We start from the raw sequence: 72,089 nt of genomic DNA on the forward strand, positions 1-72,089 counted from the left end.
TCACTGTTTAGTTTTCATTAGCTTTGTTTTCTTGTTTTGCATTGTTTTTGCCTTGTTATTTGCTTCCCCTTGCTGCATTGCTGCCTTTCTCTTCTGCTGCAGCACTTGTGCTGCTTTGCTTTCCCCTGCTGCTGCCTCCTGCATCCAAGCCACGTCTTCTGTTGCTGCTGCCACTTCTTGTGCTGCTGCCATCTCTTTCTCCAGCACTGCTGCTGTTGCTTCACCTGCAGTACTGCACTGCTGCACTGTTTTTCTTCTTGGCCTTGTGCTGTTGTGCTGCTGCTGGTGCCTGCTGCTCTGCCAAGTTGCTGCTGCTGCCCCTTCTCTCCTGCTGCCTTCCAAGGCCAACTGAGTCCAAGGTCCTAAGCCCAATTCACAGTTGAACTGTTGAGCCCAAAGCTCAAATCAGTTCACTGAAACAAAGCCCAGCTTTCAAAGCTCAAGCTCAGTTCCCCAAAGGCCCAGAACCTTGACTGAATCCAAAGCCCAAATTCATTAAGGCCCAATCCAATTCAACTGTGGGCTTAATCAAAAGCCTAAGTTTAGGGCCAAAGCCCATTTGCATTTCAAAGACAAACTGAGCCCAAGCTCAGTTCATTTTATTGTGAACAAACCCATTAGTACTTTAAGCCCAACAGTCCCAAAAGGCTTCAAAACCCAACAACAATTTAGGAACCCAATTAGCTAAAACACTTCCGAAACACACCCAATCTCTGTGGATCGACCCGTACTTGCACGAGCTACAACTGACGACCGTGCACTTGCGGTATTACTGTAGGCCCGCGTTTCATTACGCTCAATTTTATACACATCTCCGGGCCCACCACAAGGATAAACCGATTATTAATTGGATCCTCTTTTACCGAAACAAGTATTGTGCACACCAAATATTATAAAACCCAAGTCAGATCTTCAATATCTTATTTGTTTTCAAATGTTCTTAAATCTTCCATAAAAACCTGCACACAATCACTTGAATCTCTTGTGATCAATCATGCACAGAACGGAGTCTGTTAACAATGAATTATCACAAGATCGTCTTTAGAACTAACAACAGTCTAAAGATTCATGTCAAAACTCTGAACTAGTTTGAGTGAATCTTATATCAGAAGAGAAGATTCTCAAGAATAAACAAACTAGGTGCAATCATATTTCAACCACCGTTATTCAATCAAATCAATCGAAAACAAAAGATAAACCGCAATTATCTAGTTTCCCACCAACGGTACACGCTAGAGCTTCTCAATCCCAAAGAAGACTTTAAACTGAGCGACCGTAAGAAATTTCTCCTAATTAGGTTACTCTCCTCTCCGAATAGGCGGCTACACCAGTAACAACAACAAAAGAGTAAATCTGTTGTTACGAAGGATTAGTTTGATAGAAAGGCAAACTTCGATTATTTATAGACAAGGAAGTTTGGACACCAAGGAATTTACAAAACCGAAAATATTCTCAAGATATTCATAAAAGCACAGATTCGGTTTTCATAATTCCTGGAAATGCTCTGTCCAAAAATAACGATCGAAATCTCTCGGAAAATCTAATTAGTAAATGCACATTACTAATTCTGTAATTTCCCTACAAAATAAAATTAATAACCTTAATTAAAATATCCTTAACTTACTTATGTTTCTATCCTGGGATTCTTTTCCCTTAGCCGTTAAGGAATATCTTTGAACAATTAAAGAAATAAACATTCACATCACGTGTTCAAAGTTTATCGACATCTTAACTTTGTAAGTTCTCTTTCACACTTACAACCTTGAAACCGATTTGCCACACTTCCAAAAAAGTTTAGAATTGGTTCATCTGACTTTCAAGAACTATGTGATTGATCAAACCAACATTCAATCACAATCATGGGTTTACGGTTCTACCAAAACAAGTTTCGGTTCTACCTCCATGTGAGTATTGTGCATAGTCACACTAGCTTTCCAAAAATTCGGTTGACTAGGTACTAGGATCGGTTCCCCACATATATATGGTATCTAACTTATATGTGGCACCGAGTAAAAAAAAAATCTAACTTATATGTGTTGCACATGTCCATAGGATCGGTTCCCCTTTGTCTAAATACGTGTTGCACATGTCCATAGGATCGGTTCCCCTTTCTGCTATAAACCTTTCTGCACCCCATACAAGGATCGGTTCCCTTTGATGTACTGCACCCCTTAAAAAGATCGGTTCCCCTTTCCTTTTAATTGGCCATACATACAAAATCCGATCATACCACAGGTGATTACTTAAGATCGATTTTACTAATAAAATTTATACCAATACATAAGTCAGGACTTTGTGAATAGTTCTACCAAGAACACAACAAGTTGTGAGCGGTTATACTCTATCACACATATTGGTTGTTCATAAGATATGCAATGAATAATAAAACCAATAACACCTGGCAATTTCCTTTTCGGTCCACAAACAAGTTTATGAACTTACTTCCTTAGAACACATGTAAACATTGTTCCCTAGGATGAAATCCTCACCTCATAGCCATACATAATCACAATGGCATTCAAATGATTATGGAGATGTATTATCTACAAAGTTTAATGGTTAAGCAATAAACCTCGTATTGTATTCCTTAATACTATGTCTATCTAGAGTTCAAATATGCTTCGCAGTTATGTTTTCTATATGCACGACTTGAAAGATACGTTGGGGAATGAAACAGTTCAAGTCAAATATCACTAACCTCAAGTGGAAGGATGATTGTTTTCGTTGTAGCTCCTTGCTTCTTCACATCTTCAAGACTTCGCAATACTTGTAATGTCTCATATCTTAATACTTTCAAGCTAACCTATACGAAGTTGACTCTAGTACATAATCAAGCGACTCTAAATATGAGTTTTGATTCACTAAAATATGACAACCAAACTTGACATATCAACACTTGGTGGGTTCAACCGAGCAATGCTCTAACATTGTTCCTTACGCCTCTGAATCCTAGCATGACTCTATGCACTTGATTCCCTTTACTGATCTCATCCACAACTAAGAGTTTCTACGACCCAAAGTCAAAGACTTTATAAACAAATCTGTCTCCTAAAGAAAAGTCTATTCTGATAGATAAATCTTTCTCCCACATAAATACCTATGAAGTTTTGTTCCGTCTTTTGATAAATCAAGGTGAACATGAACCAATTGATAATCCTTTCTTATATTCCCGAAGAACAACCTAGAAATATAAATCACCTCACAATAACTTAACTATATAGTAGTAGAAAAAGTTATTGGAATCACAAAGAATGAGACGAAGAGCTTTGTGATTACTTTTTATATCTTACCTATCGAAGATAAATCTCTAGCGAATTTTAGAGAATATCGTACTAAATACGATAGAACAAGTAAGACCAGACCACGTAAATTCATAGAAAATAGTTGGGTCTGGCTTCAGAATCCCAATGAAGTCTTTAAGTCATTAACCTATAATGGTTTGAGGAAAAACCTAGGTTAAAGGAGAATCGACTCTAGTCGCAACTAGTATCACAGATGAGGTGTGGGGAATAGGTTTTCTAGTTGCTAGAGTTCTCACTTGTATAGTCTTCAAATCAGGGTTTTATAGCTTTGAAACAAAGCAATCAATATTCATCATTAGATGAAATCCTGATTTAAGATTCAAGCTAAGATTGCTTAAAACCAAATCAATATCTCTCCACCGTTAGATGGTCTTAACTTGTTACACACAAATGAAATCTACCTTCATTTAGATATGAGTAATCGTACCTAAACGTGTATATTGAGTTGGCTCAACAATAATTAACCGAAGTTAGCCATATGAACACTTTTGTATTAACCACATTCATCTAACACTTCTAGATTAAATGATAATCAAATGAGTCTAATTGTGTTACTCATGGAGTTGTTCAATTGTTTATATTCTCATAGAAGTATACAAGACACAATTGAAACAAAACCGGATTTGATTCAAGATAATCAATTCATGAACATTTAGACATGGTTTGCAAAGATTGCATTCGTTAATATATAGATGTATTTGTTCATGAGTATGAAAACATACTTAACCGATTTTAGAACTTATACCAACTCAGTTTACAAACGGGACGCAAACTTAAGTTCCGGATATTGGTCATGTCTGACAGTTCGCAAACGGGTATGCATACTGTCGTACCGGACCTAACTCAGGTAAAAGCGTTCGCATATTGGTATGCAAACTTGGTTCCCGGAATTTGAAAGTCAAAATCGTTCGCATACTGGTATACAAATTTGGTCCCTGGCCCTGAATCATACTACAATAGTTTGCATATTGGTATGCATACTATGCTATATCCAGACAATGATTTAATTGTTCTAAACTCCAATTTCAATCATTGAAACATCCTTAGAAGACGACAATAACTGTCTCACCACAAACTATTAGCTTATACGTAATTTTCAAGTGATCGAATGATCAATATGAAACATTCTGAGTCTAGAGTGTCTCACACAAATCATGTAAGATGTTACAAGGCGATTTTCACATGATCATCTTTTGACTCATTATTTAGTTTCCAACAAATAAATTGGTTTCCAAATAAACTCGTCAAGAATAATGATAAACGTAGTTAAAGAAAAAAGCTTTCCAACACATATTTCGAGAAAGATATAAGTGAATTAAACTCAGCTCGAAATATCAAATGTGTATAATATAAAAATCTATATGGCTATACGACTTAGTCTCAATGGGAGATAGAATATAATATATTTATGAGTGATAGATAAGTTTTAGTCTCCACATACCTTTTGTTGATGAAGTTCCTCCAAGCTCTTCTTAGTAGATCTTCATCTTCAATCGATGAACGCCGTGAAGTCTAAAGCTCAACTACACATTCAATCCTAATCCGAGACATAACTATAAGTAGACTAGAAATCAAGACTTATAGTTTTGATCACCTAAACTTGACAAACAAGCTTGAGATAGCAACGCTTGAGAGTTCGACCGAGCAGTGCTCTAACAACAAGTACTTTCCCAAAACTGATCCTTTGATTCATCTTATAAAGTATAATAATTCTTGGATATGGAATAGTATAAAAATGGGTCTTAATATTATAAGTTCTAATTGTGAATGGAAAGTTAATAATGGCTCAAAAATAAATATTTGGTCTGATTTTTGGTTGCCAAATCAAGATACTCTTTTTACTCCTATTGTTTTGGATGATAATATCCAATAACTGTTAACCAACTAACTGAGAATCAAGGGAACTGGAATGATGATTTGTTAGATAAATAAATTCACCCAGATATGCATAATAGGATTAAGCCCATCACTCTTAATCTTGATAATATAGATAGGATCAAATGGAAATCTGTGATTTCTGGAGAATGCATTACTAAATCTTCTTATAACTTCCTTTCAAATAATGATAGTAATAATGTAGACATGAGTTTTTGGGGATACTTATGGAAAATAGATTGCACTCCTAGGATTAGGCTTTTATGTTGGAAGATTATTTGAAATGTTATTCCTTTAGGAAAAAGAATGTCTCAATATAATGAGCATTCTTATCCTTGTTGTAGTCTTTGTAATAATAGTCAAATGGAAGATGAAATGTATCTGTTTTTAACTTGTAGATTCACAAAATGTATTTGGTTTAATTTTTATTATTTGAATTTAGTTAGTAATTATAGTAATACTGATGTTAAAAGCTGGATTTCAAATGTTTTAAATGGTGGCAATCTTAAAAATGATGTTCCAAAGATTGCTTTTATTCTGTGGTCAATTTGAAAAATCAAAAATGATGTTTTGTTTCAAGTTGCTAAACCTGATCCGATTGTGCTAATAAATAAAATTCACTAGGATTTTGTGAACAGTTCCACTCTCAGACCAATTCCGAATATTAGTTTCATTCAGAATAATTCAGAAGAAGAAAGTAGCATGGATTATGATTGGACTGTGAAATTTGATGCTTCATATAAAGAACAAAATCATTCTATGTGTTTCCCATCTCTCTTATCAACAAATCAGGCAGCAGAAAGGAGCTCAGGACATGATCTAATTGGGTAACTAGCCCCTTAGATGCAGAAGCCAAGGCATTTATTGAAGCGCTCAAGTGGATTAAGGAACTGAAGATAAACTCCTGTTGTTTTGTCAATGATTCCAAAAACCTCGTCTCGGCTGTGCATGGAGATCAATCTTCTCAGTATCATTGGAGAGCACGAAATACTATCTTGAAATGCATAATCTTATTTAGTTTTTTGTTCAGTAACGTGTGTTTTACTTTTAGACATAGAAATTTCATATTTTTAATAGACAAATTAGCAAAATAAGCTAGAGTGTTAAGTGTTAAAAGTTTCTTTACGGAAACTCTTCCTACTGACACAAAAACACGGTTTTTTGAAAATCTGAGAAGGGATTTATTTACAATCCTCAGTAATATAACCTTTACATCTTCTTAATAAAATCACGGTTATAAAAAGAAAAAAAGTAAAGTACTTATTTCTCCGACGCTTTGGTAAAATCATATTTTTATCATGCTAATAATTTCATATACTCTCATTACTGTTATTTTTGTTTTTTTTAAAATTTTTTGTTTATTCTAATCTAATTTGGTGTAACAAAAGTTTGATTTTTAAACTTATAAAATTACAAATCGTGTATTACGTCTATATAATGTGGTCGAACTATATGGTCTCAAAGTTTCCGAAAGAATTAACTTTTCATTTGAAAATGCTTACATGAAGCTCTGTCACAAAAATAAAATTGGAATATTTTATGGATCTTGTTACAACTTGCATTTCTGTAAAACCAAGTAGAGTCTATTAGTCATTTGTTTTATTATTGTGAGTGTTGGGAAAATTGGCACCCCAAGTGCAGCGAAATACAGGATCACAAAGGGGCAAATGGTGATTTGAACCAAACATGGGAGAAATAATAAGAGAGACAAAATATAAACAACCGCACAACACAAGATAACGTGGTTCACCTTTACAGGCTACATCCACGGCCAACACCACCAGAAAAACTTCCATTAAATCAAAGACCATTACATGCTCTTTACGCAACCTAAGAGAAGACCCAAAGAGTTAACAAGACATACCCGAGAACACCATCGAAGAAACATAGAAACCAACTCTCTAAACCATTCTTCAAACCATCTTCATGTCTTCTCTTCGACACCTTCTTCACAACTGCTACTAACAGAGGAGAAACATAGAAATACTAGAAACTTGGTTTTGGGAAAAAGCCCTAAACCCTAAACACACTAAAAGACCAAAATCCTAAACACATGGATTTACCACTCTTCTAGGTTGGATGTCTACAAACGTACAATTTTAGTCATATATATAGAGAACACAATCTAGGCCACCAAGTATTAGTCCCATATTAGAAAACTAAACTTTTTCCTAAATTCCATCAAACCTATATTAGAAAATCCACCTCAATATGGAAAAACTGACCAATAACGGGAAACCAGGGAAACCCACCTCAATATGGAAAAGGTCCAAAAAAAAAATCCACTTATTTCCTAATAATCTCCACCTCGCATCATACTATCAAGCATGAGACGATCACAGGAAATCACCCCCATCTTCCACTAGAGTAGTTCACCATCTCTACATACCTAGAATTACTTTTTGAATCTCGAACCCGAACTTCCATCTTTGTATAATCATATCTTTGATCAAAACACCATGACGATGATATAAGTCTTCATGTCTTTATAAAGAACACTTGTAAAACTGGCCACGTTTTACAAACACCATGAAAATGTTTAATCACAATCAACAAATACTTGCACAGACTCTACCATTGATCACCAAAAGAACCACCCAGAAGAATCACGCTAACTTCACCTAATCATTAAGCTAACAACATATTGAACTCTAACCCAGAAAAGAAGAATTAACTTCAATATCATTCCCCATCACATGTTATGATTACCGTGTATCCGAAACAAACCATTAGATATATTAATTGTGATTAACAAGCTTAATCCTTTGAGCGATTCCTAAATCCATTACCAATTTGACATACTTTTTACCACCATCACACACAACATACTCGCTCAGAATATATACCTCATTTGGCTTTGTTATGTATCCCGTACTACATTATAAAAACCAAACAAAGAACATACACTTCTACCAAGTTGAACCTCCAATTTGTAAATCACATCACAAATACATCTTTGTGCAAACAACGATTGAAACGTTACCTTCAAACATATTTCTCCACCCGAACAATAAACTATCGTTCAATTTCAGGTTTAATAATACCAGCCCGTCCATGGATTTGATACCAATTGTTGGGAAAATTGGCACCCCGAGCGCAGCAGAAAACAGGATCACAAAGGGAAAACGGTTATTTGAACCAAACATGGGAGAAATAATAATAGAGACAGAAGATAAACAACCACACAACACAAAACATACGTGTCTCACCTTTACAAGTTACATCCACGACAAACACTGTCAAAAAAACTTTCATTAAATCAAAGACCATTACATGCTGTTTATGCAACCAAAGAGAAAACCCAAAGAGTTAACAAGACATACCATAGAACACCATCGAAGAAACCATAAAAATCAACTATCTAAACCATTCTTCAAACCATCCTCATGTCTTCTCTTTTACACCTTCTTCACAGCTGCTACTAACATAGAAGAAACATGAAAATACCAGAAACTTGTTTTAGGGAAAAATCCCTAAACCCTAAACACATTAAAAGATCAAAATCCTAAACACAAGGATTTACCACTCTTCTAGATTGGATGTTTATAAACCTAATATTCTAGTAATATATGTAGGGAACACAAACTTGGACACCAAGTATTTGTCTCATATTATGAAACTAAACTTTTTCCAAAATTCTATCAAACCTAGATTAGGAAATCCACCTCAACATAGATGAACCAACCAATAACGGGAAACCCACCTCAATATGGAAATGGTCCAAAACATGAAATCCATTTATTTCCTAACAGTGAGTTTGTGCGAGGAGTTTGGAGGCTATCACTTATGTAATCTAGGGAGTAATTTCTGACCCTTCTCTTATCTTTATAGATGAATACAATGAATGTGCACTAGTGAGAATATATGCAATTTCAATGACTCTTGTATCTACTAAGTGGTCTATATGGAAAGAGTGATGTCCAACGATTTTCAAAAATAAAACCTCTACTCTTTTGCAGGTCTCACTAGCAATACAAAAACACTTTAGTTATTACAATGCTGAAATACCCTATACCATTCGTAATACTGTGAAATCAAAATAATTTTGCAAACCTGGATAACTCCCTCGACCAACACCAATATATTGAACCGTCAAGCATCTTGACTTCCTGTAAACTTTATTTCAGGCCATAATTTAATCTGTCGAAATGCTGCAGGAATCTCAGAGGAGCAAAATCAGATACAATCCAAACTGCCTCTGTTAAAGGAAGTAGAAGCAACGAGTCATGAAATGAGATTGGAGGTATACTATAAACTATCTCCAGAGAAGAAATAATAATGTTAAATGGCACCCCCAAACGTTTATTTTGGATGAAACAATCATATTAGCGGGGGAAAAAAAACCCTATTTTTTTGGTTTTTATTTTTATCTTTATTCAACACGAAGCAAATGGTGCATCAAATATTTGGTAAACAAGGGGAGAGAAGTGGAAATATCCTTTTGGCATGATTAGGCACATGTGTTTCTAATTTATGTTCATACGTTTGACTCTTAGTAAATTTTTTGTGGATGTATTTTCTATTCTCCTTCTTTATATCCTCCAGGTATCTCAGATTATCGGGAAACATCGGTCTTAGAAGATCCTACGGTACAACTTATAAAAGAATTTTCTCCAGATAATTAGGGTAATTCTTTTTCATGAACAAGAACGTTTGGAAAACGTGTGTGCACGTGCTAGAATCATTGATTCTGATCGCCAAAAAAAACAACAACAGTTCTTAAAATCTTAAACGATCAATTGAATCAAAACCTACCAAAAAATCACACACACAAAACTATACAAATATGGCGCTATAGCCGGAGTAGCTTTCACCCTTTTATTTTTACTTCTTTCAGACTTTTTATCAAACATTTTATGTGCAATATTTTGTTCTTGAGCATGTGAGTTTTTTGTGTACATATAGCTCCCTTGACCTGCAATTTTAAAACTGACCATTACTCATCAATCCAACTCCTCCAACTCTAAAAGAAACTCTAAAACAACCATTATTCAACACCTATGTTTACTGGGCTATAGCTTGCAAAACATACTAACAAACTCTCTGTTGTTCCAAAATCATCTTCATCTTGTAAGTATATACAAAGAAATTTCTTATCCAATCCTGATAAATAAATGGATTATCTAATTCTCAAAAGCAGAAACACTAAATCAGTATTTCCAAAAAAAAAAATATTAAAAGATAAATGAAATCAAAATTAATAAACCATCAACCAATCCAAAAATGAAAATATAAATCTTACCTTTCAATTCATCAACAATAGCAAAAGTGTATTCACAATATTAATGAAAGATCATAGAATGATGAGAAAATTGAGTAATATAAAGAAGTTGAGCTCCAGAACTGTAAAAGGATGGAAGAAGAAATAAAGCACTTTGATTTTTACGGGGTAACCGTTGCCTTAACTTTCCTATATAGAAACGTCGTTTGATTAGAGAGAATCCTAGATTCTTCTAGAATTTTGATAATAAAACTCAAAACCCAATTATAAAACAACTATTTTCTCTCTATTTAGATTCTTCTAGATCCTCCATTGTAACCTGCTCCTGTTAAATGTTTGGTCTCATAAAGATTTAAGATTAAAATGAAATTACGAAACAACCCTTGCTTTCTTGTTATAATTGGCATTTCAAAAAATTAAAGTAAGGGTAAAATGGGCAATTCAAATTTGCAGCTTCACTGCACTGTAGCAACGGGGGTTTGCTTTGTAGAATAGAATAGATATACTCCCTTCGTTCCATTTTAGATGATGTTTTAGGGTTATTTTCTTGTTCCATAATACTTGAAAGTTTTCATATTTTCTCACAAAACTACCAATAATACCCTAATATTTTGTCTTGAAACTATAAGTTTATTTTTAAATGCATTAATAGCAATTAATGTTTGAAGACTTTTCTTATGGGTATAGTTGGAAAATCTTCATTTCTCTCTCCATTTCTTAATCTGCGTGAAAACTCCTTGAAAATCATCTAAAGTGGAACTGAGGGAGTATCTCATAAATAAGGTTGTTTTTTTTTGCTATCAGATTCTGCTAGAAAAACTTTCTTACCAATGAAGACAAGTTCAACAAGGGTAGAAGGTAAGGTTAATTTCTCAGCCATTTGAGCATATTAGGTTTGGATATCTTTGTCCAAATTTTGATTATTTCTGTAGAGTTTGGGAGTTCCATCAGGTAAGAAAAGTGGGTATATATGAATTTGGTTTGATTGAGATCAGTGTTGCACTAATATAAAATACAGTTGTAGAGAAAAGAATCTCTTGTTGTTACTGTACTGATATTGATCACATGCAATATGAATGAAGAAAAGGCAAAAGAGGTTTATTTGTTTATGTATTTGAACCTTAAAAAGGGAATGAGAAGACTGTTGACTATTATCTGGAAAGGTTTCAGGAGAAATTTGGTGTAAGGTAGTTGTAGATGTACTGCAAAGACTGTGTTGGGGTAGAGGTTTATCATATGGAATGTCACTTTCGTATCCATGCTTTATGGACATCATCAGATTTGAGATATTCACGTGAGTTTGATGATAATAAATCCAAGTAAGGGCGAGCCCAATAATACATTGTTGGCTATCCTGGGGTAGGGGAGGGTGGTGAAATCTGACGTAGTTTGTGGTAGGTGGATATTTAATGGGTTTGTTTTTTGTTTAATACACATAGGTATGGTAGTACAAACTGCCAAACGCAATAATGGTAGTAGAGATGTAGAGTGGGGAGTAAAGATATGAATGGGGGAAAAGGTATGTTGTAGTCGATAGTTTTGAAGGGATTGTTATGGTTCAATAAGTGGCATAAATTTGGTTTTAGAGCTAGTAACCCATATGGCAGACATGCCCAGACCGCAATGGTGCCTCTCGACTGGTGCTCCATTCTTCTAGTCTGCATAAAACACAAAATCTTAATTAAACCCCAAAATACTTTGTAAAAGTTAGATGACCTACCAATGCGCCACTTGAAGGCAGTTCCATGGGAAGTTATGGGTAATGAAGAGGTTAGGTGTTGAAAATAGGGGTTTATAGGGTAATCATGATGAGGAAGTTGGATAGAGTACGCATGGCTTTGAAGGGGCGTGAGTAACCAGGCGACGGGACTGATTACCAATAGCCATAAATGACAGTTAATGATCAAAACTTTGCCTTTGAAAGGGGCATTTTGGAAGATATTATCATAGCCATTAACAAAATTTCCAGAAAAAGGAAGATTTAGATATATAAATTCTAGATATGGAAAGTTCCATTGATCCCATTCCGTCCATTGCTGCAAATTCCGATCAATACTAGTTAGCAAAAACTCAAGCTTTTTCACTCCCAATGGAAGAATTGATGCGATTGAGAGATGAGGTTCAAGGTGAAATAAACCGTCGTGCAAGTGAGGAGGCTCAGTGGTTGAGGGAAGAAGAGGAGAGAGTTGATGCACTATTTGCTGCATGGTTACCACATCACTTTGCAAGGTCTGACAGAAAAGATGAAGAGAGGGCTGAAAGACATCAGAGAGGTCCAAGGTATGGTAGCGCCACAAAAAGTGATTATGAAGGAGCATCTGATACAAGTTTTGAATATCCCATTGAAGAAGTGAATACCAGTGATGAAAGTTCAGATACTGCTGAAGAGAAAAGGAAGATAGAGAGGTATTTTGATTGGAAATTACACAGGCGATTTGATTTAGAGAGAGCAAACCCCGAAATGTTTTCCAGAACCATGCAGGAAGGAGAACCCAAGGTCGAGAAGCAGCCCCTTGTGAGGATCGAACCCAGAGATGCTCCTGTGGAAGAATCCAGTATCTCTGATGAAGATCTTCATGACATTCTCGGAGATGATGAAGATGAAGACAGCAGTGATGAAGAGAAAACATCATCTGGAGATAGTGATACTTCTCCCGCATCATCAGGAAGCAGCTGTAGCGAGAGATATGAGGAAGATGAGGATTGGAGCTATGAAGATGAAGACTATTAAGGTCCCCTTCTGGAGCATCGAATGCAGCCAAATTTCCATATTTTGAAAAAAGTTTGAAGATGATAAGCAAGGATTTAACAAATGGCTTTCTCGATGCTTTCTTCCAGTTCTCATAAACTTCTGATGGGTAATGGTAGGTCTTGTTTTGTGGTGTTTCTCTTTTTGGATGGTCTTTTTGGTGATGTTTCTAAGTTCCCCTGTTGATGATGAAAAAGTGTTGGTGATGGTAGTGACAAACAGAACTTGTTCTAAGGTTTTAGTATTCTTAGTAAGTTGAATATTTCGGTGTTTATTTTGATGAAGGGTATGTGTTTCTTGGTTTGTAATTATGGTTGAAGAACTGGTAGTACGTTAAATGGTATGTTTGTTAATTTGAATGTAATTGCACTTTTTCTTGCTTCTAAAACTGTTTCTAGTACTAGAACAAGTAAGATAGTTGTACAGACTGATGAGCAAAGTAGCAAATTAGGTGAAAAATTTCAAGAACAAAGAGCTGTTGTTGATTATTTTGGTAGGATGAACACTAAACTGCATCTGTAGAATTTTCTAGCTGACGTCACAGTGAAGGAGCAGAGCTCAATTTTTTTTTATTTTTCCATGAGAAAGTTCGATGGCTGTTACAAGGGGAAAATACTTCTCATACTAGAGAAGAAAAATAAATTAGGTTCTTTGAGAAGCCCAAGTAGGACCAATATATATATATACAGAGACGTAACATTCTTGGTTTAAGTTTTTGGCTTCGGAAATGGCTTACCAAATACATGGTATTATAAATATTCAAATCTTAAACTTAATTATCATAATTTGGGTACCAAAATTCAATATTTGGAAGTAAGATATCATAAATGTCTTCATTTATTAATTCCAATATGAAAGAAAAACCATTGAGTTTATTTTGCATTAAAGTTGAATTCACTTTAAATACCTTATTGCGGTTGAAATTCTTAATTAAGATTCAAAGATTCAGAAGCAAAACAAATATATTTTGTGTGGCGGGTGGGGGAGGGAGGGATGGAGGGTAAAATGGTTTCCATATTAGTATGTACCGAGTGGGAATAGAGGATTACCTTTTTGGATTGTCACCACGTTGAGGCATTTTGGAAGGAGTTAAAACTGTTAAGTTTATATATCTTTGTTTTTCCCGCTGATATGACGAGGATACCAAGTACACCATAATATTTTTGATATCCACCTATTCAAGGCACATCTTGTGTGGTCTAATACAGACATGAACTGTCAATAAAATAACAACCACAATATGTACACTTGGTATATAGTCAAAGTCCGGAACCGAACCAACTATGGGATCATACCAAGTGTTTGATTAACGTAGTAATGCGTTTACTTTATTATAACTAAAATAATAATTATAACGCCAAAAGAAAGTAAAAGCACAACCAAGGTTTTATTAGCGAGGAAACCGCAAAGACAGAAAGAACCTGGGACCTAGTCCAGTTTTGAATATTCTCATAATTAAGCTGTTATACAAAGATGACAAACAACTTTGTATAGCGGAGACCTAGTAAACTAACTCCATGTTACTTAGTTCTTTTATTATCCCCGTACCTACTACCAATCCGGTCTATGCACGTGAAGCTTAAGATAGAGTCCATTATTTTAAGTCGCTCCATCTTCTGTGAAGACTTCTATCACTCAACATCTTTGGATCGAATATGGAAACAGTAAATAACTAATTTGTTTCAGTAACCACTCTATAAACCTACCAGATCAACAAGTTAATCAGAGCCATGTTGAGTTACAAAGGTTCTTTCATTTAATCAATACAAACTCCGTTGTATCGGGATATATCAACTAAGAAATAAAGACTATCAAAGATAAATAATCTTAGAGCACATTCCATCAAATTTGGTTCCTAAATAGAAACACCAAGTGAGATACTATCGACCTATACAACAATCTATAAAATATCTAAGCAAGATAAACGAGCTTTTCGGATCCTGATTAATCAAGTATGCACGAAGTATCACAAAGATCAGAATACCAAAAACCAAATATTCTAGTCTTCACATTTCCAGCCTTCATAGTACCTACACAAGAAACTTGATTCCCTTATGATCGATCACGTATAGAACGTAATCTATTAACATTGAATGATCACAAGTTTGAGTGACCTTCTATTTCAAGAGAAGGATCACATAATAGACAAACTAGGTAGTATCAAGGTTTAAATATATCGTTAGTCAATCAAATCAATAATCGAAAACTAAAATAACAATATGATTCTAGTTTCCCACCAATGGTACTACCTACTAGATGATTTTCGATCCCAAAGAAGTCTTTAAACGAAATGCACGTAAGATATTTCACCTAATTAGGATACTTTCCTCTCCAATGAGTATTAGGAGAATACTTCTAGTGGGATTACCCACACCGACTACAAGATGAAGTACGTGTATCACAGGATAAGTTTGTCATAAATACAAAGTTCACTATTTATAATGACCAAGGTAGTTTGGATACCAAGGAATTTCCAAAACCAAAAATACCAAAGATATGCAATGAGAGTCTATAAAGAGGATCATCAGTAAGAGGTAAAATGATGTAAGAGATACCTGGAACCTTAAGATTTATTTTATTCCGTCAATGAGATATTCTGTCAGTGACTTCTGGTAAAAGAACCTATTTCTGAGTGATTCTCTTGGGGAAAGAATCTTTCCTTTTTCCCTTCTTCTGGATATTCTCCATAAGTGATAAACCTTCATGTGAGTCATGGTTGATTTGACATGAATTTGGAATAGTCTTTTGCCATGATATTTATAGTTGACTAGTTTTGTGTGAAACTTGGTACTTCGTCTATTACAGAATTATCTTTCAGATCTTTAAGAAAAGATACTTATTTTAACACTTTCACAAGTATTTTGAAGTAGTACTAGTTTCGTATGATTTTTCATTGTAGATCGATTCAAAGCTCCCTTTAAATCAGATATCGGAAAATCAACAGTAGCTGTATATGGAGACATTTCAGGATTTTCTTTTGGCTTGATGATTATAACAGGTTGTAAGATTTTATCGGGAAAATCGTGATTTGTTTCAGATATGACAGAACTAGGCTTTTTATCAACATCCGATAAGTTGTGCAAGGAGTTTTTGTTTCTTCATCAGAAGAAATTATAACAGATAACATTAATCAATATCTTATCCCGAAACTCATGTTCTTGAGTAAGAGATTCATTATGAACTTCTACTTTAACTGAGAGAGACTTGTTCTCTTTGGCTAAATTATTCAGTTTACATATCGTTATCTATGATCACTTGTCTAACAATATTAGTTTCTGTTTTAAATTATTGAACCTCGGTGGATGGAAGACTAATAGGATTTAGGAGTCTGGCCAACTTTTTTTCAACATCTATTTCTCCATCAGAATCAGACTCATCGGACATATAATATGTTATTTTAATTATCTTATCTCGAGAGTTATGAGACGTAGATACATCAACATATGCAACTTTTGGACTTCTGTAACCTTGTGTTTCGTTAACAAGATCATTATTAGGTTTTTCCATATCCATATTTAGATTCATTATCTTATAGGTTGGACTGCACCAAACACAGATTGTTAGATCTTATCGAGTTTGCCTGCTCTGGTACCAATTAAAATGATGAGGGTACCAAGTACAACACAATATTTTAGATATCAACCCATGCAAGACACACCCTGAATAATCTAATTCAGATACGCACTGCCAATAAGATTACGGTAATAATATGTATACTTGGTATATAAAGTAAGTTTGAAATCCGAACTAAACTATGTGATCAAACCAAATGTTGGGTGAACGTACAAGTGTATTTACTTTGATTATAAAGAAAAATCAATATAACGAGGAAGTAAAGTAAATCACATGACACACAAATTTTGTTACGAGTAAAATGCAAATGCAGAAAAAACTCGGTTCCAGTTTTGAATATCCTCAGAATTAAGCCGTCATACAAAGACTGCTACAACTTGGTATCCCTGCGCTTACTACTAATATGGTCTACACACGTGAATCCTAAGATAGGGTCCATTATCTTAAGTCGCTTCACCTCCTGTGAAGACTTCTAACACTCAACTCTTTTGGATCGTTTTTCAAAACTGTAAAGGACTAGTCTGTTTCAATAAACGCTCTATCAATCTCCCAAATTAACAATTTAATCATATATGTAGTGGAGTTATAATGGTTCTTCAATTTAATCAATATAAACTCCTTTTTATCAGTTAGATCAACTAAGATCAAGATGACCGAAATAATCAATCTTAATTCGTAATCTATCAAACGAAAACACAAAGATAAATTATCGATCTATATAATAAGCTATAAAAATACTATACGAGATATACAAACTTGTGGATCCAATCAATCAAGTGTTAACGAAGTTATCACAAAGATCAGAATACCAAAAAGAAAAAATCTTTTAGTCTTCAAATCTTCAGTCTTCAAAGTACCCGCACAAACAACTTGATTCCACTTATGATTGATCAAGAACGAATCATAGTATGTTAATAATGGATGATCACAAGTCATATCTTCAGATCTAAATGCAATAAAGCACATCTGAGAAATCGTCGATCCTTGAACTTGTTAGACCGTTGCTCGGTCGAACTCGCAATTTTTGCTATCTCAAGCCTGTTGCCAGTGTTAGTAGCACAAAACTATATCTTGATCTCTAGTCTACTTAAGTCAAGTCTCAAAATTAGATTATAGTATGGTAGTTGATATCATACATCACCGAATGACCCTGGAAGATTGAAGTCTAAATATCAAACAAAGACATTTGGAGAACATCATCAACAAAGAGGTATGTGAAAACTGAACCATATTTTTTACTACAAGTATTACCATTTTATCCATATGAGACTATGCCGATATTGCAAAGAAGAAATTTCGAGTCAAGCTTGTCTTGTTAAATATTTTATATAGGTCCTGTGCAATCCTAGTTCGAAAAAATTTATTGTTAAAATATTTTTTTTTTTGTTTTTAATGGATCATTTGGAAATTTACCAAGCAATGATATTTCATATATATATGGAAAATGATAATGTTTCAAAACATCAAAAGAGAGTTTTCAGAACTATTGAAATCTGGACTCAGGGTAGGTACGCATACCCAATACACGTACCATGGATGTCTGGGGTTCTTGAACATAGGAAGGTACTCACACCCAGTACGCATACCATGGTGTGTTATGAATCTGTAAATTTGGGGGTGGGGGTTCCCATACTTAGTACGCGTACCTTAAGGGCCTGAGTTCGTAAATAGCCTTAGCATATGCATACCCAGTACGCATACCTTGGTTATCTAAATTCACGAAATGGTTCACAGATACGCATATCCTTTCGCGTACCTACCCAGTACGAATTAAGAATATGCTGATAGACTATTTTCGCAAATATGTTTAGCATTGCTAAAACTCTCAGAAACACCTCTAAGACGTTTTTGATCACTAAATCAATATGTGTTTGTGTATCATGCATCAACGAACACATCATCCTTCTGTTCAGACTTGACTTGTTCCATTTATATCTAGGTTTATTTCAATTCGTTTAGACTAAAAACATAACATAAAAAGTATATTTAATATTGGTGACTTGATCATTCTATTATGATCAAAGTGTCACGGAAGTATATACTAGTTGTTTTGTAAAACTTTGGTATATTGGATTAGGAAGTATATGTTTATCATTTTAACTTCTTAGATTCGACATAACACTATTTTATAATTCGTTACTAGTTAGTTTGTTGAACTTTCGGGTAGATACCATACCTAGAATACTATGTTTAACCACATGAATAAGGAAATAGACTTGCGAATGGAATCAAAGGATCTATAAAGACCGATCCCTTAAACAAGGATCGTTACTTGGACCGATCCCAAGGATATCTAGTAGGACTGATCCATTACCAATAATCTCTACTAGGACCATTCCTAAGGATATTTAGCAGGATTCTAGCTGATCCTTAATGATTAACCAAATAATATTCTTTTCAACTTCAACTCTTAACTTAGAGTTCTGATAGCTACCGGAAATGTGGTTTGACTAATATGGAATGTTCACAAGATGTTGACACGGTATTTGAACATGTGTTAAACAGAGTGAGGATATCATCTAGAAAATAGTCTGAATAAGAGAAATTAGTTGCTTGTAGTCTGAATAGTGAGGATATCATCTGGAATGTTCACAAGATGTTGACATGGTATTTGTACATGTGTTAAACTTTTATTACTTAACTTTCAAGTATTTTCCTTGATATTCAAGGTAAGATCCCAAACCGAAATATTCTAAATATCTTTGTGATATTCGGAATTTATGTACCATCCATATCCCAGTGGATAAGCACATCTCTAGTTGCTATATTAGTAAAGTATATTTTATATGCTAGCTAATATTGAGTAGTCATCCAAGAGAGAATTCAGTATATTAGTTGGATTACAGTTAGAATATTTAAAAACCCGAAAATAGGCATTTATTATATACATATATTTCGTATTTTCGGGTTTGGTAATTCCTTATTGTCCAAACTACCTTGGCCATTATAAATAGTGAAGTTTGTCATTCTTGCAAACTGATCCCGGAACATATGGAACTTTATGTTTGTGTGAGGAAACCCACTAGCTAGCAGTATTCTCATAATACTCATTGGAGATGAGAATATCCTAATTAGATGAAATATCTTACGTGCACTTCATTTAAAGACTTCTTTAGGATCAAGAAGCTTCTAGTAGTATTGTTGGTGGGAAAATAAATCATATCATTATATAGTTTTCGATTATTCATTTGATTCGCTAATGATGTGTTGAACCTTGACATATCTAGTTTGTTTATCATGTGATCCTTCTTTCCTGATATAAAATCAGATGAACTAGTTCTAAAAATGAGAAGGTACCAAATACACCACCAACTTTTTCGTTCGACAACCTGTATGGAGGAAACCTAATACAATTGCAAGTAGATGTAATTAAAGATCCTTGAACATTATGTATATATAGTTTATATCTCTATCTCTTCACAATTAGAAAGTCAAGAAGTCTGTGAACCTAATTGTATATAAGAGTACTTGGACGATGTGAAAAATCAATATCCAAGATCAATCTAGTCGTTCCAAATAAAGATGATCCGAATTTTGGCAAGCTTTCAGGATACGAATTCTACAAGAACGAGTCTCGTAAATGATCACAATTAATACAAACTTATCTACTAAGATTGATTACATACCACTTGTGTTGTTCTTGTTATAAAAATAAAACAATATAACACAGAAAAGGAAAACACATAAGACACCAGAAATTTTGTTAACGAGGTAAACTGCACCTGCGGGAAAACCCCGGTACCTTGTCCAAATTTGAAAATCAAACTATATTAAGCCGCTACAGAGACTACCCTACTATTAGACTTCGGACTGGAATGTCGTTGAGACTGAATTCACCCTTCAAGCAATACAGCTGCAGTCATGCTCCTTACGTCTCTTGAACCTCGCAAGGCTTTACATGATTGATTCCCTTAGATGACATCCTTTACAGAATATAAGTTTCTTCAACCTTTGTGAAGACTTTTGATACCAATCTGCCTTTAACAAATAAGCCTATTTGATTTCCCTTTAGATCGTTTAGATCAGGCTTGGAAATCTGTTTGCAATAGACAAAGCTAGCAGACCTTACGAATCAAGAACATTTACACTCAATTAGTTGAGAAGCCTGGATTACTAAACACCTCTCAAGAACAATCCTAATCAATCAAAAAAGAAGAGTTTTATTAGGTATCTATCTTGAGGAATCACAAAGTCCTAGACAAAGTGAACTTTGTGATTTATATATATATCGTTGCTAAAGGAGATTGACGAAACCTCGACAACAAAAATAACAATATCATGATACACAAACTATCAAGGTAAAGATGGTCGGACGTGGCTTCACGAATCCCTAAGTGAAGTCTTTAAGTCGTAAACCTAATCATGTTTCTCAGAGGAAACCTAAGTTAATAGACGGTGACTCTAGCATACAACTAGGACGAATAAGTGTCAGAGATTGAAGGTCCCATTTGTTTGAGTCTCTTTATTTATAGACTTTCAAGACTGGGGGTTTCTTTGAATTCAAGCTAAGATAACTTGAGAATCAAGAAAACACTTTCTCTGTTTAGATGAATCTCTTGTTAGGAGTTCATGTAAGCATGTGAGAAGTTTGTCTTGAAATTACATAGAAGAATATACATTATGGCCCACAGTACCAGAACCGTGTATAATGATATTTCATGGCAAGTATGCCTTAATAACTCATATGCAAAGTCGTGTTCATTTAACACTTAAGACTTAAATCACTGATACGTTTTTATGTTCTTCAGAGTAACACGAGCGAGTCTCAACATTTCAATTATTCCTAGTCTAACCTAACAAAGTTGACTATGATAATCTAATCAGGAGCCTCGATTTTTGGATTCAACCGAGAAATGATCTAACAATGTTATTGGTTTGTGGTGGTGGAGGAGTGCATAGTATTGGTGGTGGTTGTTAGGTTTTTGCAGTAGCGGTTTGTGGTGTCGGTGTTGATGGTGGTGTTGGTTGGTGGTAGTGGGGTGGGGGTGATGGTGGTGGTGGCGCCAATGGTGGTTGGTGGTGATGGTGATTATAATGTTAGTAGTTAGCGGTGGTGGTTTTGGTTGGTGGTTATGGGTTGGTGCTTGTTTGATGTGGATTTGGTTGTTGGTGGTGATGCTAATGGTGCTGCTACTGGTGAAGATGGCGATGGTTGGTGCTAGTTGGTGGTGACGGCGAGTTGGTGTTGGTGGTGAGAAGAGAATAGAGATTGGGAGTATGACCGACAAAATAGAGGATTAATTAGTTTAAAGAGAAATTGAGAAATATATGCCTATTCAAAACCCGGTTTACAAATATAGACCCGTCTTTTTCAACTTTTCGAATATAAGTCTGTTTCCACTTTTCCATCCATCTTGGTTAAGTCCCATTATATATTTACTTATTTACCCTTTTCTCATTGCCATGCTGACCTTCTTCATCATTTTTAAGGTTCGTTGATCTCGGTTCAGGATCGTTTCATCATTGTCAGGTTCGTTACATCTTTCCCCAAAAGGGTTACCATTCGCAAGTTCAGGGTTTATGGTTCAGGTTTTTTAATTCAGGGTTCATCATTCCCAAGTTCATGGTTCCGGATTTCAGGGTGCAGGGTTCCCAAGTTTTAGGGCACGGGGTTTTTAGTTGGTGGAAAATCGACCTCGCACAAAGGAGATGTGGTTCAGAGGTAAATAAGACTTTTTAATAGGTCAAATAATTGCCACATTGCACCTAACCGTTTGTAATCCGTTTTTTTCGACAAAAAAAAACAGAGAGACCAAGTCAAAAAAAAAAAAATAGAAAGACCAAGTCAAAACAGACCTATATTCGAAAAGTTCAAAAAAAAAAACAGACCTATATTCCAAAACGCCAAAAAAAGAATAGACCTATATTTCCAATTTGCCCTGGTTTAAACTAGAAGAGTAATTTTGATAGTTTATGTCAAGTGGAGTTTTTGTGGACAATTTGTTTTGCTGGAGTTTTTATACATGGATTCTGACAGCTTTGGAGTTACCACCCACGACTATAATTTTTGAGTTTTTTTTTTTCCTGATGCAAGACTATAATTTTTGAGTTGTTAAGTACCAGAGTCGGGCGTTGGTCGCTGCATGGGTACCAAACGCTTAAATAGCGCTAATAATAATGCTCCAACCCCTTCTTTTGAAGTACAAGTCTCTAACCCCTTCTTTTGTTTTCTTTGATCTTCTCTATATCTTTATATAAACTGATTTTTCTTAACATTCGTCCCAAATTCTCTTGCTCTTTAATTTTTCTAATATCCTTACATCAGTAGTTGAATCAGTAGTTGTTGAATCTTCTAATGATAATTTTCTCCATAGCCCAACTTCTTGTTCCATCAGTAGTTGTTGAATCTTCTAATGATTTCAGCAGTAACATTACAAGAGGTTCATCACTTTCTACTTCTTCTAATAACATTACCAGTTATTGGCTCTCTCCTTCGGGTAACATTGCTTTCGGTTTCTACAAATTACCATGCAGTAACAATTATTCTTCTTCCAACTGCACTCAGGACCGATACGTTGTTGGCATATGGTTTGTTAATTCGCCAACAAAAACCCTAGTTTGGACTGCTAACCGTAATGATCCACCGTTATATGCACCATCTTCGATTCTGTTTACCGACGAAGGAAACCTCATACTACAGATGGCAAATAATAAGGATAAACCATTGCTACACGATGAACCGGCGGAACCAGGTTTATATGCCGTGATGCATGATAATGGCAACTTTGTTCTGTATGGTTCAAATTCTAGAGTTATCTGGGAGAGTTTTGATTATCCAACTGATACCATTCTAGGCGGTCAAAAGTTAAAAAACGGAGATGGTTTAATCTCTAGTATGACCTCCTTCAATCTTGGCTACGGTTTTTTCAAATTATCAGTTAGGCAGGCTGACGGATTAGTTGATATACATAACATGTATGGCACTCAAACAGTGAGTCCCGCTGACGTAGTATCTTACGGGCGGAAGGAATATAGACGAAGTAGTCCAATAACCCTAAATTTGGACATTACTGGTAAGTTATGTCTTGTAGGTTCTGATGATGTGGTAGTTAGAACATTATACGAAGACAAAAATATATATGATCAAAAACAAAGAGGAGGACATAATGGTCTTGAGGTAACTGATGGTAGCACTAATGCTACTGTTTATATGTACAGAGCAACACTTGATACATATGGGAGATTTAGTTTGTGCAAGGAAAGAATTGATGGTGGAAATATTAGTGATAATGGGAATTCCATTATTCTGGCAGTATGGTCCCCGTATAGTAGATCGGAAACTGAAGACCGCATTGCCTTCTTTGTTTTCTGTTTCACGGAGGGCTTCATTGCTGTCGGTTTTGTTTGTTTCTTAATAGCATTAATTTTAATTGAACTAAGTGGCAGACCGAGAACACCAGTGGAGGAGGAAAACAAAGAAGGAACCTATCATCGCATTTAAAACTAGAAAAAGAGTCTAAATCGTTGCCAAGTGTGCGTAGCTAGAATTTGTTTTTTCATTGATATAAGTAGAGGTTTGAATGTCTTTCATTGATATATAAGTACTGTTCTTAGTTTTTTATTCGATGGGCTGATGTCCTTGCTATGCGTGGAGCGTGCTATGGCTAGTCAGCCTTTAGGAAGATTTTGCTATTTAACCCCATATCTTGCCATTCTTCTTCCATTTGTTCAATAAATTTGACTAAAATTATGTTTACAAAAGATCCTTAAACTCGAGAACATACAATTCCACTTAGAAAAAAAGGATCTAGTTTACCAGGTGACCTGATTAATATTTTAGATCTAATACGTACAACAAATGAATTCCTAGATTATTATTTTTTGAAGCATGAATTCCTAGATTGTGAAGGTATACGGAATTTCTTTGAATTTGTTGTCTAAGAATTGGGTTTCAACTTTTTTTTAACAAATCTGGACCATTACTGTCCGGGACAGCTGTTGGAAATGAATCTCGTTACGAGTTACAGTGGTGCATCTATGTGCAATTTTGTAACATTCATATTGTAACCCGTTATAGGGGCGGCATGGTTTATTAGAGGGGCGGCATTTTAATAGGACAAAAAGGATCATTACATGATCATTTAAGATGTCCCTTATCAAAAAACTGGCAATGACAAATTAACCCTCATAATTAATAACCTAATTTAGTGATGATAATCAAGTTTAATGTTAATGATTAATTTCACTTATATTAACTCAAAATCAAAGCAAAATCAGATTTTAGAGTTTAAAAATAAAATAAAATTGGAGATGGTAGAGAAGTTTTAAGCCAAGATGAAGGTCAATCTCAATCAATTGAAGAAATTAACCAACAAAGTGAAAACCCAATGCCTGAAAATGACCAGTATACTTCTAAATTAGTCCCAACTAGCTTTTTGTTGCTCAAATACGTAAAAAAAATTCAATTTTTTACATTTTCAGAGCTAATTACGGTTGGCATTTTGCTCATAACCAACCGTAATTCATAGTTACGGTTCGTAAAAGATGAACTACCAACTGTAACTGGTTAAATTTGGGGAAACCCAATTGTAAAACCAGTTACGGTTGGTAAATAAATGCTCGATACGAACCGTAACTCAGTTACGGTTGGTAACCAAATGCTCCATACCAATCGTAACTGAGTTACGGTTGGTAAATAAAAATGTACCAACCGTAACTGAAGAAAATTCTCAGATATAAGAACATACGGTTCCGTAACAACATCAAATTCTCCAGTTACGGTTCGTAATAGAGTTAAAATCAACCGTAACTCGTATAAATCCAGAAATTTCAATTTTAATTTTCACCTAAAACCCTAATTTCTGATAGAAATTAAACTTAAATCGAACAAAATAAACTAAACCCTAACTGGATTTTTCATAACATACCTCATATAAGTCATTATACTTGATTAATTTTCGAATCGCTGATTAATCGAAGACGATGAAATTTTGAGTTTTAATGGAGGTTACGGTTGATGGGAGGAGAAGAGAAGAAGAAAGAAAACAGATTTTCAATTTAGCTTTGATTTAGGTTAAAACATGGGAAAGGTAATCTTGACAATTTACAAAACAATTTGGACACCTCCTAACCAACTAGAGGGACACTATTATCACACTGCCGCCCCTCTAATAAACCATGCCGCCCCTATAACAAGATACTTCATGTTAATGTGTTCCTACAAAGCTACTTCCATTAATCAAGCGAGTACATTGGATCACAGTGCAGTTTCAGACTGATAGCTGAAGTTTAAGAACTCACACTTCCTATTTGTTATCATTCTGCTCTATGGCAATCTTGTCTAAAGAAGTCTGTAACTGGACAAGATTTGCGCTCTTACACAAAACAAGTTCAATCAAAGATATTCTAGAACCAAGTTCACATTCTGTTGCTTTTAACTTCAGTTCCAAGCTCATCAGCAAGCCAACACATCACCACTACAAGTCTACAATGTTGGGCGTGGCATATACAGATTTTTTATTCTAACAAGAGTAGTAATGAGAAGGAAGCACATAATAACGTCATATTAAAATATCAAAAATCTATAAGAAAATTTCTATGCACTTTCAAACTGAAATCCTCTCGGATCCACAATAAAAATAGGGGGAGAGGATTAACTTCCCACATACAAGCCAATCAAGAAAACCTAGGATAAGCTGCAAAACTCCAAAGTCCAAACCCTTATTCTGGGAGAGCAATTTACTTCCAATGACACTAGAGTGTAGGTAACTGAAGTAGGAAAATGAAATTGGGTATTTCAAACCTAGTCTACATCAGTTTTGTTGGCTCCACTTTAATAATCTATAACTGCAGCTCCGTGTGCTGACAAAATTAAGGATGCCTGGTTCAAATATGCCTACAATGGAGCTGTACTATAACTAACCATTCTTTTTTTACTTAATTCAAACCAGATACAATTTGTTAAAAGTAGAACATCAAAAATCCTATGCAAAACGAAAAGACATATTTGTCCCAAAAACAAGAACCCATTGCACACGAGGGAAGCTCCTTTCTCCTGTACTGGCATTAGAGTCCCTTCTAAAACGAAAGCAGCAGAAGATGGTTATTTAAGCACAAACCTGCAAAAGATTACCTTCATCAGAAATGTTAACCTGCAGGTCAGAAGTATGAGAGAAGCGACACAAATACTAGCCTCAAACTACTTTGGCTACAGCACACACAGTAAGCAAGTGGAATTTCAAGCATTCATAAAACAAACAACTGGAAACTGAGGAATGTAACAGTAGTTTATCACATTAAAAAAGTAGCCACTACTGACTTGGTCTCCATAAGCACAATGAACTTGTGACTTTCCATGTCGACGCTGATAGATAATCACCTAGGCACCGCATCTGTAGTATATGCCAGACTTGCTATCAGTTTAAACCAAAATAATAGTCTGGTGCAGATCTAGACATGAATCATATCAAAAATCTAAAACAAGGTAGAATACATGTTGCACCACATTTTTAACTGGATACTTTCATCTAGTAGTAAGTAAACTGAATATTAAACCCCAACTCTGCATGTAAGGAAGGAAAATGATCTATCTCTTTCTGCCACCACGTTCTTTAAATGCAAGGGTAAGAGTTTCCCCAGCTCCGACGTTACAATGTGCGAGTGACCACTGATCCTTAAGGACAATACCACCTCGCCCACTCAGTTTCTGTTTATTTGCAGCAATCTGAGTCTCCCCAGCGATCTTCTCCTTCAAATTACCAATAGTCTCAGATAGAGATTGTACGGTAATCTCCAAAAGTCGTCCATTAAGGTTCAATTCATCCACATTCGGAATAGCTACAACAATGCGGGCAGGTCCCTGCGAGAATAGATAAAAGAAAAAGACAGTCAAGAAAAGGATACCAAATTAAAATAACGAGAGAAAAAAAGGACGGACAATAAACAACCCGGAAAAAAAGTGAGAAAGATCAAATACCGGATGTTGAGCCAAGAACTGCGCTTCTGGTATAAGCTGATCTTCAACCTTTTGCCTTTTTGGCTCTGGTTCCTCCGGAAGTGGAGGAGGAGCTTCCTCGGGTGGTGGTGGTGGCGGCGGCATCATTTGTGGTGGCATCACTTGCATAGGTGGAGGTGGAAGGTGTGAGAAGGGCCTAGGCATTCCCAAAGGTGGGTAGTGTGACCCAGGAGGAGGAGGAGGTATACTTGAAGGGTTCACGGGAACTTGTTGAGCAAGTTGGGGTGGTCGGTTCATCATCATAGGCGGACCAGGGTTCATCGTCATAGGAGGAAGAGGAGCCCCAACTCCCTGCATATTCTGCATAATAGGAGGTCTAGGATGCATGTACTGTCCGCTATTAGGGTATTGCATTGTATTTTGCCCCATTCTAGGCATATTCAACGCTAACCCTGGTGGTGGAGGTAGAGGACGAACTGATGGCACACCAGGTTTTGGAGGAGGTGCGGCAGGACCAGGTAAATTGTTACCATTCTCCATTTGATCCTCGAGACTCTGTGACATTGCCTGGTTTGCGGTTCTACCAATGCTTCCTGTGTGGCCATCCCATATGACCTGCTTAGGTTGCTCCTCTTTCTTCTTTTCAATCTCTGCCTTAACAGCATTAGATACTTCTTCTTCTGTCGTTCCAAAAATATCAGGACGTGTTCGAGCAAGGCCCACAATGTTCCTTGATATCTCATCATCTTGAGCAAGAGTGGTCTCCCGAATCTTAGCCATCATCCTCTCCTTTTGTTCCTTGTACTTTGGATCAATTAGGGAAATCCTCATATGCTCTGCCATTTCACTTATAGGAATCAATTCTCCAGTAATTGGAGAAACAACAAACTTTGTGGGATCTCTTTCTGCTGGGATCCTCTCTTCCGGTCTCTTCCAATTCTTTACGATTCTCATTGGCGCTTCCGGCTCCTCGGAAGCTGCTGATCTATTTTCACGCTTCTTCTCATCGTCATTATCATCCATACTAGCCGCTCTCATACCCTCCTCAACAAGTTTCACTTCTTCTTCATCCATCTCCATATCTGCCTCCTTTCCAGGCTCAACAGGTACCACATCTTCATCCATAGATGTTATCTTGCTCCTTCTAATAACTTCCTCCAGTGTCATTGGAGGAGGCAAATCCTCATCCTCGTCATCTACAAAATCAATTGCCTCAACCACAACAAAATCATGCCAATCAATCATAGCCATCTGCATGCGTTCCTGTTCAATCTCATCTTCAGCTTTCAACCTAGCTTGTTCCTGTGACCTTTCCCACTCAAGTCTATGCAAACACCTCTCAAGAACAGTGGTCATATCCACCACACTATTACGAAGTTTCTCCGTCAAACCTTTCGGAGGCATCAAAACCTTCGAATAGGCATCCGCAAGTGCAGTAAAGAACATAAACATACTATGAGTAGGTTTTAGAAAATGGAATTGATGGTTATTAATTTCCCTACTAGTCAAACCTGTCAAGAACGATTTCCCGTTTCTAGCAACAAACTGAGCAGTAAGCTTGATAATATCCAACTCTTCACCTGTAATACCTTCCGGTAGCCGAACTGTATACGTCTCAGGTTCTGGAGGCACAAGAACTTTTCGGACAGGTTTAAACTGGGCTGACGGGTCAGGCTTAGTTTCAGATAATTCATTAGCATCTCCAGCAGAATCAGCACTCGGTACTACCTCTACTCCAGAGGAATCATCAGCTTGTGGGGTTAGCTCGTTTTGGGCACGGAATTCAGACAATCGATGCTGGTAATACGCATTATAAGGATCAGACCCATTCAAGAAATTGAATTTGGCATTTCCAGCATTATTTGCAATAATCCTCTTTTCGAAATCAGGCCCATTCTTTGCAACAAAGTGTGCAGTCTTATCAACAATTGTTCGGATGTCCGGAGGAGGATGAATAATACCTATCGTTCTTGTATGTGTAGCAACAGATGCTGGTGGAGGAGTAACATTGTCATGTGGTGGTGAGTCTTCAGCAGTAACTTGAGATAATGGAAGCGGTCCTAAATTTCCATCTGATGGCGGTGCTGGAAGGGGCAATATTGGTAATGACCCCAACATCTTTTGTTCGAATACCTGCAACAAATCGAATCAAAAATTAGGGTTCACATTCACAGACATCAATTTACATAGACAAATACAAAATACAGAACTAAAATACTGAAACACAAAAGGAGATAAACAATCAGCGCTTAACAAATCTACAAAGAACCTAAAAATAGAAGTAGAACAGAAGAAAATTAACTGTAAATCTAACCAAGAAGAATCAAGACGAAGCTTACCTAGGTATCCTCGGATCTGCTTGACCTTGATGTATATATTTAGGGTTTAAGCATAAGTGAGGAGGAAATCTAGGGTTTTGGGAGACGAAAGGTTTTGAAGATGGGATGGCTTTTCAATTTTTCTCTCCCGCAGAGATGTTTTAGGTCTGGTGATTGGGAGAAGCTATTAGTAAGCACGATTGATAATAGGGGTACCTATTTATATACGAGGGGTACCAGACCTGGTCAAACACCTAAGACCACGGGACCGACTTCGCTTTTAGAAGTCAATAGTAATCCCCCTTGGAGAAATCAGTTTTCCCTATAGTAGAAGCGAGAAAAAAGAAAAACCCTCAGACCTAAAATCTCAAATCATTTCTCTCCAATTCTTCTCGCATTGCAAGAGCTCTGAGTGAGGAAAGTACGATTTTTCTCGCTCTTTATATATATATATCTAATCTTGTGCATTTCTGCTCTAATCCTTTGAATATACGGAAACCCTACGATTTTATACACTATTCTTACTGTTAATTGGGTGTTTTTTTGTTTATTATCTAGGATTTTTCTTTTGATACTGTTTGGACAATGGCGTTGAGAACAACGAATGTGCTGAAAAATGCGATGGGGAGTTTAGGGTGTAGATTAAGTTGTATACGGTGTGTTCATGCAGCACCTGCTCCACTGGAAAATGCTATGGCTCGTCCAATTGAAAATCAGTTTGTGTTCCCTGGTTGTGATCGAGAAGTGGAGAGTGATGATAGAATTGAAGTGCCCACTTTCGGTATTGGTGGTTCAATGGAACTTATGGCTGTCCCAAAGAAAAAGGTGATCTTTTGGTCTTGATCCCTAATGTTCATCTCCACCATGCTAGGCAGTTGACAAATATGATTTGGTTTTGATTCTAGTACATTTATGCTGCTTCCTGTGTGTTTCTGAGTCTCGGTTCCCTTTTGATTATGTATGAGCAATCTGTAGATGCACTCTTTTTTTTAGATGTTTGAAGAGGGTTTTTGAGCTTCTTTTTGTTTATGGTATTTTGATGTTTAGTGTTTGCATAGTTGTCGGATTCAGAAAATTCTTAAAGGGTGGATAATGGTTGATAACCTTTGTAGAAAATGTGCAGATCTCTAAGTTTAGGAGAGGCATAAGAAATGGACCAAAGGCACTGAAACCAATACCGGTGATAATACGTTGCAGGTAAGCTTTCAATCGTTCTCTACAGCACAAGTTTTTCTTTTAATTTTGCACACGTTTTAACTGCCCAAGGATAAAACTTGGTTAATGGCAAAATCATATTTGCTTAACATCCCTTATCGATACTATTGTGAAAATCTAAGTGAGATTTAAGTTACTGCCAGAAATGTGCTGTTGTTTCGGCTGGTTCTGTTCTCAATCTTGGTCTTTAGTTTTTGTTCCCTTAGGGTTCATTAACACTCCTTGAACAATAGTGTCAAACTTAAGGTCTTAAAGCAGGAGTCCTACTGGAATCCAATTAATTGGAAGTAACGGAGACCTTCCACTTTCCTTGGCTAGCTTAAAAAGGTACTGTCCCAATATTTTTGGTAGGTCGTTAACCCATGAATCACCCACATTAATGTTGCAGATTACACGCCCGACTTCTTTTTTATATAGTAATAGGATAACTTGTAGCAGATTTGCAAGCCAATCTGATTTTTTCCACCCATGTTTATTTGTTCTCAGCTAATTTCCATTGGCTTCTAGTCCTCCACAGATTAATCATGACAATAAACATTGTCTTGTAAGGCAGGCATTTGGTCATCTCTCTTACCATTTTACTTATAAACTAACGATATACGATACCCATTGTCTAAACTTCCGTTTCATATTCCTTTTTGCGATGTAGGAGTTGTGGTCGAGTTAAGCTCCCACACTTTTTTTGTTGCAGTGGAGAAAGAGGGATCCCTGGTGAACAAAATTAGCCTAGCAACTGAAAGTTGGTAGAAGGTCAAGGAAAAATCGAGTATAGGTGGTAGAACTTAAGGATTTTGAGAAATTACATTTTCCAATTCAATTTAGTGCGTCTAGTGCTGATCTTACAGTTACAGAACATTTTGGTCTGATATAAGTTCATCTTTAAGTTTATGAAATAAAACTGTTTTGTGTTACTTGCTGTAGCCACCCCATTTTATTTGACATGTCTTTACTATCACAAGGAACAGAAATGTCTATTCATACACTATATTTTGAATCTTTGGTTGATTTTTTTATTTCTTCTGCACCATGTGAAACAACACTCGTCTCTTAGGGGAAAGAAACTCTGATGCTGTTAAGTGAAAAAACTTGTACAACAATGATCATCCATCTTATGAACACCACTCGTCCTGTTTACTTGTTTCGCTACTCGTCTTGGCTCATCACGTACCATATATAACTGAACAGAATTCGTCACGTAATATGGGTTGATCAGGATAAATTTATTGCTTGTGGTGTTTGTTATTGTAACCTATTTGAGACTGACCTAATCAGCTGGTCTTGAACACTAATAGTTACGTATTAGTTGCTCAGAAATGGATGGGAAAGTATAAAGTTGAGTTCTTGTCTGTAATATGGCCATTCTCATCTTTGCGCAATGTTAAATTGAATGTGCATCTTTGCGCATCTTAAGCTGTTACGCTACTGATAAATGGTACGTATGTTTGCTGTATACCATTTTCTGATCAGAATGTAAAGCATCTCGTCCCATTTTCTGAGTCATACAGGTAGTCTATAAAACGTCCCAACCTTTTTTGCTAACCTGTTTCAACATCTAGTTTGATCAACTGCTAATAAGATCGGAGAAGGTCTAGCACATGCACCTTTAAGACATCTTATATGGTTACAGATTTGATGAGGGACGTTTGATACAGAACATGAACGTCTAGGAATAACTGAATAGTTGGAATTTATGGGATGTGTTATTAATTTTTCATAAAACTCCACCAACACCCATTTCGAGGCACAATAACAATTGAATCAGTGAGCATGCTGTGCCTCCATCTTCGTTTTCTCGTTTATTGGTGTCTGTCCGAGCTTAACTTGTCATGTCCCTGTTCAACTTCACTACCCTAATGTTGTGATACCAATTCCTAACTAAACTAGTTTTCCTTATTTAGTTTACTTTAATTAAGTCAGTTTCCTTATTGCAACAAACTCTTATTTTGGTATTATTATTGCTTGATCAACAAGCTTGAATAGATTATAAATACGTAACTTGAGTTGTAATGAGATATCAATCAATAACAACTTAGTTTTAATTAAGTTTTTCCTTCTCAGAGCTGCAGGCTGACCCCCAATCAAAGGGTTTATCCGGCTCTTTCTTGTGTGCTAAACTCTTTTCTAGTGTTAAAGTTCAAGAACCGTAACACCTGGATCAGAGCAGGTTCAGTTCAATCTCCAAAAATCGACCAATTTTTTTTTAGAGTTCTTTCTTTTACTCATAATGTCTTACACAGAAAATTTGAAAATCGTGCATGAAGGTATTGAAGTCGTAGCAGACAAGATCGACAATCTTGTTGACACTATTGCTAACCTTCATGTTCTTGATGAAGAGACTCAACAGAAGAAGATGGCAGATAAGTTGTTGCTCCGTGAACAAGAGCGTACTGCTCTCGCCACACAGCTTGACACATCCATGGAAACCTCTTTCCACAACGTATTTAGAGAATTTTTACCTCTGCTACAACAACATCCTGGTGTTGATCCTCCACCACCTCCACCACCAAATCATGGTCAACCACAACAGCTGCGCCCTAATATCAATTTTCCAACCTTTGCTGGTGAAGACCCTGATGGCTGGATTTTTAATGCAGACCAATATTTTAGTGTTTACAATACATCTGACGCTCTTAAAATTGTTGTCGCCTCTGCTCATCTTAAAGGCGGGGCCAACCAATGGTTTCGATGGAGAAGAACCAAAACTGCAGTCAATTCGTGGGAACAGTTTTGTACTTTAGTTCGTGAAAGATTTGCTCCGGAAAAATTTGTTGATGCTCGGTTGGCTATTAACACCATTAATCAGCAAGGTACAATACGTGAACATATACCTGAATATGAGCATCTCTTAAACTTTGTTGATTTTCCTGAGGATTATTTAATCAGTTGCTTCATTCGTTCTTTAAAACCTCGTATTGGTACTACGGTTAAGTTGTTGGCACCACAAAAATTACTTGAGGCTTTTACTAAAGCTTTTCATCAAGAAGAATCCTATGCAGCTGTTACTAAGACTGTCACAAGATAAGCGGTATTGGGGCTGTTTTAATGCAATCTCAACAACCAATTGCATTCTTTGGTAAACCTCTTTCAGGCAAGAACTTAAACCTCTCTATTTATGACAAAGAGATGTTAGTTGTTGTTTCTGCAGTCCAAAAATGGCGTTCGTACTTGCTTGGAAGACACTTTAAGATATATACAGATCATCGTAGTATTAAGTTTTTCTTGGATCAGAAATTATCTTCCATGGAAACAAGAGAAATGGTTGTCCAAGCTGTTAGGCTATGATTATGAGATTATTTTTCGTCGTGGAAAGGAGAACATTGGAGCAGATGTTTTATCAAGATGTACTCACTCATATTTTCATCTATCTACACCTATTTTTCTGGTGTTGATGACATTAGTCAAGAATGTCATAATGATGCAGATTTGGGAGTCTTAATTCAACATTTACAACAAGATACAAGTTTTAAGAAACACTTTTCTTATACTAATGGTCTACTACGTTACAAAAATCGTATAGTTGTGCCTTCAACTTCTGCATGGTGTGTCAAGCTGCTTGAAGAGTTTCATTCTCAACCTATTGGTGGTCATTCTGGGTATTTGAGGACTTACAAGAGACTCCAACAAAAAATTTACTGGAAAGGGATGAAGAAATCCATAAAAGATTTTATTTCCAAGTGTGATACTTGTCAACGGAATAAGTCAGAATCAATATCTCCACCTGGTCTTTTGAATCCCCTTCCTATTCCTACTGATATATGATTAGATATTTCAATGGATTTTGTGGATGGATTTCCAACTTCTAATCGAAAAAATTCAATTCTGGTGGTAGTGGATCGACTATCTAAGTATGCACATTTTATACCTCTCACACATCCATATACTGCAAGCTCGGTGGCTGAGATTTTTGTGCAAGAGATTGTACATATTCATGGTATGCCCAAGAGTATTGTTAGTGACCGAGATCCAATATTTATCAACAACTTTTGGGAAGCATTCTTTGCTTTACAAAATACCAAGTTGTGTCGCAGTTCTGCATATCACCCACAATCTGATGGGCAAACTGAAGTCACAAATCGTACTTTGAATGTTATCTTCGTTGTTTTGCAGGAACAAAGCCGAATGATTGGTCAAAATGGCTTCCATGGGCAGAATGGTGGTATAATACCAGTTTTAATACTGCTATTCAGATGACACCATACCAAGCAGTGTATAGTCGACTACCTCCTACAATATCATCATATTTACCAGGAACAACCTCTATTGATGTTATTGACTCTAATTTGAAGGCAAGAGATTACACTCTCAAACTTCTACATTCACATCTACAAGCTGCTCAAGAGAGAATGAAGAAATATGTTGATACAAATCGTACTGAGCGCAGTTTTGCTGTTGATGATTTGGTTTTTCTGCGTCTACAACCTTACAGACAAAGCAATGTTTCTACTCAGGCATATTCTAAACTTTCTCCCAAATTTTATGGACCTTTTCGTGTTCTAGAAAATATTGGGTATGTAGCTTACAAGTTGGACTTACCTGTTGCGAGTCGCATTCATCCAATATTTCATGTTTCACAATTGAAGTTGAAACTTGGTTCCACCAATATTGTTGATACTAACATACCAGTTACGGTTGATTATGCTTATTGGGAACCCAAGAGCATTTTAGAACGCAGAATGTTCAAGAAAGAAAATCATGCAGGAACCAAATGGTTGGTTAAGTGGAAGGATCATCCAACTGAGGAAGCTACTTGGAAAGATGCTGACAAGATGCTGTTGCGTTTTCCAGAATTTGATGCTTGAGGGAAAGCAAAGTTTTTCCAAGCAGGGAGGGATGTTGTGATACCAACTCCTAACTAAACTAGTTTTCCTTATTTAGTTTACTTTAGTTAAGTCAGTTTCCTTATTGCAAACAAACTTTTATTTTGGTATTATTATTTCTTGAGCAACAAGCGTAAGTAGATTATAAATACGTAACTTGAGTTGTAATGAGATATCAATCAATAACAAATCAGTTTTAATTAAGTTTCTCCTTCTCAGAGCTGGTGGCTGACCCCCAATCAAAGGGTTTATCCGGCTCTTTCTTGTGTGCTAAACTATTTTCTAGTGTTAAAGGTCAAGAACCCTAACACCTAAACTTTAGCAACCAAATTTCCTCACAGAACCAAAACACAGCACAAACTTGCTACAAAATCGTTACAACTTCTACTCCGGCTGGCTCTAGCCCCCCCTAAAATCAACAAAACTATAAAAAACCCTTTATAGTAAATTTTGCATTTAGTCCACATAGTTTTAAAATTTTAGCCCACTTAGTGCATATATTTTATACAAATATTTTTTTAGTCCCCCTCATTCACAGAATCTGGCTCCGCCACTGAAATTCTTGACCCCTAATAAAACTTCTAAAATTCAACCATGTGATGCTGGGATTATTCGAGCATTCAAAGTTCATTATAGGTGTTGTTTTTATTCTGCTAGCATCTTGCAAAGCCTTGAAGTTGATCCACCAAAATCTTAAAAAGATTAACATTTTGGTTAATTTTGCTACTATGTCTTGGAGTTTTGGTGTGACAACAAAAACAATTACAAATCGTATTCGTCATTATAAAATTCGGCTTGAAGATATTGATGTTCCCAAACCAGAAAATGGTCAATTAGAAAAAGATACCCAAGGATTAACTGGTGTCATTTCTAATTTACTATCCTAAATCTCCAATATACAAATAAATTAATGAGTTAGTAATGAATGATGCGAATGATCCTGAACCAGATGATAGTACCATCGTACCAAATGTGTCATCTAAAGATATCTTTTGAGCGATGGTAATTTAAAAAAAATCGTTGCTAGAACATGAGCAAAATATTCTTGAAATTGTGCAAGCATTGGATAAAATTAAGGATGCGATGTATTTTGGTTAGGGTGGAAGAAAAGGGCAATCAATCATAGATGATTTTTTTTGAGTTTATTTCTACATATATTTTTACGTAAGATTTACTGTCATGTATTTTGGTTTATTCGTTTATATTCCCATAGGGTCCTTTAAGGATTGAGTATCTCTAATTCATTAATTCATAAAACGAGGTTATTCATTTATCACCTTGGCTCAAGTCGCGACTGGAAAAAATTACGAGGTTATTCATTTATCGAACATTCGTTTTTCGAGGTTCGACTGTACCCCCTTAAGTACCACTTTTTTTCAATGACTCTTTTCCTATGCATTGGTGCATCAAGGGGCGCTAGGGCAATTTTTTTTCCACTCTCATATTTTTTGGTATGGTAAATTTAGAAGAATGCTTAACAAACCGAGTTACCGAGTTTTTGAAAGCAAAAACCGACTCACATATTAAAGGGGGCACCTACCCTGCTAGCCTCGGTTTGTTAAATGTACTAGTACTACTTTTAACTTTCACCGTGTAATGTTACTGTACAGTATACTTTTGGGTATTTAGACCATGGAAAGAGCTCTAAGAATTTTAACTCATAAATCAAAATCATATTACAGGCAGTAACCAACTCCAAATACTGTAAAGAATCTAAAGATCTGAAACTTTGTTTTCTTCCCTCGAAGAAAAATGGCCAACATAATCGAACAACAAGAAATGGACGAAGATGGTGGATCTACTTGGGTTATCAGCGATGAGAATGGACTATTTAGGAGTACCAGAGGAAGAGAAACGTACTTTGAATATCCGGAGAGCCGAACTAGACGACACCAAAAGGATTTCCTATAACACTTTTGGGTGATCAATTCCTTCAATAAGAGAAATCGGGAAGAATGGTACTCTTCGTGCATCCAGGTTTAGAAGGTTTTGAAAGAGGTGGAATTGCAGTATACGAGAAACGACCCGCTTTAAGAGTTTATGATTTGATGTTATCTGAATACAATGAATTAGTATTACGGGGGCTCCGTCCATGTAGAGTTCTTCCATTCTGTTCAGAGAGAATATGGCTGGGGACTAGTCCTTTATGTGTGGTTCACAATTCGTCTGTTCATGAACCTTTTCTTGTGGAAGTGGGTAGAAACGTAAAGACAATGGATCTGGAAATTTCAACCAGATGGAACATTAACTTCAACCAGCGAGAATACAGTTTCAAATTTTCCAAAGCGAGTACTCAACTTGGTAATTCCGATAAAAAGTATTGGCCCCTCTGTGTTCTTATGTAGAATGCTAGAGGTACGTTTAGGCCTGATTTCATTCGCATTATTAGAGATATAATAGCTTTTAACTGCCCATCTGTGCTGGTGATTGTGGGAACCTTCGCTACCCTGACTTAAGCATTTGATAACATCGCTCAGATTGGATTTTAACATGTAATTATCAGTGATCCCTTGATGTTTTCTGGCGGACTATGGGTCCTATGGAAAACTGGAAGAGTTGTAAATGGATTGGAGGACTCTCTCTGGAGATCAAGAATACGTATACATAATTCTTTGTGACATATGTTTACGGTATGAGGTTAGACGCATGTAGCTGTCTCTGTTGGGTTTCCCATGGTTAGGTGTTCTTGAGCTAGCTACAAATCACTATGGTTAAGTTTTTTGCTCTTATGTTGGTCAAGTTGATAGATTGTGAATGTGAAGGTTTTTTCTAAACAAAAAAAAATGGTTCACTTGAATTAGGAAGTTACTGTATACAATTGTGTTGATAGAGTTAGAATTCGTTATATGGGTTTTCATTATCGGTTGGGTTTTGTAGAAAAAATGGCTTCACCATGTTATGGTAATGCAATATAACCATGTCCAGGATCCTGCTGGCCCTTTAATTAATCAGCTAATGGAAGTTGTGATTGTAGCCTATTTAAGACATCAGTTGTGTATGTTAACATGTTGTAATTTAATAGATAGAAAATATGTGCACAAATATCGGTAACATTGAATCACGAGATCGACACTCTCAGTTAATTACTTTAAAAGAATTTACTAAAGATTTAGATTCGGTATATTTTGAGGGAAAATTTCTTTTCTTCACTTATATTTTGACCTTTTTTTCACATCAATATTTAAAGTGTAAAACTCAGTTTTCACTCCTTCTTGAATTTTTCATATTCGTGGTTTCACATATTTGGAGTGAAGAATTATTTTTCACATTTTCACATAAGAGTTCAAATACAAAAATACTTTTCACCTTATATTAGGGATTGTTAATTGTAACTTGTAATTTGCACTTCTACGTCGAGTGAATAATTAGTTCTCATATTTACTGTGTCTATTCATCCAAATTTGTGGCCTCCTTGAGATGTGTGGGAAGCATCTTCCAAATTTGTCCGACCTCCATTCGGGTGATTCTTTTATATGATTTTTTTTTCATATTTCAGGACAACATTTGAATATGAAAAAGCTGGAGAACTTGAACGCGTACGTGGTTGGATGTGAGGTAATTGTTTTGCACTTAACCAATTTTTAATTGCTGCTGGATATTTTTATTTCACATAAGCGTTTTGACTTTTGGGTGCTAATCCCTTTTTACACACAACTGGTTAGGACGGAATTCTTTTGAGAGAGACATTTTGGGATTCTACTTTGAAACTTCAAACATTCAATTGAAGAATTCAAAGTCTCTTTATCTGTTTTGACTGGAAGATAGTGTTTTCATCTTGATTTCTATGCATCCACCATACATACGTTTCTTGTTACATTTGATTAAATATTTGAAGGCTCTTTAAAATACCTCCTGCGATCCCGAATAAGCTTAAAAATTCTTAAATTATTTGATTAATATTTTAAGACTAATTTTAACCACCAAAAAAACCAGCCCTGAACCGTGTACTTACAGATTTCAAGTTAGACTGCTAGTGGCCCAAAAGTGCCCCCTTGCTAATCTCCATGAGGGGCGGGGGCCACTTTTATGTGAGTAAATGATTTTTTCATGGGTTTTTTGCGTGGTTCATACAAAACCGCAGAGCCAGACTTTGAAAATGAGGGGACTAAAAAAACTATACATACATTAGTGGGCTAAATTTAAATATTAGGTGGACTAAATGTAAAACGTATCATAAAATCAAGAGTCTTTTTATAGTTCTGCTGATTTTAGGGGGGCTAGAGCCAGGGTTAGTCAACCCTTGGCTCCTCCCCTGACTGAATTTATACGGGTTGCCAATTTAAACCACGGGAAAACTGGAGGCCTCATTTTTGCTTCTAGTGTATGTGTGTGCAGTTTCTGTTTTAGTTTACGGAAATAATTGACACACCGAAACAAAGCACCGAGCGACTATACCGTGTGAGAGGATGATGGGGCCCACATCTTCCCTTTCAAAATCTCGATGCTAAGCACGTGATAGACGCATTTATGTATCTAATTTGTTCTCGATTTTCTATATTTGTAGTACCCATTTTTATAATTATTTTAGCATTTTATGTTCTTATAAGTGTTTTGGAGAAATGGACCTTTGCGGCGAAATTGGCTCGAAAAGTGGTATTTGCACCCCCAGGAGGAATTACTGAAGGGACCCCAGAAGTATGTTGGAGACACCCTAGGACATGTGTTATTTACACCCTTAGAATGGATAAGGGGCATTCGCTGATAAGGGGTAACCCCAGGGTAACCACTATTCGCACCCCACAGACGGTTAGAGGGCATCTTCATCTTCCCTAGTTCAAAAGCAAATTTGGCGGGAAACTTTTCTCGCCTACATACTCTGATGTGATGAATTCGGGCGAGTTTTAGGTGGACTTTCTCATGGATTTCACTTGGTCAGGGACTGTGGTGTTGAAACAGGATTAGCAAGGGAATTAAACTCGGAAAACAAACACGTCATCATAATAATCTCGTGAAACAGGTGGGGGAAGTTTCGGGCTTTTGGTTGAGTTTAGTCGAGAGGATTTAAGAGCTTCTTTCTCGGATTTTCTCCCAGGACAGGATTGATATGGGCCTGTTAGGGTCAAACACGTTCGGTAAAATGGTTAGAAACGTAAAAAAGGAAGTACTCCACAGAGTTTCGATAAAACAGGGAGTTATATGTATTCACGGGATAATTTGTGGATTTGTTTAGGAAGGTGCGTGGTAAAAATGGAAGTTTATCTTCTCTGATATGTTAATATCTATCTTACGGAAGAGTTTGGTGTCAATCAGAACACGCGTGAAGGTGAAGATAAACAAGGAAAATCCGTGACTTTGCGTGGAAGAAAAGAGATGGGTTGAGAAGATATTGTCGGGATTTACTGAGCCTGTGGTGTATAAATAAGGTGGACAGAGTCTCATCGCGGGTGATCGAGGAGTTTGGGGTTGATATGGAGGCTGAGGGAGACTGCAGAAGCAAAAATCAGGGTTACAGGAAAGTACCCTGCTGCTGCTGAAGAAAAAGGAGATAAAGAATACTGGACCAATACGGACAGTCGCAATTGTGCTACATTATTAAACTATCGTTCTTCCTCAGTCTTATAAATTGTAACGGTGACGTCTGTAACACTGGTATAGCATTGCGAAATTCTGTTTTCGTATATTTCTTCAATAAAAACACCTTTTGAGCCATGTTTTTATCTTTTGAAAGTGTTTTAACCATGAGGAGCTAAACCCCAAAACTGGGATGAAGGAGGAAGCCTAATATCATACGTGGGTAATTATATTTAATTCTTATATGACTTTTGCACTAATTAAAATTGAATTATGATTTTGATTAATTAGTTGTCATCTCGTTTGATGGGTCATGCTTGCTTAGATGTTTTGATGTCCCATGCTTAGGATTTACAACTAATATTTTAAGAATCTTCCTTGGAAAAAATAAGAGTCCATGTCTTTATTTATTGAGCTATAATTGTTAAAAGAATTAATGTATGAACTTTATGTTATGATTTAGGTGGAATCGTGAGTCCCAGTTTCTCCCGATATTGCTATCATCTTTTTGTATATATTTGTTGGAACTAATATTTAAGTCTAGAATCGAGTCTACACAAGTCCGAGTGAAAGATACTTTACTTATCATATTACAACCACATCAATTTTTGGCGTCGTTGCCGGGGGCTTGTATTTAGATTTGTTTTAGGTTTATTTTTATTTTTATTATTTTTTGTTCTTTTTTTTACGCGTTTTAGTATTTCTTGTTTGTTTTCAGATTTGGTGTTGAGCTAAAGAAAAAGAGAGAAAGTGCTGAAAAGTAAAGCAAAGCCACAGAAGGAAGGAAAAGAGGAATCCAAAAGGAGTGAAGAAGAAGATTTTGTATATAATTATTTTATTTTTAGAGACTGTAAATAGGATTTTATTTTTGTAATTTTTATTTTTATTTTTGGACACTTTTGAACTTTATTTTTGGGACATTGGACTTTATTTTTAAAACCCTAAGGAAGGGTTAAAGTTAAATATAACTGTTTGCAGGGAAGGACGACAATTACGATACTGTCTCGGCCCCTCGGGTTCGTACACTGACATAGGAGTCTGTGGCCTGAGTCGACTTCAACGGTTTATTTCCCGTCTGGTATGGGAGGTAAGACTCTATCCACCCACGAATCCCCTGTCAGTGGGTTTTGTTTTGTGTTACAACACGTGCACACACCAATTGCATCGTCAGACACCGATTTTTAAGAAAACACGTGGTTTAGTACGGTGAACCCTCTGGGCGTTATCATCCGAAACACCACAAGCCTTAGCCTTGTACCTTTGACCAGTCTTTTACTGTAGGTATATTTTGCTAAAGGTAACCTGAGCTTACCCTTTTTAGTCGACCCTGCATTTGCACGTACACAAAAGAATGTCAAACTGGTATTACAATAGCCAATAAAATGAATATCCGACTGAGTTTCCAAATGGACGTTACAACTTTGACCATAGTGTAAATAGTGGTTAGGAACATCAACCTTTTCAAGGTTATGACTCATACCAGGGTGATCCCAATTACTATCTGCACGCGCACCGGTCATATGAGCAAGAAAATAAGGAATATAATAGTACTAGTTCCCCGTTGAATGATTTAATCAAAAAGTTATACCCTGGTGCTATTTATGACCCTTCCATTTCTTTAGAAGAGTCTTTCAAGAAGTTAACTGAATAGACAAATAGGTTTGTGTCGGAAGTGAATAAACAAACTACACCAATGAGTAAACCTTCTATAGAGGAATCCCTCAAGCAGATAGCTGAGACAAACAAAAGAATTGCTCGAAATAATCTTAATTTCCAATAGTACCCTTGAAAATGAGGATAGTTATTCACCTAATCAAGATGACGAGGATAGAATTGGTAACACTACTTATTTAGATGAGGTTCAACTATTTTCATGTTGTTATAATGATTATGATGAGGATAGTGTTGATGAAGAATCTGACATTAGTGATCAGGAATTTGTTACTCCAAATGAAATTTATGATGATGGTGTTATTTCTGGTTCAAATCCCGATAATTTCAATGATTATTCACCTATTCAAAATGACGAGGATTTGACTAGAGATACCACTTCTTTAGATGATGTAGTATTTCCTTTTGGTTACGAAGCCGATAATGGTTTAGAGGAACGAGTTTATTCTGAGAATACCGTTTTAAATTCTAGCGATTTAGGAACAATAGTCTTAGACGAAGAAGATGAACTCGTAGAGCTATTAAATATGAGTAAGGATGCGTCACCTGAGTATAACCTACAAGAATCAATTGACCATTTTCAGGATTCTGACGATCTATAAATTAGGGAAATTATACCTAGTCTATCTAGAGACACCCAAAACTCTAAGTTTGAGAGTGATTATCATTCTCCATGTGCCTTACCTTTAGATCTTACAGAGATCCCTCACTTGGGACTTGACATATGTGCCTCAACCATTTTAAAATATTATCTTCATACACGTTTTCATGAACCTAGTGATGTCCATAAAGAAGTTCAGTTGTTAGAAACCCATCCTCTGGTTGATGTGGTTTTCCCAGGCTATGATACCCAAATTGATTTTTTTTCCCACCAAATATTTTTCAACCAATTGTGGGAACGTATAAGTTTTGAGACTAAGTCTAAGAACTTTAGGATATTAGAATTGACACATTTGCATGACCAACAACTCAATTATGGTCGTCTATGTAAGTCAAATCTGATTGACTTTAAGGATCAACAATTATTCAGGTTATTATTATGTGCTTCTAAGTATTTATTTGAGTTTTTCCGGACTCTAATACTTGAATCGGATCTTAGCTACGCGGAAATGCAACCTATGAAAATATTTTATTTGGACCCAGTTATAGAACCTGAACCTAAACCACAGCTAGGTGTAGTTGTTTTAAACAGGAAACTAGGCAAGGGTGTGCTATGTTTATTCACTTTCTTGGTTTGTTGCAGTTTCCTTTTATCTGTGGTAACACTTTTTGATGCAGAAGATCCACAATTATTTCGATTATTGCTATATGATTCGAGGTGATTAATTCTTTCTTAGTCTGGCTGAAGACGTTGAACTTAGCACTTCTTGGGAGGTAACTCAAAATTCATGACACGGTAATATCTTTCCTTATCTCTTTTGCTTCAAATGGTAACAATTTCTCCTTGTTCATGCTTTAAATTTTATCTTTAGAACATTGAGGACAATGTTAGATTTAAGTTTGGGGGTATGGGAGAAACTTTTTAGTTGCAGTATAAATAAATAAACTCCAGAGCCTAGAAATTTATGCTTATTAAGGATGGCACTAACCAATCTAAGTGGATGGAAGCATCTTGGTTGTAGGAGTTGAGGAACCAATCTGATTAGATGGAAACATCTAAAGAGTCTATTCATAAAAGCACAGAGCTCAGATGTTAGAAAACAAAACCATGGTAGTTTCTCCATATCTCGTTGAATCCTTTTCACCTTCTGTTTTTATTTTCTTTTCTTTTAAATATGTTTCTAAGTGATTTGGTGGGGCACATAAATCAAGTTGTTACCACTGCTAGGTTGAAATAGAGTGACTGAGTTACCAAAAAAAAAAAAGTTGAAAAAAAAAGTATTATGGAAAAAAAAAAGAGAAATTGAGAGCAGACCATCAGACCAAACAGAATAAACTGTTCAATAAAATCGACCACTGGTACCCTTGTATATGCCAGTTGTGTTGACCTAGAGGTAGGATTATCCACCACTGGTTCCCTTGTATATGATACACAGTTACCCTGTTTCCCTTGTATATGATACGCAGTCACTCTGTTTTGTAATAAATCTAGAACCATTGATTAGCAAGCCTTTATATGATACACAGTTTTCTAACTGCCCATATGACAACCATTCTACCGTGTTTGATAGTGACATGCCTTGTTCAATTTTCATCTTAACCTACACATGTATAATCTCAGGACATAAAAGTATAACTAAATTTGCTATCTAAGAATGAGAAGTTAGATTCATAGTGATGATGTGCCTAACATGGATTGTTCTAAGTGACAGAATGAAACAAAATCACACATATTTGTGTTTTTTGTAGTAGTTTTTCGTAGCATCAAAATGTCCAAGTGTTTAAACTATACTAATCTGCATAATCTGACTAAGAGTGGACTAAATGTACATTTTGTTAAAACCAATCTGCAAATGTGTCAGTCTGTATGGAATTGAGTTGGCCTTCACTAGTAATTGCCCTCCAAGCAGAATATTTTAACTCGTCCATATGCATTCTAAGACAAAAGTAAAATTAAAAAAAATGAAGTATTAACTAACAGACCATTTTTAATGAACATGAATGTCATACTTACGTCATATATCGGTCAATTTCGGGTGTGTTAAAAAGCACATATCTGTGAGCTATCTTTAACTTCTCACTATCCATACGCACTTAGACACCTTTAGAAAGAGGACGTGCTTCCGGTGTGGAACCATTTTGAATGTTTTCGTTACGCCTTTTCTTTACTCCTGTTTCAGCTGCTTGGGCCTTATGAATATCAAAATACCTAACACACTCCATTCCAAGATAACACTCGGTTATACAAGCTTCAGGTTGTGCATAATTCTTTACATATTCTTTGAATGTCTTCATATACCTAGGAAAGTAGCGAATGCAACAATTACCAGTTAATTAAATATTAGTATCTCTAAGCTACAAAGGGCATAACTTTCTACATGAAACCAAAAAAACAGAAGTAATATAAATTAAATTGGCATACCTTTCAAATGGATACATCCAACGATATTGTAGAGGTCCACATAATCTCACTTCTCGAGCTAGGTGAATTGTCAAGTGCACCATGACATCAAAAAATGACGGAGGGAAGTACCTCTCCAACATACACAAAGTCTCAGCAACTTCTACTTAAAGTTCTATTAATCTCTGGAGATCAACTGCCCTTTGGCATATTTCGTGAAAATAAGAACATAACCTGAAAATCGCCTCCCTTGGCCTTACAGGTAAAAGTCCTTGCAAAGCAACGGGTAATATTTGTTGCATAAGAACATGGTAATCATGAGCCTTAAGAACACCTAAGCAACCATCTTTCGAGAAATGCTTCCTAAGATCAGAAAGCTAATGCCCAGGACCATGACAGTTAGGGAGTGGGAAGAGTTTGTGAAGCATGTAGACTCTATTGATTTCAGAGTAAGTGTTTGTATTATAATGAATGACTATATATATGTATTAAAAACTTTAAAGTCTGTCGAATGATTTTCTATTTTTCTATTCAGGTCAAAAGAATAAAAATGCAAGAAAATCGTTCAAAACACACCACCCCACATACCATAAGTCGACAAGGTTATGTGCGATTGGAGGTGAAATTGGTATGTTCTACACTTTTGGGATTCACCACGTGAAAGCTATTGTATCGTTTAAAATATAATTATTTGTAAGCTGTAACATTGACCTAAAGGCAGATTGTAAAGGTTGATCTCTGGCCTTTTAATTGATATTCACTCTTTAGATGCTTATGCAATTTTGTATAGGTTGATATCTGGCCTTTTAACTGGTTGTGGATTGTAAAGTCGTTTAATTGATATCATCAAGTTCTCTACAAAATTTTATCTTAGAAATATTCTGAGTTTCTTCTTAGCATGTATCATGACTTCAATACCATGTTGTTATGCTATTCTTGATGACTGTTATGTATTGATACATTTATTTGGCAGCAAAAAGAGCAAAACACAACCAAAGAGATTGATAGAGCTATAATCTGGAAAGTTGGTCATAAACAGCGCAAAGGGAAGAAACCACATCCTGGTGTTGTAGAAGCTTTGGTAAGAAATCTTCTCCCGTTCATTTGTTTTGTTTATGTGTGCTTGAAAAATGCAAAAATATCTGATGTTTTACACATTTACACATGAAAAACTTGAACAAGCTCGAGAAAAGCATGGTGCTGATTGTGGATCATCCGTGACAGATGATATTCTTGCAAAGGCCTTTGGCGAGGACAGGAAAACTAAAGGGAGACTTAAAGGAAATGGTTTTGGAGCGACACGTAAAAAGGTTGTTGCGCAGTCCCACTATAAGTTGATGATTAAAGAGTGTCAGGAATCCTATAAAGCACTGAGTGATGGAGTGGTGCAGTTAGAGGTGAGAATTTAACTTGTCTTCTATTAGGCCTCCTTTTCTTTATGAATTCAAACTCGATAATGCCCCTCATACTGCTGATTGGTCTTAATATAGGGAAAGAACTCAAAATATGTCTGTAATGGAGTCTTACCCTCTCACAGGTCAAGTCTCAACAACTATCAACAGGCTAGCATTAGCAGGATTGATCCCTGTAATGAAAGAGACTCAACTGATGCCACTCCAAGTCATTTCAGGAGACAAAATGAGGTTCAAGTGCCAAAGAGATTCCAAGCTTGCAAGCTGTTAAGCTAGTACAAGGAGGACGAGGTGGTTGCGGAGGCTGAAATTGCTGAGACAGATCCAAGTAAGGAGATACATGGAAGGCCAATCGGTCTTGGAGCCTACACTGTATGTGTGAAGGTTCCTTATGTGGAGGATGATCTTGTCTACCAAGCGACTTCAGAAGTCAAAACTGTTCATGATGTTGTTTCAAATTTTATAACATGGCCCAGGGATCGAATATCCTACTAGTATACTTCTTAATCTTCTTTGATCTTTTTGGAGACTTAACTTTTGGTAAAAAACATCATCACTGCCACTTTTTTGTATGTTTTGTGTATATCACATTGGCATGTGAATGCTGCCATTTTTTTGTATGTTTTGTCTATATATCACATTGGTATTTGAATGCCGTGATACTGGGTTTGGTTTAATTTGAATGAATCTTTTAGTTTAATCCAGTTGTTTCTTCACATTTCACAACATAAATGTAGTGACAAAAGTGAAATATGTATGTAGGGTCTTATTCACAAATCAAAAGTTGTGTCAGAGATTTCCACTACACAACCCAGATATTGTGAAATAGTTTCTTGACAATCATAATTATGTGTTGTCCAAGATAGTCCTACAATACTAATAAAAGTGGTGCTCAAAATTTCTACTACACATAGTTGATTTGTATCAAGATACTTCTACAATGCTAACAAATGTACTGACTGTAACATTCACAATACTAATAAGTGTTGTGTTAAAATTTTCTACTGCTCATGACAATAATTGTAAAAACAAATATTCACAATACTAATAAGGGTTGTCTTAAAATTTTCTACTACTCACCACAATTATTTTAAAAACATGTATTCACAATACTTATAAGTGTTGTGTTAAAAATTTCTACTACACAAGACAATGATTGTAAAAAAAAAAATCTTGCAACATCAGTAGGAGTTGTTCAGGATAGTTATACAACTCAAGGAAGTGTAGTGACAGGAGTATTCACAATACTAATAGATGTTGTCTTCCAGTTTTCAACGACATAAGCTAAATATTGTGAAAAAGTTTCTTTACAACATAACTTTGTGTTGTCCAAGATAGTTCATAAATTCATACAAGAGCTGTGCAAATCTTATTCATAATACTTGTAAAAGTTATTACCTATGTTTCCACGATATCCTACTTATGTTGTCCAAGATAGTCCTACAACACAAGCAAGAGTTGTGTTAGGCTTTAAAAAAAAATCGAAAGAGAATCACAACTTTGGAAAAATATTGTCGAACCATGAATCACATCACCCTTTACAACACTTGTCAAGCATTGTATAAAAGCATGGACTTTCTACAATACCCCCACTACACAATGCATAAAGTGGAGTTGTCGTAGGTGTACTACAACGCTAATACAGTGTCGTCAATGATGATTTTTCACGTAGTGTACGTTAGTATTCTCGTGTACTTTCCCATTGGGAAAAAGATGAGATAGTACTTTGTAGGTACTTTCCCGCAATCTTAACATGATCAGCATTGGTGTGGTATGACAATTTGCCAACAAACTTAATTGACTCATTTGAGCAATTGTCTACGGTGTTCTTGGATACATACATGTACAATAAGTCAACAAAGGCGGGGTTAGATAGGCTATTTGCATTATCCATCGGACCCAGGGAGACATTGATGCAATACACAGATAGGTGGCAAAAGTCGTGCCAAGCAATAGGAAAGGTCAATCCGGAAATTAGCATTAATTGTTATAAATATGGACTTGACAGAACCTCAGCTATTTTTGTTGAGATTCACAACAGAGCTCTGGATTCCGAAGGGGGGCTTCGGGTTATCCAAGATCGTTACATCGGGCTCGAGGAGATACAAAAGGACAACCCCAGGGCACAAACGAAGGAAACGACGGCTACGCGGCGTACAAATTCTCTGGAACCAATCCCGGAGGTACGTAAGCGACAAAATGAAGCCGGGGGCATAACCAGCTCTCGAGACAAAAGATCAAAGTATGGAGATGGCAAAGGAAGGGGAAAAAGCAGAGAAGAGTTCGTAGATAAAATCTACATAAATCTAAACACCACATTTTCCCACATTCTAAGCAAGGAGGGAGAAAAGCCAGGTTTTCCATACCCTAACACTAGGGGAAAACAACCTGACAAAACGAAGAATTCTAAGGAATACTGTTGTTTGAGGGTGAAAACAGTTTCTGCTGGTTTCGGTAATTTGGTGTTATGTGGGTGAGAAACAAATCTAAACCCTAAACAATGTACTGCAAGGGAGTACTTTAGATTCGAGAGATCAATCTGTACAAGTCCGACCTAAATCAAGAAATGATCGTTCCATACTTGCTTCGGTCACAAAGTGGAGGAGAAGGGTTGGTTTTGGGGAGGGAAGCGAAGAGAGTGTTGAGACCAGAATAGTTGATTATGGAAGAGTAGTTGTTTTGTGACTTGTATCAGAAAGTGGGAAGCTAACAGATGGGAAATCTAGCAAACGTTTTCTGATTGTTGTATGCTCCTGACCAGAACTTGTTGTTCGGTGGAAATAGGTAATGCCTATTTATGCAAGTCGAAGTGAAACGTACTCTGGTCTCATTAAGAAATGGAAAACGGGTGAGTAAATGGGAGGATGTGGTAACCGGTAACGCTTGGAATTGATGTTCTATAAAAGAAAGCATTTCACCATTACTCCATGTATTTACGAACCGCCTCATCCATATGACACTTTCAAATAACGAGCGTAGTGTATGTCGCACGCTGTAAACCGCCAAACCAATACCCAATGAGCATCCCCTAGTTTGTGACATGTGTTGACGTCTCGAGTGTTTTCGTGGAAAACATGTAGCATGTTGTTGTTATCTGGCAAGTTGAGCTTGGGAGACTTGCCGGCTCGGTGGTGACCTTCAACGGTCGAGATTTTGCATCTTAAGAGGAAGGTAGCCGTTGATTATTGTAACCTTTCGTTTGGTAGCAAGTGGCATGAAAGTATGATCAGTATGGCTTTAATATGTCCCAGTTTAGGCGCGGACAAAAGTTAGGGTTTTGGCTTTGTTTAGGCGCGACCAAACTAGGGCCAAAGGTTTCCATGCGTTAGCTGGTAACCTTGACGTCTAAGATCCTCATCTTAGATGAAAAAGTGGTCGTTGATTGTTGCAGGCCTTCGTTTTGGTAGCCGCATAGGGAAGGACGGCATGGTATGGCGCGGCAAGGTGGTTGGAATGCCATTGGCACATGTGGCATGGCATGCCTTGGCGCGGTTTTGCGTGGCCAAAGGTTACCATGAGTTGTTTGGCGACCTTGGACGGCTAGGATTTGCATCTAGGATGGAAGGGTGGCCGTTGATCGTCACACACCTTCGTTTTGATAGCCTCATGGAGAAGGCCGGCATGGTATGGTATGGCGCGGTGAGGTGGTTGGCATGCCATTAGCACATGTGGCATGGCATGCCTTGGCGCGGTTTGGAGTGGCCAAAACTAGGGTTTTGGGCCAAAGGTTACCATGCGTTATTTGGAGACCTTGGATGACTAGGATTTGCATCTACGATGGAAGAGTGGCCGTTGATCGTCGCACGCCTTCGTTTTGGTAGCCGCATAGGGAAGGACGGCATGGTGTCGCGCGGAATGGTGATTAGCATGCCATTGGCACATGTGGCATGGCATGCCTTGGCGCGGTTTGACGTGGCCAAAACTAGGGTTTTGGGCCAAAGGTTACCATGCGTTGTTTGGCGACCTTGGACGGCTAGGATTTGCATCAAGGATGGAAGGGTGTCCGTTGATCATCACACGCCGTCGTTTTGGTAGCCGCATGGGGAAGGCCTGCATGGTATGGCGCGGCAAGGTGGTTGGCATGCCATTGGCACACGTGGCATGGCATGCCTTGGCGCGGTTTGGCGTGGCCAAAACTAGGGTTTTGGGCCAAAGGTTACCATCCGTTGTTTGGCGACCTTGGACGACTAAGATCTGCATCTTAGATGAAAAAGTGGTCGTTGATTGTTGCAGGCCTTCGTTTTGGTAGCCGCATAGGGAAGGCCGGCATGGTATGACGCGTCAAGGTGGTTGGCATGCCATTGGCACATGTGCCATGGCATGCCTTGGCGCGGTTTGGCGTGGCCAAAGGTTACCATGCGTTGTTTGGCGACCTTGGACGGCTAGGATTTGCATCTAGGATGGAAGGGTGGCCGTTGATCGTCGCACACCTTCGTTTTGGTAGCCGCATGGGGAAGGCCGGCATGGTATGGTATGGCGCGGCAAGGTGGTTGGCATGCCTTGGCGCGGTTTGGCGTGGCCAAAGCTAGGGTTTTGGGCCAAAGGTTACCATGCGTTGTTTGGAGACCTTGGACGACTAGGATTTGCATCTAGGAGGGAAGGGTGGCCGTTGATCGTCGCACGCCTTCGTTTTGGTAGCCGCATGGGGAAGGCCGGCATGGTATGGCGCTGAAAGGTGGTTGGCATGCCTTGGCGCGGTTTGGCATGGACAAAGCTAGGGTTTTGGGACAAAGGTTACCATGCGTTGTTTGGAGACCTTGGACGACTAGGATTTGCATCTAGGAGGGAAGGGTGGCCGTTGATCGTCGCACGCCTTCGTTTTGGTAGACGCATAGGGAAGGCCGACATGGTGTGTGGCACGAAAATGTGGTTAGCATGCCATTGGCACATGTGGCATGGCATGCCTTGGCGCGGTTTGGCGTGGCCAAAACTAGAGTTTTGGGCCAAAGGTTACCATGCGTTGTTTGGCGACCTTGGATGGCTAGGATTTGCATCTAGGATGGAAGGGTGGTCGTTGATCGTCGCACGCCTTCGTTTTGGAAGCCGCATAGGGAAGGTCGGTATGGTGGGGCCAATGCCAATGACGCGGATGGCTTGGCATAGTTGGGCCAAGGGTTTGGTACGGACGACTTGGCATGGTGGGGCCAAGGCAAGGTACAGTTGGATTGGCATGGTGGGGCCAAGGATTTGGCATGCCATTGGCGCATGGTGCGGCAAGCATGGTTGGGTCCAAGGCAAGGCGCGATTGGCTTGGCATGTTGGGGCCAAGGGTTTGGCATGCCATTGGCGCATGGTGCGGATAGCATGGTTGGGGCCAAGGTAAGGTGCAGTTGGCTTGGCATGGTGGGGCCAAGGTTTTGGCATGCCATTGGCGCATGGTGCGTCTAGCATGGTTGGGGACAAGGCAAGGTGCGGTTGGCTTGGCATGGTGGGGCCAAGGGTTTGGCATGCCATTGGCGCATGGTGCGTCTAGCATGGTTGGCATGCCTTGGCGCGGTAGATGTGGCTGGCATGGTTTTCCATTGGCACAGTGGTGTGGCTGGCATGGTTGGCATGCCTTGGCGTGGTAGACGTGGCTGGCATGGTTTGCCATTGGAACAGTGGTGTGGATGGCATGGTTGGCATTCCTTGGTGTGGAGATGTGGCTGGCATGGTTTGCCATTGGCACAGTGGTGCGGATGGCATGGTGGGCATGCCTTGGCGCGGAGATGTGGCTGGCATGGTTTTCCATTGGCACAGTGGTGCGGCTGGTATGGTTGGCATGCCTTGGCGCGGAGATGTGGCTGGCATGGTTTTCCATTGGCACAGTGGTGCGGCTGGCATGGTTTGCCATTGGCACAGTGGTGCGGCGGGCATGCCTTGGCGCGGAGATGTGGATGGCATGGTTTTCTATTGGTACAGTTGTACGGCTAGCATGGTTGGATTGCCTTGGCGCGGTAGCATGAGAATTAGGGTTTGATATGTACGAAGATGATGTCGGTCAATACTAAGGGTTCTGCCGTGGAACATGACACATGTATATAAAAAAAAGGTACCCTAGTAATTCTTATCGTAGGTATGTTGAATGATTCAATAAATGCGCTAGTGGTTGTAGTGACGTCATATCAGATGTAAGGTTTTACGATTTTAACCCTAAGCTAAAAACCACCATCAACATTATCCCTTGCTTAGCTCGGAACAAGAGCATTGTTGCGAGGTAAGCATAAGATGGTGACATGCCAGGACAAAATCGAAATGGAGAGTCATGAAAAGATGGTCAGGAAGAACCGACTAACCTTTTTCGAGAGGTAAGGAAAATACGTAATTCTTGTGTTGGCGGCCTTGCGTAAATTCTACTCGTGGTGTTGCTGGCTAGACCTTGAAATGGTACAGGCGGTTGCTGGTTGAGATGCAGACTGTCGTCTTAGCTTGGTCACGCGTTATCTTGGCTGGTCTAGGGAATGCAGGGGTGCTGGATTAGCGAGTTGTCGGTGTTGGTGCGGCTTGAGCGGAGCCGTTGGCGTTGGTCGGCTTGGAATGGGAGCCGCAGGCATTGGTTGGCTTGGAATGGGAGCCGCAGGCGTTGATCGGATTGGAATGGGAGCCGCAGGCATTGGTCGGCTTGGAATGGGAGCCGCAGGCATTGGTCGGCTTGGAATGGGGGCTGCAGGCGTTGGTCGGCTTGGAATGGGTGCAGTCAGCATTGGTCGTCTTGAAATGGAGCTGCTTGCGTTGCTTGGCTTAGAGTGGAGCTAGATTGAGTTCCTTGGAAGGATGACGACTTGCTTCAGTTCCGTGGAAGGATGACGACCAGCTTCAGTTTCATAGGATGATGGCAACTTTGTCTGAATTAGGGTTTGGCATGCCGAAACCCTAATTAGCGCCCTTTACTAGAATCGATGTAGAATTCTCGTACGAACTCGGATTTTGACGGTCCTCCCCTCCATTCTGAACGGAAAAGAATTTCCTATATCCCCTCGTGGGATTATTTAGGTTTTGAGCTCGTTCGGGAGGTGAAAACAGCTCGACAGTAAAATTCAGGAAGAATTGCGGGCCCGTGGAATGATGACAGCTTGCTTTAGTTCCGTGGGAAGATGGTGACTTGCTTTGGGAAGATAACAACTTGCTTCAGTTCCCTGGGAAGGTGACGACTGGATTCGGGAAGATAACAACTTGCTTTAGTTCCTTGGGAAGGTGACGACAGGCTTCGGGAAGGTAACAACTTGCTTCAGTTCCATGGGAAGGTGACGACTGGCTTAAGGAAGATAACAAATTTCTTCAGTTCCCTGAGAAGGTGACGACTGGCTTCGGGAAGGTAACAACTTGCTTCAGCTTTTAGCATGCTGCAACCCTAATTAGCGCCCCTTATTAGAATCGCTTTAGAATTCTCGTACGAACTTGAATTTTGACGGTCCGCCCCTCCATTCTGAACGGAAAAGAATTTCCTATCTCTCCACGAGGGAATATTTAGGTTTTGAGCTCGTTCGGGAGGTGAAAACAGCTCGACAGTAAAATTCAGGAAGAACTCAGGAGGGATGTTGCGGGCCCGAGGTGGCATAGTCACGCCCAGTCATCCGTTTCATGGAGCAAGAAGGAATATTTATTTTGTTCAAACTCTAGAAACTCCGTCCGCATGAAAAGAGATATTGACCTTCTTCTGTTTTCTGTTGCTCATCCGGATCCGTGCTTTCGTCTGCAGTGTCTCTCCAGTGGATTCCAAAATTTATCAAACTCCATTGCATTCTTGGGACGGATGGATGTGGTTGCGTTTTCGGTCCATCCTTTATTTTAGGTTGTTCAGTGGCTGGACCCTCTGATCGCGATGACAATATGTTGTGGATGCTTGTATTGGTCGAAATCTTCTGGAGACACTGGATGAAATAGATGAGTTGGGAGACGTTTCATTGGCGATGTGCTACTATCAAGTCTTCAAGGACTTGGTTCCAAGTGGCATCCTTCGAACCATCTTCCGAATCTTGGACTATTGCGTGGAATGAGATGTGGTGAGTAGTCCCCAGTTATGCTTCTGTTAGATCTGATGGCTTGGACGAATATGTGAATGTATCTTTATGGCGTGCATTTGGAGTCTTCGGTGCACATATACGGCTTCATGTTGAGAAATTCCTGCGGCTCGTAAAACTTCGACAGTGATGATGTTGAAATCAGAAATAACCTGGTTGAGAAGAGTGAAAGCGTCCCATATTGGTAGGGTTTTGGTCCAAAGGTTACCATGCGTTGTTTGGCGACCTTGGACGGCTAGGATTTTCATCTAGGATGGAAGGGTGGCCGTTGATCGTCGCACGCCTTCGTTTTGGTAGCCGCATAGGGAAGGACGGTATGGTGGGGCCAAGGACAATGGCGCGGATGGCTTGGAATAGTGGGGACAAGGGTTTGGTACGGACGGCTTGGCATGGTGGGAGCCAAGGCAAGGTGCGGTTGGCTTGGCATGGTTGGGCCAAGGGTTTGGCATGACATTGGCGCATGGTGCGGCTAGCATGGTTGGTGCCAAGGCATGGTGGGGCCAAGGGTTTGGCATGCCATTGGCGCATGGTACGGCTAGCATGGTTGGGGCCAAGGCAAGGTTCGGTTGGCTTGGCAAGGTGGGGCCAAGGGTTTGGCATGACATTGGCGCATGGTGCGGCTAGCATGGTTGGCATGCCTTGGCGCGGTAGACGTGGCTGGCATGGTTTGCCATTGGCACAGTGGTGCGGCTGGCATGGTTGGTGCGGAGATGTGGATGGCATGGTGTGCCATTGGCACAGTGGTGCGGCTGGCATGGTTGGCATGCCTTGGCGCGGAGATGTGGCTGGCATGGTTTGTCATTGGCACAGTGGTGCGGCTGGCATGGTTGGCATTCCTTGGCGTGGAGATGCGAGTGGCATGGTTTGCCATTGGCACAGTGGTGCGGATGGCATGGTTGGCATGCCTTGGCGCGGTAGCATGAGAATTAGGGTTTGGTATGTACGAAGATGATGTCGGTCAATACTAAGGGATCTTCCGTGGAACATGACACATGTATATAAAAAAAAGGTACCCTGGTAATTCTTATCGTAGGTATGTTGAATGATTCAATAAATGCGCTAGTGGTTGTAGTGACGTCATGTCAGATGTAAGGTTTTATGATTTTAACCCTAAGCTAAAAACTACCATCAACAACTGTGAATACCACCAGTTGATAAACACATTTTTATGTCTAAGTTGTCCTCAATTTTCTGTATTGTTGGTACTCGGATTTGTGCTTATTTTGGTGTTTTGTGTGTTTTTAGGTATTTTTGGAAAAATCGGCTCGAAAAATTATGCGGAACACCCCCGAAGGACAAATGCTAAACAGACCCCAGTTTTGGATAAGGGGCACCTCAATTACTAAGGGGCACCTCAGTTGGGAATCTGCTATTCGCACCCCCAGTTTGGTTAGGGGGACACCATCTTCACCGTTCCCTTCTTGCCCGCCTTAGGAAAACGAAACCAAACGCGAACCTAAGCCTAAAATTTGACGAGAACGAGACCTATAGGTTAACGAGCTTAATAGGAAAGTCATTCGAAAAATATTGGTTACTCTTTTAAGCATGCTTCAAAGTTCATGATGGTTTCTGTGAGTTGAATACGCCGTCTTGTAATGCCGGTGAGGCTTTGGGTATCAAAGATCCACTGAGATTCCCTCGTCTCGATTAAACTTACTTTAACTCGGATTTATTCCAGAGGGGTTTGCTTAAATTGTAACGAATTCCATTTCGAAAGATTAGAAGCTGGTCTAGAAACAATCTAAGTGGAGCCATCATGATTTTTGTTTGCTAGAAATCAGTAGGTTTGCTGTGGTTGAGTCAGCCTTGTTTGTGTTTGCATAAAACTTCCCTTCCTTTTAGGATTTCTTTCTTTTTCTTTTGTTTTTCTAGTGTATGCCCGAGGTTATTAGAGAGCGTGCTTGGAAAAGAAACACTCTAGGTCGTTTGATTAGTGATAACCTAGTAGTTCTTCTTGTGAAGGCGGGGAGCTCGAAGACTCTTCTTTTGAGAGCCCTGTCTTTGGAAATTTCATCTTTGAAAACTTGACAATTAGTGAAGAAAGTACTCCTGGTCCTTTGGTAGTGCCATAAATGGCAACTTTGAAATCTTTATTAAACCCAACTAAGACCTCTCGTCCGTCTTGTATCAAGTTAGATGAAACCGAGGCAAATTATGAACTCAAACCTGGGACTTTACAGATGCTCCCAATCTTTTTAGGTAAAGATAATGAGAACCCCTATTTTCGTGTTAGGGAATTTGAGGAAGTTTGTAGTACTCTGAAAATTAATAACCTTATTGATGATGCGTTGAAACTTAGGTTATTCCCCTTTTCCTTAAAAGATAAAGCCAAATTTTGGATGTATAGTTTGGCTTCTGAATCAATTGAAACCTATGACCAACTTACATCTGCCTTTATACAGAAGTTTTTCCCAAGGCACAAAACATCGTCTATTATGACACAAATCTGTACTTTTACTCAACAAGAGGGAGAATCTTTATATAGGTATTTAGAAAGGTTCAATGACTTAATATCTCAATGTCCTCATCATGGTTTAGAGATGGTTAGGTTAGTTCAGATCCTCTACGAGGGTTTAAATTATTCAACAACAATCATGGTTGAGTCCTTATGCACAGGTGGGTGTGAGAATAAAACTATTGATGAGGCGATGACATTTTTGAATGAAATCGCCGGTAAGACCCAACAATGGGAAAATATTAGGGAACCCAGAATTCTTCTAAGTAGAGGAAATGTCAATAGGGTAGAAGGATCTTATGAGTCAGATGCTAAAATAGCAGCCATAGCCAAAAGGTTAGAATCCTTAGAATTATGTCATTCTAGTGGTAATAGTGGTAGAATAGAGCCTTTTTGGGAAGGCCATACTGTTGAGGAGCAAGCCAATGCTCTTTATAACAACACTAGATTCGATAACCGTCGGAAGTTTGACCCATATTCAGAAACCTATAACCCTGACTGGATAAACCATCCCAACCTTTCTTGGTCTAAGGGCCAGAATCAAGGTCAGTCTAGTAACTCTCAGGTTCCCCCAAGTTTTGGCTATACTAAGAATCCTTCAGCTCCGGCACAGTATCAGAACCCTTCGGATAATTAGATTATGAGTTTAGATCTTGCTTTGTTAACTAGTAACACTTTGCAGTTTCAGCAATATGTTGCTCAAGGTTTAGAAGAAAATAAGAGAATAGGTCAGGCTAACTCTCAGGCTATTTCTGAGTTCAAAACCCGGGATAGTCAGATAAATGAGACATTGAGAGAAAAAGGAAAGTTTCCTAGTCAACCACAACCCAACCCTAGGGGAGTCCATCAAATATCTTTAGCTGGTGAGAAATCATCAAACCATGTGAACTCGATAACAACCCTTAGGAGTGGTAAAAAGGTAGACAATAAGGTAGCCATGCCTGGTGGACATATTGTAGTTCCACCTTCTACTTCCCAAGAGGAGCCCGTAGACGAGGAAACTGAAACAGTCTCTAAGGATCCCTAAGAAATTCCTGATAGGTCTACCTTTGTGCTTAGAGCCCCATATCCACATTTGTTAGCGCCAACAAAGAAGGAGCCTACTTTCAACGAGATAATGGAAACATTTAAGCAGGTGAACATCAACATTCCGTTATTAGAAGCAATTAGCCAGATGCCTGCTTATTCCAAGTTCCTTAAAGATCTTTGTACACGAAAGTAAGCTTAATGTCCATAAGAAAGCCTTTTTAGCTGGTCAAGTAAGTTCCATCCTTCTGAACCAAACACCCCCTAAGTATAAGGACCCTGGATGCCCCACCATATCTTGTGCGATTGGTAATCACATGATCGATAAAGCTTTACTTGACTTAGGAGCTAGTGTTAACTTACTCCCGTATCATGTATACACCCAGCTAGGTCTTGGTAAGTTAAAACCGACTAAAATGACACTACAATTAGCTGATAGGTTTGTCAAAGTCCCTCGTGGTGTCATAGAGGATGCTCTGATTGAGGTTGATAAGTTTATTTATCCAGTAGATTTCGTTGTTCTAGACACCCAGCCTGTTCAGGACCCAAGTGCTCAAATCCCAGTGATTTTAGGTCAACCATTTTTAGCCACAGCTAACGTTGTCATCAATTGTAGGACTGGGCTTATGAACATATCCTTTGGTAATATGATCACTGAACTAAATGTCTTTAATATTACTATACAACCTTCTGAGAACGATGATTTAGAAGAAGTGAATATGATTAGCACTTTAGTTCAGGATTTGGTTCAGGATAATTGGCTAGACACTTTACTGGTAGATTCTTTAGATGATTTTGAGGACACCATTCTCTTAGATCAGATATGTGATCAATCTTTAAAAGAAGCTCTTGAGTATTTTAAAGATTCTATGGACCTAGAAATTCAGGCAATAGTTTCAGGTTTTTCTGAGAATAATGATGACCCTAAGTTTGGGGGTAGAGAACTAGAACAATCTCTTGAGTATTTTAAGGACTCTGAAGATCCGGAAATTCAAGCAATAGTTAGAGGTTTGTCTGTGAACCCTAAGTTTGGGGGTAGTGATGGTTCTTGTGATTGTCTCGTATCCCTAATTAGAGTTCCTAACTTGGGACTCGAGCCTTGTGCATATGAGATGTTACTTGAGTCTTTTCAGACTCCGCAACCCGATCCTCCTGATACTGTCCAGGAGGTAACCCAGGTGTTAGAGAACCGTTTTTCGGATGAATCTATTTATCGAGACACACATATGAAGTTCAATTACGCGCCGCAGATAAACCCAGTTGTCTTGACAGAAACTTTAGATGAGGACGTGCTCCTTCTTTTCATTTTTCTGAACCAGTGCAGTTGTCTTATACTGGTGTCAGCTCTATTTGGTCTTACAGACCCACAATTGTTTCAATTATTGATATATGACTTTGGAAGGTGACAATCATTTTTGAGGTATTTGATGTCTAGCTAAAGACTTTAAATTTAGCATTTCGTGGGAGGCACCCACGCTCATGCTTACGGTAATATCCTTCCTTATTTCTTTTTCCATCCATCAAGCGGTAACAGTTTCTTCTTGTTCATGTTTTTAATTTCATCTTTAGAACATTGAGGACAATGTTAGATTTAAGTTTGGGGGTGGGGAAGAAACTTTTTGTTAGCTCTTAGCTGCAATAAATAAACTCCAAAGCCTAGAAATTTATGCTTATTAAGGTTGGCACTAACCAATCTAAGTGGATGGGAACATCTTGGTTATAGGAGTTGAGGAACTAATCTGATTAGATAGAAACATCTAAAGAGTCTATTCATAAAAGCACAGAGCTCAGATGTTAGAATTAAAAAAAAACATGGTAGTTTCGCCATATCTCGTTGAATCCTAGTCCTTCTGTTTTTATTTTTTAAGTGATTTGATGGGGCACAAGATTCAAGTTATTACCATTGCTAAGGTGAAATAGAGTAATTGAGATACCAAAAAAAAAAAAAAATTTTTTTGAGACCAGACCATCAGACCAACCGGAATAAATTCGATAAAGTCAACCACTGGTGCTCTTGTATATGCCGATTGTGTTGACCTAGAGTTAGGTTTATCGACCACTGGTTACCTTGTATTTGCCAGTTGTGTTGCTATTAGTCAGACCGGTATCTCAGTCCATTAAGATAGGTTCATCTTGGCAGAGCCCTTCAGACAGATATGGGAAACACCGTTCACTTTAAACCATCTATTTTTCTCTTTATCCATCTTCTTAATCTTTCCATGTGATTGGTTGACTCCGGTTATGATGTCTAGAAACTATATGAGTAGATATTTGTCACTATTATATGAATTATACTATGTTGAGTGCAAACTCGTGTACAACAATTGGAATTTCGCATCAGGGTACTTCCTCCTACAGTTAATGTTTGTATGCCCACCAAGGAGATTCTTTAGTGCCTTCCAAGGTTCTGCGTAAGATAACTAGGGTATGGAGTAAAGGTTTTGTGGGTACACCTCTGGTAAACCCTCCGGAGACAACACTCCGCCGCTAGGGCTACTGATAAGCATGTATATGCTACATGTTATACCCATATTTATATTGGCTATGATACAATATTTTAGTTACTAATACTATTTTAGTTCTTTTCTAGAAAGTACAAGTGAACTCGATCATCCAACGAATAAACAGCAAAATGAGAGACTTAATGGTGTTTGTGACGAAAATGGAAAAATGTGGTTGGCCTCGTACTTCCATATATCAGCAACCACAATGATGAAATGTGGTTGGTCTGGTATTTCCATGTATCAGTAACCACAATGATCAATTATGCTGGCCTGGTATTTCTATATATCAGCAGCACTTATTATGTTGGCCTGGTATTTTCATGTATCAGTAGCCGGGTTGGCCTGATATTTCCATGTATCAGCAACCACAATTATGAAATGGGGTTGGCCTGGTATTTCCATATATCAGCAACCACAATGATGAAATGAGGTTGGCCTGGTATTTCCATATATCAGCAACCACAATGAAAAAAAATGACAAAATGTAGCTGGCCTGGTATCTCCATGTATATCAGTAGCATAAAAATTGTTTCATAGGCGAGGCACAAACGCAGGAAATGAATTGAAATCAAAGTGGGGTTGGCACATGCAAACTGAAAATGAGAGTATCTTATCTTTCTTACTTTATTACAAATATATTCCACCAGAAAAGATAATTTATTTGCCATGTGAAGAATTAATTGAGGAATATTTACACGTGAGATTATTTTGGAAATAAAGTAACTCTTTCTTCATTTGGGAGATTTTGGAAATAAGGAGAGATTATTATTTCGTTGGAAGAACGAGGTGGCAATACTATTTGGGGAAAGATACTGATGATGACATCAACTTGCATGCAAGATATTTTCATAGAATAATTTATTTTGATTCTTTGATTAATGAAATAAAAGAAAGGGAAGGTTATAAGAAGTGGTGTCGACTATTTGAGAGCAGAGCCCAGCCACAGGGCCGTAAGTAGAGAAGGGTTTTGATGTTTTTTTTTCGATTCTTCATTTTTCATTAGCTAGAGTTTGATTTTAATATTTTTATGGCTTTTGAGAAAGCCATGTCTAGCTAGAGTCATGTTAGGATTTAGGTAGAAACCAATTTAATTGTGTAAACTCTACATTTATATGCTCAATAATGATTTGAATGACTAGTCGTTTTTCTTCATATGGCTTGGTATTTTATTGTTCATGTGATTTTCTTGATTATTTATGCTTTTCAATTGAGATGGCGTGCTTTGGTTAAGTTCTTTGACGTGATATGCTTTAGGATTGATAGATAATGTTTTAGAATCACTACCCATGAAGCGAAGAAAATTACAGCGGAGAAAAAATATTTGAAAATGAATGGAATATATTTTTAATGACTAGTAGAATTTGCATAATTAATTGGTGGAAACCGAAAATCCTAATAACCCTCTCTCATTTTGTTTACTGTTAGAATTATTATTATTTCATTTTGTTCCAAATTTCTGAAAATCGTTCAAACATCATCTTGTCGATTAGTTAGTTTTAATATTAATTAGTAGTAGTATTTCACACTCCTCGTGGGAACGGCATGTACTTGCCATTGTTCTGCTAGTTAGAAACTGCACTTGCAGTATTTTATTGTAGGTTTCCCAACCTACCAAGTTTTTGGCGCCGCTGCCGGGGAGTGGTTGCAAAATACTCTCTAGTTGATATCATTGTATATAGTATTTTTAGTTTTTGTACATAATTTATTTTTCTTTTTCTTTTAGATTTTCCTTAGTTTTTTTTACGCAGTTTGTTTGATTTTTTTTTTAGGTACCATAGTCCGAAGTGCTGCGGGCGAAAAACAAGTATGTACTCGGCAAGCTTTTGCAAGAGCCACTTGGAAGATCCATTAGAGGTTTGCTTAGCTCATTTGGGTTTGGTTTTGATGATTATAGTGTTATTTGTGAATTCAATACCTTGTTAGACTCTACACCGTTGCTAGACACTAATAAATGGAACCCCAAATTAGAACCTCTAGTTTTGTCCGAGTCTCGACTAGTTCCATCAGTCGAGAAAGATCCGACCTTGACCCTTAAGATATTAAGTTCTGAATTTTTTCGTCTTGATGATATTAATAATGAAACCGTTTTAGATGATAATAGGTCTATGGGTCGTGATATTATTGCTCCATTGAGCTCTTGTTCCGCGGAAATTATTTCAGCTGATTTAGAACCTGATTTAGAGCGTGTTCCGCCAATAAAAACTGTCAAACAATATGAATTTGTTGCGTATGGGAATGATTTAGTTATCCCATCTATGCATTATTTGAATATCACTTACAATTTTCGATTGAGAATGAATTTACATACCGTTTTGGAGGTTTATAGTGTTCACAGGGACATATCTTCAGCTGACCGGATTAGTTGGGATGATCCTCAATATTTTAGACTCTATATATATGATTGTATGTCTACTTTGGGGTACCAACCTCACATTGTTTGAGACTACATGCTATTGGCAAGTAGGGAAACAAATACATTTCGCTTCATGAGAGTCAACCCATCAGATTTGTTCCCTCTACTCTATCTCTTATTTTTATTGTTAATTTTTGTATTTCCCATCTTAATTTCTACGTTGGGTGACTCAATTACATTGAGAGAAATGTAATTTTGAAGTGTGGGAGTGGGTAATTATCTATATTTTTGCAGGTTTTCACTTTTATTAAAATTAAAATATAATAAAAAATCAATTGCATAATATCTCTGTTTTGCTCGAGGACTAGCAAAATATAAGTGTGGGGGTGTTGATAAGCATGTATATGCTACATTTTATACCCATATTTATAATAGCTATGATATAATATTTTAGTTACTAATACTATTTTAGTGCTTTTCTAGAAAGTACAAGTGAATTCGATCATCCAGCGAATAAACAGCAAAATGTGAGACTTAATGGTGTTTGCGACGAAAATGGAAAAATGTGGTTGGCCTGGTACTTCCATATATCAACAACCACAATGATGAAATGTGGTTGGCCTGGTATTTCCATGTATCAGTAACCACAATGATCAATTATGTTGGCCTGGTATTTCTATATATCAACAACACTTATTATGTTGGCCTGGTATTTCCATGTATCAGTAGCCGGGTTGGCCTGATATTTCCATGTATCAGTAACCACAATTATGAAATGGACTTGGCCTGGTATTTCCATACAACAACCACAATGATGAAATGAGTTTGGCCTGGTATTTCCATGTATTAGCAGCCACAATGAAAAAAATGACAAAATGTAGCCGGCCTGGTATCTCCATGTATTTCAGCAGCATAAAAATTGTTTCATAGGCGAGGCACAAACGCAACAAATGAATTGAAATCAAAGTGGGGTTGGCACATGCAAACTGAAAATGGGAGTATTTTATCTTTCTTACTTTATTACAAATATATTCCACCGGGAAAGATAATTTATTTGCCATGTGAAGAATTAATTGAGGACACGTGAGATTATTTTGGAAATAAAGTAACTCTTTCTTCATTTGGGAGATTTTGGAAATAAGGAGAGATTATTATTTCATTGGAAGAACGAGGTGGCAATACTATTTGGGGAAAGATAATGATGATGACATCAACTTGCATGCAAGATAATTTCATAGAATAATTTATTTTGATTCTTTGATTAATGAAATAAAAGAAAGGGAAGGTTATAAGAAGTGGTGTCGACTATTTGAGAGGACCCGGCCACATGGCCGTAAGTAGAGAAAGGTTTTGAAGTTTTGTTTTCGATTCTTCATTTTTCATTAGCTAGAGTTTGATTTTAATATGTCTATGGCTTTTGAGAAAGCCATGTCTAGGTAGAGTCATGTTAGGGTTTAGGTAGAAACCCATTTAATTGTGTAAACTCTACATTTATATGCTTAATAATGATTTGAATTACTAGTAGTTTTCTTCATATGGATTGGTATTTTATTGTTCATGTGATTTTCTTGACTATTAATGTTTTTCAATTGATATGGCGTGCTTTGGTTAAGTTCTTTGACGTGATATGCTTTAGGATTGATAGATAATGCTTTAGAATAACTACCCATGAAGCGAAGAAAATTACAGCGGAGAAACATTATTTGAAAATGCATGGAATATATTTTTAATGTATAGTAGAATTTGCATAATTAATTGGTGGAAACCGAAAATCCTAATAACCCACTCTCATTTTGTTTACTGTTAGAATTATTATTATTTCATTTTGTTCCAAATTTCTGAAAATCGTTCAAACATCATCTTGTCGATTAGTTAGTTTTGATATTAATTAGTAGTAGTATTTCACACTCCTCGTGGGAACGACCTGTACTTGCCATTGTTCTGCTAGTTAGAAACTGTGCACTTGCAGTATTTTATTGTAGGTTTCCCAACCTACCAGCCACCTAGCGGTTTAACGGCTTGCTGCACGTGCTAAGTGTAGTCATTTTATTTTCTAGATTAGATTTGCTCGAGGACTAGAAAATAATAAGTTTGGGGGTATTTGATAGACATATTTTTGTGTCTAAGTTGTCCTCAATTTTCTGTATTGTTGGTACTCGGATTTGTTCTTATTTTGGTGTTTTGTGTGTTTGTAAGTATTTTTGGAAAATAAACATTTTTGGAAAAATTAGCTCGAAAAATTATGCGGAACACCCCCGAAGGACAACTGCTAAACGGTCCCCATTTTTGGATAAGGGGAACCTCAATTACTAAGGGGCACCTCAGTTGGGCATCTGCTATTCGCACCCCCAGTTTGTTTATGGGGACACCATCCTCATCGTTTCAAATTTTCAGTTTTAGCTGGAAAAGCTCACAGTCTATGGCAGAATTTAGGGTTCATAATTTGAAGATGTTTTAAAGTGAATCGAAGGCTGAAACTCTTTGTGCTGACTTGAATGGGCCTAACCGTATTGGTTTAGGTCTTTGGTTCGACTACAATTGGCTAAATAATCCGAGAGAAGAAAAACAGGGAAGCTTATTTACGGAAGATTATTTTCACGAGTTGCATACGTTAAGACATGTTCTGTGTCTGTTTGGAGTGCGCTTAGATGCAACATAAACGTGTAGGAGCGAAAAAGGAGAAGTTGGCAGCTTACAGACGCGTAGAACAGTTAAACAGGGAAAGAAATCTCGGTAATATGAAGAGGAGTAAAGAGAATATTTGGGCATTAACTCGAGATATTTTGAGGTCCTGTCGAGTATAAAAGAAGTGCTTGGGGGTCAGAGAAGGGTACGGAGAGTTTGGGGAGCAGTTAGAACGAACAGAGAGTCGAGAAATCAAAGTTGCAGGAAACGCCATTTCTGCTGCTGCATAGCTGAAGAACACGAAGAACATACCAACCAAGACAGTCGTTTATCAACAGTGATAACGACACACAGCCGTGGGCCTTAGAAGCTACAGTCTCAGCGACTGTTGCACGACAGTCTTATTTGCTATAGTAACAGCGACAGTCAACATATATCGTTTTCTGTAATTTTAATCATTCTCACACTTGCATCATTTGTAAACCATCTTTGAGCATAAATGAAATTAACTTTTGAGCATGTTTCCATGATGAATAGCTAAACCCAATCCTTGGGGCGATGGAGGAAGTTGTTGTTTCGGTAAAAGTGATATATCTTTATTTTAAATTATTTATAGCAATTCTATTATGATTTTTGCATTGAACTAAAAATGGATTATATGATTTTGATTAGTTAGGTGTATTTTCTCTTGATAGAATATGCTTGCTTTAGAGTTTTGATATTCTATGCTTGGATTAACATCTATTCTTTTAAAAATCTACATGTCTAGGCAATAATATTAGAATCAATTTAAATGTTGAGTTGCAAAATTATTGTTTTATTAAATCACTAATATCGACCAATGGTGGAATCCTAGTACCAGTTTCTCCACAATATTCACATCACCTTTTTATTTGAGTCATTTATAAAATTTAAGTCTAAAAAACCTGCTTTCACAAGTCTTGAACGAACCATCTTACTACAGTATCATTGAAGAATACCATCACCAGTATTACGGGCATACAACAGACACGTGTTACCATATGAGGAACACGATTCAAAGATTCATCGACAAGGAAAATTCGCAGAATACGTGCAGGTACAACCTGCTGATATGGAGGTATCCCCCAATAAAAGGGTGGAGCTACCACAGGACAGCAAATAAATCAACATCATCACCTTCTCTAACGGAAGGCAAGAGGAGCTACTCGAAGATATCCTTGAGTTGGCTCGAAATAGGAGAAAGTTGGAAAACTACAAATCTTCAAACTAAGTGTACCACCATCTAACACTTGGGAAGAATGGATGGCTACACCATTAACATTCTCAACAAGAGACGTAAACCAAGAGGTTGAGATGCACAACGATCCATTGGTGATCACCCTTCCAATTCATGGATGAAACGTTACGAAGGTCCTAATCAATGGGGGAAGCTCATTAAATGTGTTGTTGTATGAACCATACACACGTATGGGATTAACAGCTGAGAAAATGGATTCATCCACTTGCACAGTCTATGGTTTCAATGGAGCGGTTTCAAGACCAAGAGGGGAAATTGTTTTGCAAGTACGAACATGACCTTTGGTGACAAACACTAGATTATGTGTTATGGATGCACCTTCGCCATACAATGTCATTATGGGACGGCTATGGGTTCATCGCGTACGAGGAACAACTTCAACCTATCATCAGTATCTCCGTTTCCTCACGCCCATGGGAGAAATGGAAATCAAAGGGGATCAACAAGACGCAAGGCTATGCAACTTGGCGGAGGTCAGACTTAACGAAGACAGAGTTGCTGCACAACAAAACGACAAGAAAAGACGAAAGGAAAACACCAAGGAGGTGAAGAACGGAGCCCACCTGGTTCCCGAACCCTCTTCCGTCCCGGATGCCAGCACCTCTGCTACGCAGGAGCAAACGTCTCCCCCAAATGACAATTACATAAATGCACTCCTCATCGACCTCAGAATAAAAGCTTGTCACCGGTAGAGCCAACAAAGAAAATCAAAATCGGAACGGAGGCAGAACCAAGGATGATCAACATCGACACATTACTAGAAGGGGATGAGGAGACGCAACTACAAAGGCTTCTAACTGAATACATAGATGTCTTCGCATGGTCAATGGAGGATATGCCGGGAATTGAACTTAATTTGGTCTCACACCACCTTCGGCTCAAACCAGAATTTGCACCATTCAAGCAGCGTATCCGCAAGGTGGCGGATATCTACCATGAAGCAGTAAAAAAGGAGGTGCAAAAACTCCTAGAAGCAAGATTCATACGAGATGTTAAGTATCCCACATGGATATCTAATATGGTGATAGTACCTAAGAAGAACGGAGGCGTACGTATCTGCATCGACTTTAGGAATCTTAATAAAGCATGCCCCAAGGATAGCTACCCGCTACCCAATATTGACCAACTGGTCAATGCAACCGAAGGACACCAGAGGCTGTCCTTTATGGATGGTTACTTCGGTTACAACCAAATCGCCCTAGAAGAAGAAGATCAGGAGCATACTGCGTTCTTTACCCCACGAGTCTTGTATTGTTCTACAATGATTCCTTTTGGACTGAAGAACGCGGGGGCAGCATACCATCGATTGGTGGACAAAATCTTTAAACCATGGATAGGCAAAATACTGGAGGTCTACGTCTACGACATGCTCGTCAAAAGAAAAAAGGCGAAAAATCACTTATCAGACCTAAGGGAGATATTCGAAGCCATGAGAAAGTTTCACATGAAAGTAAACCCGGAGAAGTGTGCATTCGGGGTTACCTCAGGAAAATTCCTGAGGTACTTGGTGACAAATCGAGGAATAGAAGTATACCCCGAAAGGGTCAGAGCAATAATGGAAATGCCATCTCCACAAACACTAAAAAGAGTACAAAAGCTAAATGGATTCTTAGCCTCCATGGGAAGGTTCATAGAAAGATCATCAGATAAATGCAAAGCATTCTTCGACATGCTAAGGAAAAGAAACAGGTTCGTATGGACCAAGGAATGCGAACAAGATTTTCAAAAGATCAAAGAATACTTGGCCTCAGTACCCATCCTACAGAAGCCGGATCCAGGTGAGATACCCACCTTATACTTAGCAGTAAAAAGCTACGCTATGAGCGCAGTATTGGTACGAGACCAGGGGCAAGGAGAAAAACCCATCTACTACGTCAGCAAAACACTCAGTGCAGCGGAGCGAAACTACACCAAAGTGGAACAACTTATATATGCCTTAGTAATTGCAACTCAAAAACTAAGGATATATTTTGACGCACACACCATTCGAGTCTTCACGAAGGCTCAGATTAGTCAGATCCTCGAAAGCACGTAGAAAATCGAGAGAGTGGAAAAATGGAATGCCATGATTAAACAGTTCTATATAATCTTCGAAACAAGGAAAGCTGAGAAATCACAAATCTTAGCAGATTTCCTAACATACCTACCTATCAGTGACGAAGCAGAAATAGACGACATCCAAGGAATGGAGGAAGACAAACAAGAACCCGAAGACCTTTTGGAACCTCAGAATTCACGAAGGTGGGAAATATTCGTAGATGGCTCCTCTAACGGTGAAGGCGCAGACATAGGGATTGTAATAAAAAACCCTACGAGAGATCGACTAATCTATGCATTCGGGTCAGAATTCGAACAATACACCAACAACATCACAGAATACGAAGCAGTTATACATGGTCTACGCTTGGCACGGGAGCTAGGATTATCATATATTCGGTTGACTAGTGATTCTCAGCTAGTCATTAGACAAATCAAGCTCAAATATCAAACTTTGGATCCAGTACTATCTTCGTATCTAAAGCTAGATCAGGAGCATGCGTCCAAAATCAACAACGTGACATTCAGGCATGTCTGCAGGAAATACAATAGGCACGCGGATGCCTTGACATTCATATCTTCAATGCTAAGGGATAAAAATACCACAACAGTACAAATCGGAAAGATACATGAGCCTTCGATAGAGGGACCTATCTCAGGCACCGAGGAAGCTTTATCCGTCCAAACACGGGTCATGAGAGAGGCGAAAGAAACACACTAAGAAAAAAAGAGTCAGATGAGGAAACAAAGGAGCGTGACGAAGATCAATCCATGCCAGAAGAGGACAGTGGAAACGAAGCATAAGACGATTGCAGAAATCCAATCCACGATTACCTTGACAAAGGTATATTACCAGCTGACGTCAAGGAATCCAGGAATATCGAATCAAAGGCAGTAATTTATAGCCTGCGGGATGGTATACTGTATAGAAGGTCATTTCTCGGACCTCTGTTATGGTGCCTCTCACAATCCGAAGGAAGGAGGATACTCCATGACATACACAGAGGAGATGCCGGAAATCACAGCGGAAGAAGATCCTTGGAGGTCAAAGCCAAAATGCAAGGATATTACTGTCTAAGCATGGACGAAGATGCAAAAAACGTGGCTAAACGATGCGAAAGGTGCCAGCGCTTCGCCAAAAAGATCAAGGCACCAACAACAGAGCTTAACTCAGTTATCACTCCTTGGCCATTCGCCAAGTGGGGGGTTGATATTGTCGGACCTCTAATAGAGGGAACGACAAAAAGGAAATATCTCATCGTGGCTACGGATTACTTCACCAAATGGGTGGAGGCCAATCCTTTGGCAAGAATTATAGACACGAATGTCTTAAAATTCCTGTTTGAACAAATTATATGCAGGTTTGGAATACCAGACGCCATAGTCTCCGATAATGGAAAACAGCTGCAAGGAAAGAACATCGATATGATGTTCGATACCTTCAACATTCAGAAGAACAAATCTACTCCTATATACCCTAAGAGCAATGGACAAGCGGAGGCAACCAACAAAACCATAGCAATGAACTTGAAAAAGAAGCTAGGAGCATACAAAAAGAGATGGTGCGAACAACTACACAATGTCATGTGGGCCTATCATACTACAAGAAGGTCAGCCACGGGAGAAACTCCGTTCTTACTAACCTACAGAGCCGAAGCAGTCATCCCAACAGAGATAATACTTCCAACAACAAAAACAGAAGCATGAGAGAAGAACCTAACAACAGACTTGATGTTAGAAAAGATGGATAATCTCGAAGAAAGACGATAAGTAGCTTTGCAAAAGATGGTGAACTACCAACAAAGGCTAGCTCGGGAATACAACAAAAAGGTTATTCCTAGAAGCTTTGCGGTCGAGGAATACGTACTGTGTCAGATACCACAATATCAAAGGAACAAAGAGTGGGGAAAACTAGATCCTACATGGGACGGACCCTACATCATACACGACATTGCAGGAAAAAGGTATTATTATCTAAGGACCATGAAGGGTGAAGTTTTACAACACCCTTGGAATGCAATGTACCTATAAAAGTACTACCCGTAAGAGAATGGTGATTACTCAGGAGAAGAAAGGAATGGGCCATAGCCCACCATGTTTTATCCCTGATAAAAGGTATTATAAACCTAACTAATCAATGAAAGAAACTTTTTTGCTATAAAATTAAGTTCGATTAGTATAATCGGGTTAGAAGAGACACCCTCCGTCAGGATTGACGATGAGACAAGGCAAGACATAACTGCGCATATGC

The 72,089-nt window shown here is 38.0% G+C and overlaps 3 protein-coding genes across 6 annotated transcripts; 2 read left to right on the forward strand and 1 right to left on the reverse strand.

Annotated features, from left to right (window-relative positions):
* Nucleotides 1–26,371: 26,371 nt before the first annotated feature.
* On the reverse strand, nt 26,372–30,105 carry LOC113303309 (probable splicing factor 3A subunit 1). 3 transcript variants are annotated; one of them, XR_003337395.1, is made up of 4 exons: nt 29,954–30,105; nt 27,636–29,747; nt 26,979–27,518; nt 26,372–26,778 (listed from the first exon to the last, which is right to left on the reverse strand). XR_003337395.1 is itself a non-coding variant. In XM_026552342.1 (3 exons), exons 2-3 carry the CDS (start codon nt 29,730–29,732, stop codon nt 27,246–27,248), a joined length of 2,370 nt encoding a protein of 789 aa, XP_026408127.1. In that variant the 5' UTR covers nt 29,733–29,747; nt 29,954–30,105; the 3' UTR covers nt 26,885–27,245. The 3 variants fall into 3 exon arrangements, 1 of the variants encoding a protein (XP_026408127.1); XR_003337396.1 differs by having other exon boundaries at nt 26,955–27,518; XM_026552342.1 differs by lacking the exon at nt 26,372–26,778 and having other exon boundaries at nt 26,885–27,518.
* A 159-nt stretch (nt 30,106–30,264) lies between these two features.
* On the forward strand, nt 30,265–32,512 carry LOC113304702. Of its 2 annotated transcripts, none has more exons than XM_026553845.1 (4): nt 30,265–30,353; nt 30,491–30,757; nt 31,056–31,129; nt 32,199–32,512. In XM_026553845.1, exons 2-4 carry the CDS (start codon nt 30,518–30,520, stop codon nt 32,212–32,214), a joined length of 330 nt encoding a protein of 109 aa, XP_026409630.1. In that variant the 5' UTR covers nt 30,265–30,353; nt 30,491–30,517; the 3' UTR covers nt 32,215–32,512. The 2 variants fall into 2 exon arrangements, with proteins under 2 accessions (XP_026409630.1, XP_026409629.1); XM_026553844.1 differs by lacking the exon at nt 32,199–32,512 and adding an exon at nt 31,797–32,160.
* A 696-nt stretch (nt 32,513–33,208) lies between these two features.
* On the forward strand, nt 33,209–34,286 carry LOC113303120. Its single transcript, XM_026552115.1, has 2 exons — nt 33,209–33,311; nt 33,409–34,286. The coding sequence occupies exon 2, from the start codon at nt 33,498–33,500 to the stop codon at nt 34,167–34,169; it is 672 nt and encodes a 223-aa protein (XP_026407900.1). The 5' UTR covers nt 33,209–33,311; nt 33,409–33,497; the 3' UTR covers nt 34,170–34,286.
* Nucleotides 34,287–72,089: the final 37,803 nt, after the last annotated feature.

Source organism: Papaver somniferum, chromosome 8 (genome assembly GCF_003573695.1).
Source record: "Papaver somniferum cultivar HN1 chromosome 8, ASM357369v1, whole genome shotgun sequence".
NCBI classification, from domain to species: domain Eukaryota; kingdom Viridiplantae; phylum Streptophyta; class Magnoliopsida; order Ranunculales; family Papaveraceae; genus Papaver; species Papaver somniferum.

Coding starts and splice junctions, on each gene's coding strand:
- LOC113304702 (XM_026553844.1), top strand. CDS start 30,518: ATGGCGTTGAGAACAACGAATGTGCTGAAAAATGCGATGGGGAGTTTA. Junction 30,758..31,055: donor TGGCTGTCCCAAAGAAAAAG/GTGATCTTTTGG, acceptor GAAAATGTGCAG/ATCTCTAAGTTTAGGAGAGG. Junction 31,130..31,796: donor CCGGTGATAATACGTTGCAG/GTAAGCTTTCAA, acceptor TTTGCGATGTAG/GAGTTGTGGTCGAGTTAAGC.
- LOC113303309 (XM_026552342.1), bottom strand. CDS start 29,732: ATGTTGGGGTCATTACCAATATTGCCCCTTCCAGCACCGCCATCAGAT. Junction 27,519..27,635: donor AGTTCTTGGCTCAACATCCG/GTATTTGATCTT, acceptor CTATTCTCGCAG/GGACCTGCCCGCATTGTTGT.
- LOC113303120 (XM_026552115.1), top strand. CDS start 33,498: ATGGCAGATAAGTTGTTGCTCCGTGAACAAGAGCGTACTGCTCTCGCC.